Source organism: Molossus molossus, unplaced genomic scaffold, assembly GCF_014108415.1.
Source record: "Molossus molossus isolate mMolMol1 unplaced genomic scaffold, mMolMol1.p scaffold_m16_p_20, whole genome shotgun sequence".
NCBI lineage: Eukaryota > Metazoa > Chordata > Mammalia > Chiroptera > Molossidae > Molossus > Molossus molossus.
Window position 1 is genome coordinate 5,167,746 of NW_023425356.1, and position 72,089 is coordinate 5,239,834.

The following is a 72,089-nucleotide window of genomic DNA, read 5'->3' on the forward strand; positions in this document are numbered from 1 at the left end:
AAATTCTCTGTTAGGCAGAAATGGAACTCAAGAGCACACCTGCCCCTCCTTCAGGAACTGCTTTGGGATCCATAAAAGAGGAAGTTCTGTACCCACAAACAAATTTACACTCTATGTTTAGAAGCGATTCAAATGTTTACTTCAGGAGAAAATCGGGAGGAAAAACAGTAAGTATAGGTAAGTGATAAATCTAGCCAGAGATGCAGATAAATTTGAAAAGGAGAGTAGTCGTGTGTAAACAGGTTACACACTCTGATTTAGATACACATTTGACAAGGAAGCAAGTCAGAGTATCTGTTTAGAAGTGCAAAGGCAGTATGGGATCGAGATTGTAAATCATTTAGGATACTTTTTATTTGCTGAGCTTTTAACTTCCAGGATATACAGCATAGAGGGGTGTGTGTGTGTGTGTGTGTGTGTGTGTGTACTTCTTTTAAAACCCACATTGACCATTTTTCTGCTGGTGTAATTTGACTTTATAGTTTAAAGGAGTTTGGTTTATTTCTCTCCCCATTTCAGACCAGCAGAGCGACATGCTGCATCTAGTTGAAACGGTGCGTCGGGAGCTCAGGTGGTCTGCTCCAGGTCACAACACCAGCGGGTTCCAGAGAGGACTAGGCTTTGAGGGAAGCTACAAACTGAAACTCCGTTCTGCTGCTAAGCCCATTGTAACCTCCCAGTTGACTACATGTTGAGCTACATGCTCATGGCTTAAAGAAACTAAACTGACTGACATGTGACCATGACTATGTGGCGTTGAAAGCCATTCTTCAATGTCCCTAGACAAGAACTGTGAAACAACCTTCAGACACCGAGATCTGGTTTGCAAAGGGCTGGACGTCCAGCAGGTGGCAGTTGTGAGCAATGAGTAAGGGCATGGGCACAGCCCTGGCTAGGAGAATGGATTACCTTTTCCCAAATGAGGCAACTAAGTGGCTTGGATGCAGCAGGTACATAAAGCCATCCAAACAAACGTTTCTCACAGACTGATGACTCTGAAGTCAATTGGAGGGGCTACATCTCCCCAAACTCTGGATTGCCTCCTCCATTCATCGGACCAACGTGACTATTTTAAAATATGACATCATGGAGGTATTTTCTGACATCTAGGAGAGAGACGAAGGCATTACAATAGGATTAGTACAGCCAGATTAGTCTCATTTTAACCTTACTGGGGTGACATAGCTATTTAATTCAATATTGTCAAAGTATACTTGATTGCGGTGTGTGCTTTAAAAGATTGGAAAGGAGATGTATTTCCCCATGGGGATCAGACACTGGGCAAAAGCTATAAAGGAGAGAATTATGTGTGATTGTGTAAGCATCTGTTACCTATTGCTGTGTAACACACCACCCCCAAATTTACAGGCTTAGCAACATTCCAAACATTTATAATAACCACCAGTTCTGTGGGTTAGGGATTTGGGAACAGCTTGGTTAGCTCCTCTGCCTGAAGGCTCTGCTGAGACAGCAGTCCTATGCCAGCTGGGGCTACAGTGATCTGAGGCCTGACGAGGCTGGAAGACCCTCCACCCAGGTACCTGGCACAGCTGACAGGGGCTGACGGTTGGAGGGAGGTCTCTCTCCTCCTCCCTGCAGGCCTCTCCGTGGGACTGGTTGACCGTCCTTCTGATATTATGGCTGGTTTCCACCAAAGTGAGCCACCCGGAACCCGCCGTCTTCCTTGCCACTGGAGCTCGTCCTTGAAGCCACACTGTCACGTTGGTGCCCTTTGGCTTTCTCACAGACTGGCTCCAACCCAGGGGGGAAGGACACTAACGTGGGTGGGCTCAGGAGGTGGCTCAGAGGGCCATCTTGGAAGCTGGCTACCACAGTCTATAAAGAGTTCCCTTCCCTTTTGCAAGTCATTCGGATTGAACATGTTTTCCTAGACAGTCCTTGTCAACACCTGTCATCAGATTCCGCTGAACCGCAGTGTATGTGCACTGGCGGAAGGCAGGTGTGCGCTGTGATTTTCCTGTGGGTCGTTACGCTAGAATTAGTATCAAATACTGGTAGGGAGGAGACTCCCTTCCCCATTGTACCATCACATTACAAAAGCAAAACCAAATACAGGCAAACAAAACAAACAAACAAAAGCAGACGTCCCTGGAATGGCTAAAAAATCTTTGTCAACATTTTTGTATTAGAGACCAAGGTGAAAAACTTCTCCTGTCCTGAAAAATATAATTCTCCTACCTTAACAGAGAAAGAAAGAAGCTTCTAGACTGAATGTTGAAAACATGATGAAAAAGATTGCAAGAGATTTTCTTCTGTTTTCTGCAGATGACTGGCAGCATGCTGAGTGTGGACTAGTTACTAGTAGAATAAGCTTTAATTTCTAAATTTCATCAAAAAATTATCTATACATTTTATAAAAAGTAGGGAATTATTCCCAGAGAAAGTTGTAAATTATAGCATGGAAAACATTTCTGTTTCAGACCAGTTTTGGAAAAATAATTACAAACTTTTATAATGCTTACAAAAATCATTCCTAACATTTCTGAGGTTGCAAAACCAGTCACCCACGTCCGGCTGTCCTCAGGGTAGAGACTCGGAGTGATTCAGCTGAAGCCACAGGCAAACATGCCCAACCCTGGCATCCCTTCCAAGGAGTTTTCAAGCCATGCTCTGTGTGTGTCTAAGGATATATATTGTATATGTCTTTGCCTTTCTTCTTTTCATTTTTTTTTTTGTTAATCCTTACCGAGGATAGTTTTCCATTGACTTTTAGATAGAGTGGAAGGGAGGGAGGGAGAGAGAGAGAAACATCCATGTAAGAGAGACACATCGATTGACTGCCTCCTGCATGACCTCTACTGGTGCCAGGAAGAGACCTGTAACCCAGGTACACACCTTGACCAGAAATTGAACCGAGACCCTTTGGTCCCCAGCCCACACTGTAATGGCTGAGCCAACCCAGCCAGGGCTCATTCTTGATTTTGATTGCTAGAATTGCTCTCCTTGAACTAGTCACAGCTAATCTCTGGCTGCACAGTTAGATTCAACAAATCTTTTTATTGCCTGATTAGACTCTTCATTCTCATCTCGCTAATTTTAGACACCATTCCTTCACTGATACTCTCCTTCACTCTATTTTTCGTGAACTACAGACACTCCTCTAGCCCACCAAGGGGACTCTTGTCCTCAGATCCTTGTCCGTGAACCTGGAGCTGTCCTGGCCCCTCTTCTGAGATGCGCTCCCTGTGGGAAATTTCCCATGGGCACTCCCTAAGGGAGCTCAGGGCCAGGTTTCTCTGTGGGCTCCCACCACACTGCCGGCGTGTCTCTTGTGCTCGTCACATGGTGCTGTCAATCAAATCCCTGCCAGGTGTCCTCTACGAGGCTCGCTCTCCTTGAGGACAGGCGCCGCCTTGTTCACTGCTGCAGATTTCACACTGAAAAGAGGCACAAAGGTGCTCAATACACACTTGTGAGACCGGAAAGGTAGATGAAGTCCAGGGACCAGCTCTGAGGCTCCAACACTGTGTTCTGATCTCACAAAAAGACTGAGCGCCGCAAGGCCCAATCCACGTTGTTGAAGTGACTGGGATCAAAGGCAGTTTAGCAGAATTTTTGCTCGTCTTGTCTACTTACTGACCTTATCTAATTCATTCTTCATCACTAATGGGCTTGAATTGTTACCTCCTGGACATAACTATCCTGAGGGTACCAATGGCAAAAGGCACTGTGGCCTTATCAGAAGTGCTTATAATTGATACACTAGATGAGTAATTTAAAGACAAAATCAGATTTTCTCTTGTAATAGAAAACTACACCATCTCTTCTCTGCTCAAAGACTTATGTAATGATAACCGATGACATAACTTGAAGACATATTTCAGCAGGAATCCTGGTGTGGTGGTTTCTCCTGCAGCAGACACCGGCAGCCTGCCCCGCACGACAGAGGGCCCCGGCTTCAGACGGGTCCACTGGTGAGCACTGGCTCCTGCTTTTCGCTTTATTTTGCTTTTCAAAAATTTGCTTTTTAAATTTTGCTTTGCACGAGCCAAGATTTTCAATGTTTCTGCAGCAATCCAGTTGGCTATGGCCTGGAGACTTAACAAGAAAAAAAATTAACAACTTTCTGTTTTGCTGTAATTTTCATCAGATCAACGACATGTGATTGGACCATATTTCTGCTAAGTGACACCTGACTAGTGACAGTCACAGATGCTGTTGCACATTCTTGGAATCACTGTCTAAATGAGAATAAATCTAATGTGCTCTCTTTTTTTGCCATAAATTTTCAGGTACCACACCAATCGTGAAAATACTCAATGACGACAGATGTTACCACTTACTTTGTAGTTAAGTATTTGAAAAAAAAAAGTTGGAGGTTGAGTAAGCATATCAAGTAGAATTTCTTTCTTTGACGTTTAACTTGGTGAGGGAATGACTGCTGGAAGAAATGAAATAACAGAATTATAACAACACGTGAGAGATTGTTGTGCCAGATCCCTCAATAGTCCTGACGTTACGGGAAGAGTTGATGTGGCTGGGTTACTTGCGTCACTATGACTTGCTTATGTTTTGAGGGACGTGAATTGCCTTTGTGAGTCAGACAGATGCCACTAGACTTTCCCCATAGAAGACATTTCGAGAGTCCTCTCAGCAACGGTGACCGACTTGGTTTGAACCCTGGAGCTGTCTGGGTGGTTTCATGTACTCTGGTCCCTTCTCTAACTAGTCCCCAGGGTTTATTTCCCAGCTCCGGAGTCAGTCTGTCTGACATGATTCTACAGTGCGTTTCAGTGTGCTGCCATTATCTCATGTAATTAAATCTCGCTGGCCGTTCTGTGGGGAGGAAGCTTCTGCCCAGGGAAAGTGGTGAGCGGTGAAGATCACCATCTCAGCCCACTGGTGCGAGCTGTTCCGGGATGGAAGCAGCTCAGGTTTTCTTCCTCCTTCTAACTGTTGTCTACCTTTTCTCACGTAGAATGAGAGGCACTATCATTTCACTTTTTAAAATTCTCAACAATTAAAAAATATATAACCCAACCCTTTGAGGGTGGGGATGAGAAGGCAGATTAAATTAAGCATTCCAAAGACTGGAAAAGGCTAATCTGAAAGTTAGCAACTCCTTTTAGCAAGAATGGCTGGGATCTCCAGCCTCTAGGATGGCCCCAGGGTCGCTGCCTCCCGGGGTCCGCCTCGAGCAGCCCTTCCTGCGGTGTCAGGGTGGCCGAGTGCAGCCCCAGAGGACGCGGAAGCTCTCCTCCGGCAGTGAACCTGCTGCGGGCGCTGCCAGGCTGCGGGGCGGGCCACGTGGGGAGGGTCTGAGGCCTCCGGCCAATAGCCTCCGCTAACAGCCCCGGGAGTGAGCCGGCGGGGAGCAGGCCCTCCGGCTCCAGGCGAGCCTTCCGATGACTGTGACCCCAGCTGACATCCAACTGCAACCTCGTGGGCGCCTCTGAGCGAGAGCTGCTCAGCTAAGCTACGCTGGGATTCCGGATCCACAGACAATGTGAGATAAATGAAATTTGTTGCAAGTCACTAAGTTTCGGAGTAACCCATTACACAGTAGATCACCAGCGCTCAAACTATCAGGAACCTTGCATTGCTTGCACCCAGCGTCGTATTTGCATAAACACACACACCAGAACATTCATAAATATGCACAACTCCTTTAACTGCTGACATTTTAAACCTCAGTAACTCCCAACTTCTTTTTGATAAGCTAAAGGAGGGGGAATAAAGAATCAATTTCCTGATAAGCATTTGTGTTAGCAGCTCAGTAAGTGGAGGCAATGACATGATAAATATTCTTTTGCGCAGGGGCTCGACTCCCCGCCAGGATATCTCCTGAGTGGAGGGGTGGGATGGATCATTGAGTGTCTCAGACTCAGACAACTGGGGCATTCGTTAGGACAGAGGAGTTACCTTCTTTCAGAGGCAGCCAGCTCAAGTCCAGGGACCCTTCTGTTGTTCTCCGCCGGGGCAGACCTTGGCAACATCCAAACACAGTGTATTAGTTTCTGTTACAATAAATGACCACAAACTGAGCAGCTTAAAGCCACCAAAACATATTTTCTCCCCGTCCTGGAGGCCAGAAGTCTGGAATGAAGGTGTTGGCTGGGCATGCTCCTTCTGAAGGCTCTTGGGGAGACCCTGCCTTGTTCCTTCCTGCTTCTGGTGGCTCCTTGGCTTGTGGGAGCATGAATCCCATCTCAGCTTCTGTCTCCACATGGCTTTCTTCCCTGCACCTGTCTGTATCCTCTCTTTGTATGGACATTTGTTACTGATTTAGGGCGCACTCTGATGCAGGATCATCCCATCTCGAGAACTTTAACGTAATCCCATCTGCAAAGACCCTTTCTCCAAATATGTCACCTTTACAGGTTTGAGGAGTCAGGACATGGACAAATCTTTCTGGGGCTCACTAGTCACAGCATTACAGAAAGCAGGCGTGGGCTTTCTCCCAGGCTGCGGTGGCGATGCCTCAGGGTGAAGGCTGCACTTCGCCGGTTGTCAGGTGTGTTAGAGCTGCAGCATTGCTACCCGAGCAGCAGCAGCACAGGGGCAACAAATCTCATGCTGGGGGAGAAGTCTCCTTGTAGATTCCATGGGCTTAATGAAGGAGAGTCAAGCAAAGGGAAATGATGATCAGGAGAGGGAAACTCTGGGAGCAAACTGAAACAGATGTAGAGTGAAATAGATACATAGCAATCATTTCAGTAAAAAAGCTTTCTGAATCTCTGACTATACTCTAGGCAGCGGTTCTCAACCTGTGGGTCACGACCCCTTTGGGGGTTGAACAACCTTTTCACAGGGGTCACCTAAGACATAATAGTAGCAAAATTACAGTTATGAAGTAGCAACAAAAATGATTTTATGGCTGGGGTCACCACAACATGAGGAACTTTATTAAAGGGTCGCGGCATTAGGAAGGTTGAGAACCACTGCAGAGAAAGAATTTCCCTTTTTTTTCTTTTTTTTTGGTTAATCCTTACTAAGGATATTTTTCCATTCATTTTCAGAGAGTGGAAGGGAGGGAAGGAGAGAGAGAGAGAGAGAGAGAGAGAGAAATACTGATGTGAGAGAAACACACATTGGTTGCCTCCTGCACAACCTCAACCAGGGATGGGGATGGAATCTACAGCCCAGGTACGTGCCCTTGACTGGGAATCGAACCCTTGACACTTGGGTCTGCAGGCCGATGCTTTGATTGCTGAGCCAGAGCAGCCAGGGCTTCCTTTCTTATTTTCAACTAAAAACCTATTGATTACGGCAAAACCCAAATCATGGGAAAAAACGTCCAGTGAGATGTATGTTTAAACTGAGTCACCAGCCAGTTGATGAGGACGTCTGGGTGTGTGCTGGGCCAGGTCAGGCCTCGTCCTCCGATTACACTGAATCCCTGCAAGTTCGAACTCTCATGCACGTTTTCTGTCTAAATTAAATGTCATTTCCAATCGTATGTCACTTACCCAATGTTTTACTTGACTTCTCAGCTCCTTATGCTAACAGTCCAAAATGGGTTATGATTATCACCGTTTGCGACAGGCACTTGGCAAAAAATGGCCTCAATAATTTCTCCCATTCTTGTGCTCACAGTCCTTTGCAAAGAGGTGTTTATTCCTCTGCTCTTGGGTGTGGGGTGCAAAGCCCGAAATGCAGGGGAAGCGATGCTGGGGTTTCTGCGCCCAGGCTCCGCTCTTCCCTGTGCCCCGCGCCCCTCGGAGGGCCTGCCTGTTCTAGAACAGACGTCTTGTGCAGTGAACATGAGGGTTTCCTGTGCACGGGGCAAGTTTGGAAGTAAGTGTGGTGATCAATCAATATTAGCTTTATTGCTTGGGGACCATGTAAGGGAAAGAGAAAGACTTACCATCTGATAGAAGTGATGTGGTTTGATTAATAGCCTTCATTTTCCTTCCTCTCTCCTAATAATAATAATTTACAAATAGATGAATTTCCCTCATATAACTATTTTAATTTTAATTACATTAATCAATCCATTAATTTGATTTATATATTTTTTAAATTTATATAATATTTATATAGGTTATATATATAATTAATGTCAACTTTCAACATAAATTCACCCTGTGAGTGGTTGCCAATTAGGGGATCATTATAACAGTGTCTCAGGTGACAAGAGGGATGTTATTGTTTTATAATTTCTTTTGGTCAGTTTCACTTTGTCTTGAGTTTTTTTCAAGACACTAGTCAACTCTGGGACCGTTACGGGCCACCGTGGCGTTGACGGGAAAGGAGACTCCTAGGGCGGTGGGAATTCTGCTGTCTCTTATGGTGGACTGATGGCACTGGTGGCTCTTTTTTTTTTTTGGTACGTGCCCCTCGCGGGATCTGAACCTGGGACTCTCTGGCCCGCAGGCCGAGGCTCCAACCGCTGAGCCAAACCGGCCAGGGCTCAATTTTTTTTTTAATCCTCACCTGAGGATATTTTTCCATTTATTATCAGATAGAGTGAGAGGGAGGAGGAGAGAAGGGAGATAGAGAAACATTGATGTGAGAGAGATACATCGACAGGTTGCCTCCCACACGAACCTGACCAGCGCCAGGGACGAACCCCAACCAAGGCACGTGCCCTTGACTGGAATCGAACCCGAGACTCATTGGTCTGTAAGCTGATGCTCTAATCACTGAGCCAAACCAGCTAGGGCAGTGTCTCAGTTTTCTAAATTACACTTATTGAGGTGACACTGGTTAATAGGATCACATGGGTTTCAAGTGCACAAGTCTGTGATATGTAATCTGTATATTGCATTGTGTGCCCACCACCCAAAGTCATCATATTTGTCTCCCTTTACCTTTTACTACCCCACTCCCGAAACCCTTCCCTCTGGTAACCGCCATACTGTCGTCTGTGTCTATGAGTTTCAGTTTTATGTCTCAGAGGTGGCCTCAGTTCTTTACCCCTCCTTTTCATGGCTGCTTTGTGGTTGTTGTTCCTCGCATCGAAGGGGCACATTTCTTTCTGCCCAGAACCTGAGTTTGGTCAGGTGACATGCAGGTTTGACATGTAGATGTTTGGAAAAGTGCTGGTATAATGCTGTTTCTGCTTTTCTTAAAAATTCATTTATTTCAAATGTATTGTTCAATTACGGTTGACATGCAACATTGTATTGGTTTCAGGGGTACAGCACAGGGCCTCCTCCCCGTGCAGACCCCAGGCTCGCCCGCTGGTGGGACGGCAGAGCCACGTGGAGCAGGGAGGTGGCCCCCACGGCCGCAGCCCACCCCCACGGGCAGCTGGGTCGACCTTGTCTAAGTCCCAAACACACAGATGTGTACTAAACAAAGGCTGGTTGGGGGGTCGTTTATTAACAGTATTGCTGTGGCAACAGGTGACTGACCCAATGCTCCTTCAAGGTTTGTTTTATTTGGGGGGCAGTGAGGATTCCAACTGATAACTTCAGGGCGACTTTCTTTTTCTTAGATTTGGAAGGTCCAGCGCCTGGACCGCACAGGCCTTCTACTTTGGCTAATGATGATAGATAATAACTGCCAGCGTACGGGAGGATCGACATGGTGTGTGCTGGAGGGCCTCGGGTTCACGAAGTGCGAGGCCAAGTGCGGAGCATCGACTGCCAGCGAACACGGGCTTAGGCAGACGTCGGCTAAGGAGGGCGCTAAAGCCCGCGGCGGTGAGCGCTGGTGGACGAGGGAGAGCTGTGAGCGACGTCTTGTGATGTCCCACTGGCTGCGTCCTAGGAAAGGTCGGGAGGGACTGAAAAGCTTCCCACCCTCTAGCCCGGCCGGTGTGGCTCGGTGGTTGAGTGTCGACCCTGCACCAAGAGGTCGCCAGCTCATACCCGGGCAGGGCACATGCCCAGGTTGTGGGCCCCATCCCCAGTGGGGGGCATCCGGGAGGCGGCCAATTGATGTTCTTTCCCATCGATGTTTCTCTCTCTCTAAAATCAATAAAGAAAAAATATTAAAACAACAACTTCCCACCTTCTAAAGCCTTTCTGGGTACATAGGTGTTCATAAAAATTTCCAGCATAGTTTCCATTCCCTGTAAAATCCTCTAGAAAATTTTAGAAGGTGGAGACCGAAAAATGGCGGCGGAGTGAACGGAGCTACACAGACCGTCTCCCAGAACCAAACTGGAATTACAACTATAACACAGACAAATCGACGGGAAAAACCAACAGAAAAGCAGCTTGCGAGGACCATACAACGAGGGACACTGACTCCATCCCGGTAGGCTTGCGAAGGCGCGAGACGGGGCTGGGAGCCCAAGGTCGGCAGCTCGGCAGCGGCCTCAGCTGTAAGCAGCGCCCTCGGGTCACACTCCCAGGCGGCTCCACAGCGCAGCCGGGACTGAGGCTAAAACAGCCACAGCCACTCACCTTGGGCTCCGGCAGAGGGAGGGCAGACTGGACTGGAACTGTGTCGGGACACTCGGGGTTTGGAGGGCTCTCGGAGCTTTGGCTGAGTGCAGCCACTCAGGACGGTGGCCACATTGCTTCTTCCCAGGGCTCTGAGAGAGGCAGCAGCCCCTCCCTCGGAGATCCAACCCCACCCTGTGGGCCATTGAAGTGTTAATTGAGGCTCACTAAGGACCAGCATCTGCCCCACCCTCGTGAAAGCCCCTTGGCTGAGCACCAGAGGGAGTTTTTCAATCAACTGACAACCCAAAACTCATCAATTAACCTAGACTGCTAGCTTCCAGGCAAAAAGCTAGAGGATAACAGTACGTTTCCTGGGCTGGCAGCTTTAACCAGGAAAGTAAGACTTGACAGTGGTGTTCAACGCGGGTCCTCCCTCGCTCATCTAAACACAGGAGAGGGAGCCACAAACAGCAGAACACCAACACCCACAGAGAGAACTTGACAGGCTCCAAAGCCCAGAGTGATAGCTAAAATGGTGAAACACAGAAACAGAAGCCAAATGAAAGAGCAAACCACCTCCACCGAAGATGAGATCAATGTGGAGCAATTAGGCATGTTAACAGAGCTAGAATTCAGAGCCATGATCTTGAGGAAGCTGAACAGCATGAGTAAGGACATAGAGACACTGAAAATAAGCCAAATGGAAATTAAAAACCAACAAGAAGAGATAAAAAATGACATATCCGAAATGAAAAACACATTGGAAGGTTTAAAAAGCAGAGTAGGGGAAGCTGAGGACCGGATCAGCGAATTAGAAGACAGGGTAGAAAAAATCAACCAATCAGAAAAACAAAAGGAAAAAACTATTAAAAAACAGGAAGACAGCTTAAGAGAACTATGGGACAACTGGAAACGTAATAATATTCGCATCATAGGAGTCCCCGAAGAAGAAGAAAAGGAGCAAGGGATAGAGAATATATTCAAAAAAATAGTGAGAGAAAACTTCCCTAATTTGGTGAAGGAAGAAGGCATTCAAGTTCAAGAAGCACAGAGAGTCCCAAGTAAGAAGAACCCAAACAGGCCCACACCAAGACACATAGTAATTAAAATGCCACAAATTAAAGACAAAGAGAGAATCCTAAAAGCAGCAAGAGATAAGCAACAGGTTACCTACAAAGGGAACCCCATAAGGCTCTCAGCTGACTTCTCACAAGAAACACTACAGGCCAGAAGGGAATGGCATGAAGTAATCAAAGTCATGAAAAACAAGAATCTGAATCCAAGACTACTCTACCCAGCAAGGCTATCATTCAAAATAGAAGATCAAATAAAGAGCTTCCCAGACAAAAAAAAGCTAAGGGAATACATTAGCACCAAACCAGCACTGCAAGAAATGTTAAAAGGACTGCTGTAATTAGCAGTAGAAATGGGAACAAAAATAGAACCACACTAAACAAAAATGGCAATAAATAAGTACATATCAATAATCACCTTAAACGTAAATGGACTGAATGCTCCCATAAAGAGACACAGAGTAGCTGATTGGATAAGAAAGCATGACTCATCTATATGTTGTTTACAAGAGACCCATCTCTCAACAAAAGACTCACATAGGTTGAAAGTGAAGGGATGGAAAAAAATTTTCCAAGCAAATGGAAAGCAAAAAAAAGCTGGGGTAGCAATTCTCATATCTGATAAAATAGATTTCAAAATGAAGACCATAACTAGAGACAAAGACGGCCACTACATAATATTGAAAGGATCTATCCAACAGGAAGATATAACCTTGATAAACATATATGCACCCAATATAGGAGCACCAAAATATATTAAAAATCTTCTGGAGGACTTCCAAGGAGAAATCGACAACAATACAATCATAGCTGGGGACTTCAACACCCCGTTGACAGCACTGGATAGATCCTCTAGGCAAAAAATTAGCAAGGAAACAGAGACTCTAAATGAAGCACTAGACCAAATGGATTTAATAGATATCTACAGAGAATTACACCCCAAAACTACAGAATACACATTCTTCTCAAGTGCACATGGGACATTCTCAAAGATAGACCACATGATAGGACACAAACTAAATCTCTACAAGTTCAAGAAGATTGAAATCATATCAAGCATCTTCTCAGATCACAATGGCATGAAACTAGAAATCAACTGCAACAAGAACATGCAAAGACATTTCAACACATGGAGGCTAAATAGCATGTTATTAAACAATGAATGGGTCACCGAGGAGATCAAGGAAGAAATCAAAAACTTCCTGGAAACCAATGAAAATGAACACACAACAACACAAAATCTATGGGATGCAGCGAAAGCAGTTCTGAGAGGGAAGTTCATAGCACTACAGGCCTACCTCAAAAAACAAGAAAAATTTCTAATTGACTGTCTAACCTCACAACTTAAAGAATTAGAAAGCAAACAAAAAGAAAACCCCAGAGCAAGTAGAAGGAAGGAAATAGTAAAGATCAGAGCAGAAATAAATGACATAGAGACCAAAAAAACAATTCAAAGGATCAATGAAACAAAGAGCTGGTTTTTCGAAAAGATAAACAAGATTGATGGACCCTTAGCTAGACTCACCAAGAAACAAAGAGAGAGAACCCAAATACACAAAATCAGAAATGAAAGAGGAGAAGTAACAACCAACACCACGGAAATACAAAAGATCGTTAACAACTACTATGAACAACTATATGGCAACAAATTCGACAATCTCAGTGAAATGGACAAATTTCTAGAAACACACAGTCTCCCAAAACTATTCCCGGAAGAGATAGAAAACTTGAACAGACCAATAACAACTAAGGAAATTGAAGAGGTAATCAAGACTCTCCCAGCAAACAAAAGCCCAGGCCCAGATGGTTTCACGGGGGAGTTTTACCGAACATTCAAAAAAGAACTAACACCCATTCTCCTCAAACTATTTCAAAAATTCAAGAAGAAGGAAGACTTCCAAACACGTTCTATGAGGCCAGCATAATTCTAATTCCAAAACCAGAAAAAGACACTACGAAGAAAGAAAACTACAGGCCAATATCCCTGATGAACATAGATGCCAAAATCCTGAACAAAATACTAGCAAATCGGATCCAGAAATACATCAAAAAAATTATTCACCATGACCAAGTGGGATTCATTCCAGGGATGCAAGGCTGGTACAATATTCGCAAATCAATAAACGTGATACACCACATAAACAAAATGAAGAATAAAAACCACATGATCATATCAATAGATGCTGAAAAAGCATTCGACAAAATCCAGCATCCATTTCTGATAAAAACGCTCAGCAATGTAGGAATAGAGGGATCATATCTCGACATAATAAAGGCCATATATGAAAGACCTACAGCCAACATCATACTCAATGGACAGAAACTAAAAACATTTCCATTAAGAACAGGAACAAGACAGGGATGTCCACTTTCGCCACTCTTGTTTAACATTGTACTGGAAGTCTTAGCCACAGCAATCAGACATGAAGAAAAAATAAAAGGGATCCAAATTGGAAGGAGGAAGTGAAACTGTCATTATTTGCAGATGACATGATATTGTACATAGAAAACCCTAAAGACTCCATCAAAAATCTATTAGACTTAATAAATGAATTTGGCAAAGTAGCAGGATACAAAATTAACATCAAGAAATCGACGGCATTCTTGTACATCAATGATGAACTCACAGAAAGAGAAACTGAAAAAACAATCCCATTTACCATCGCTCCAAAAGAATTACGATACCTAGGAATAAACTTAACCAAAGAAGTAAAGGACCTATTTGCAGAAAACTACAGGTCATTGAAAAAAGAAATAGAGGAAGATATAAAAAAGTGGAAGAACATACCCTGTTCATGGATTGGAAGAATTAACATAATTAAAATGTCCATACTACCCAAAGCAATCTATAGATTCAATGCAATCCCCATCAAAATACCAACGACATATTTCATAGAACTAGAACAAATACTTCAAAAGTTCATATGGAACCAAAAAAGACCCCGAATAGCCACAGCAATCTTGAAAAAGAAGAACAAAGTTGGAGGGATCACATTACCAGATATCAGGTTATACTACAAAGCGACTGTAACCAAAACAGCCTGGTACTGGCACAAGAACAGGCATATAGACCAGTGGAACAGAATTGAAAACCCAGAAATGGACCCAAGGCAATACGCTCAATTAATATTTGACAAAGGTGGCAAGAGCATACAGTGGAGTAAAGACAGCCTCTTTAATAAATGGTGTTGGGAAAATTGGACAGCTACATGCAAAAAAATGAAACTCGACCATCAACTTACACCATACACAAAAATAAACTCAAAATGGATAAAAGACTTAAATGTGACCCGTGAATCCATAAAAATTCTAGAAGAAAATGTAGGCAACAAAATTTCGGACATCATACGGAGCAGAATTTTCACTGATACATCACCTAAGGCAACAGAAATAAAGGAGAAAATGAACACATGGGACTACATCAAACTAAAAAGCTTCTGCACAGCAAAAGAAACGATCATCAAAATGGAAAGGCAACCCACTGTATGGGAGAACATCATTGCCAATGATGTATCAGATAAGGGGTTAATTTCCAATATATACAGAGAGCTCACACAACTCCACAAAAGGAAGACAAAGAACCCAATTAAAAAATGGGCAGAGGAGCTGAATAGACACCTCTCCAAACAGGACATACAAATGGCCAAGAGACATATGAAGAAATGCTCAACATCACTAATCATCCGAGAGATGCAAATTAAAACAACAATGAGGTATCACCTCACACCTGTCAGAATGGCCGCCATCAACAAATCATCAAACAACAAGTGTTGGCGAGGGTGTGGAGAAAAGGGAACTCTAATACACTGCTGGTGGGAATGCAGACTGGTGCAGCCGCTATGGAAAACAATATGGTGCTACCTCAAAAAATTAAAAATTGAACTTCCATTTGACCCAGTGATCCCACTGCTGGGAATATACCCTAAGAAGCCTGAAACACCAATCAGGAAGAATATATGTACCCCCATGTTCATAGCAGCACTATTTACAATAGCTAAGATCTGGAAACAGCCCAAGTGTCCACCAGTAGACGAATGGATCAAAAAGCTGTGGTACATATACACAATGGAGTACTATGCAGCGGTAAGAAAGAAAGATCTCTTATCCTTTGAGATGACATGGAGGGACCTGGAAAGTATTATCCTAAGTGAAAGAAGCCAAGCAGAAAAAGACAAATACCACATGATCTCACTTATATACGGAATATAATGAACATAACAGTCTGAGGAATACAGTAGACCCAGACACATGGAAGTAGGGCACAGACTGACATCCCTCAGAAGAGGGGATGGGGGGTGGGGGGGTGGGAAGAGATAAACCACAGAACTTATATGCATGTATGCATGACCAATGGACATGGACAACTAAGCCGGGGACAGGGTGGAGGGGGTGGGGTGGGGGGTGCCAATGGGGTAAAAAGGTAAAATATCTGTAACAAAAAAATAAATAAAAATTCATAAAAAAAAAAAAAAAAAAAAAAGAAAATTTTAGAAGGTAAAATTTATTTTTATTTATTCATTTATTTAGTTCTTCAATCTTACCACTTTGACTTTGGTGTTTCCTTTCATTAAAAAAAAACAAACAAACCAAAGTGCTACAGTGTGCAATAGTGTTTAATTTAAAATTTATTTTTCAATTGCAACTTACATTCAATATTATTTTGTATTAATTTCAGGTGTTACAGTCTACAACTTTACCCTCTACTTTTAAAATAAAAAAAATATTTAAAAGTCATCATAGGCGTGATATTTAATGGTTGTATAATATGTAGTTGCATGATTGGCATGATTTAGCCATTTCCTCTTTTCCATTCTGTCACTGTTCAAAACACCAGCAATGTTTCTGTGAGTGTTCTGATGATTTCCTCGTGATGACCTTCTGGAAGGGGGTGACTCGTTCAAACCTTATAAACAGCCAAGCACTTTAAGAAAGGTTGTGCTGCCCTGGCCGGTTTGGCTCAGCAGTTAGAGCGTCGGCCTGCAGTCTAGAGAGACCCGGGTTCGGTTCCCACTAAGGGCATGTACCTCGGTTGCAGTTTGTCCCCGGCCTCGGTTGGGGTTGTGCAGGAGGTAGCCACTCAATGTGTCTCTCTCACACTGATGTTTCTCTCTCCCTTTCTCTCCCTTCCATTCTATATGAACAAAAATGGAAAAAAAATGTCCTCGGGAGAGGATAAAAAAAAAAAAGAAAGGTCATGCTGCTTCTGGAGCGTGTGTGAATGCCTTTCTTACAAGAGGCTAGGTGTATTCTTGAAAAATTACTCTTGATAGTAGAGCTCTATTACATAACTTATGAAACTCAATAACGCTAAAAAAATAACAAAAATGTAATTGCTTTCAAATGCAAAAAAACAGCCACTTCTCAGATTAAAGATCTCTTCATGGTTGTGAGATTGTGATGGAGCCAAAAGCCAGTAACTAATTCTCAACACTCCCCCAACTCCACCCATGCTTCTCAAGTGGCCTAGAACAGTGACTCGTGATTGTATGTTAACAGAGGGCAGGTCTCCACGCTCTCGTTTGGGTAGTCTAGGTACACAGAGAAGTGGGAATGAGGTGGCTGAAACTTCACAGTACAGGTGGAGATGCACTGTGGATGATAGGACTAGGTTAGAACGCGCGAACGTTATGGTGCCTAAAAAGAGGAGACAGGGAGATACAGTGGGATTGTGGAGGAGTCAGGCTATGAAAGACCTTGTTATAATCCTGACTCTGTCACTTATGAGCAGTGTTGTCTTGGGCAACCAATCTGAGCCATATTTTCCTCATGTAAAAAGAAGGAAACAGTTACCACGTAGCATGATTACTAGGAGATATGTGTTATAACGTGAGTTAACATCAGAACAGTGTAAATGCACCTGATAATGACAGTAATGAAAGACAAGAAAATGCAGGTGGATTGGATGTCATTGCACAGGTTCAGTGATGGCGGTCTGCACATTTGGAAGCATCAGAAAGCAGAGGAATATCAGATTTGGGGGACCTGCAGAATGTCGTGGAGTGAGAAGATTTCAGGGCTCTGGCAGGCACTTGGGCATTTTCTATTGACTTGCAGGAGCACTCAACCCCCTCCCCCAGAGCTAGTCCTGAGAGAACAGTGGCCAGATGTGAACACCTGGCTGCCATCCATTGAGATTGTGTTACCTGAGGGCATGTGGGTGACAGGCTAAATCATGGTGGCTGAAGTTGACGCGGTTGAGGCGGGGGTGTGGCCATTGCCACGCTATGATTTCAGAGAGACTAGAAAACAACACAGTTGATATTTATCTCAAACCCATTGTGGTTTAAGGATTCTAATGAAAAAGCCCTGTGGTTAACAATCATCTAAAAATTGATAGAGATGTAAGGTGTAAAGAGATACCTGGTGTGAATCTCCCAATGCCAATAGGCCTGGTCTAGACCCATCATTTTATGTTCACAAGAAATGTGGAAAATGTATTGACATGTAATGCCATTATTTGATTATTTTTGACCACTAGTAGGATTGGCATCCATTCTTGCAGCTAAATTGTTGTGGAGACACTGGTTATTGAGGTAGGAACACTGGCAAAGCATTTCAGCTCAGTACAGGAAGGCAGTGCTGGAGATCATGAACCCTCTCTTGATAAAACCTCCTATTACAACCAGCGTCAGTGGACCATCATGATTCGGAAAGGAACTTTGGTTTCCCCAAAGAGGAGTCTTCTACTAATGAGGATTAATTTGAGAATTAGAGAGATTACTTAGAATCAGAAACAGCTGAGAGGAAAAGGTTTTAAAGATTCAAGTTGGGTTGAATGACTGGCTGAAAACTTGGAGTTGTTCCCTGTGAGAAATGTCGTTAACCCAAACTGAAGGATTAGCAGAAGATTATACAAAACGTAAGTGAGAAAGTTCTCATTGAAGTAGTTACTTTGGACTGGGTCAAATGCTTTGTTCACCAAAGTGTTTTTGTATTATTCATTGACAGAATGTTTGCTGGACAGAAAGAGGCACACACACTTAATTTGTTTTGTTTTTCTTATTTTCTCTCTTCTACGTTATGCATCATTTTCATTCCACAAGGGGATGTTCACAGGGCGTCACGAACAATGACGCAGGACTAACGGAACCATCCACCTCTGGAGCTGGATGGGGTTCTCACTGACTTTGTGCTCTCTAACAGCCCCCCAAATAGTCAGCTGGTGGAATAGTCAGGCTGAGTTTGGGATCTCAAGAATCTATGCATTTCCTTTGCTGTTAGCACCAAATATTAGAAAGCTCTTCCTGTGGCACAAGAAAGGTGATAGCTGCACGCGGCTGGGGTCTGCTCTGGGCCCGAGGAGAAGGGCTCTACTCCCTGTCCGCTCCCTGCTTCCAGAACAACAGCGGTGGAGGAGCGAGCAGGGGCTCGGTATCCTCTTCTCAGAATTTGATGGGAAATGTGTGGAGTCCTAAATAAAAGCTCAAAATTTAGATTTTCTGATGGCTCTTTAAATGGTTGAGATGGAAGCCTGGTTACAAGGGTCCTCTCTTTAGGAAAACAAATTTTGAAAAAAATCATGAAATCAAGGCCCAGGATATGGTATAGAGGGGAGGGACGAGTGAAATAGGAATTCGGCTCTGATCCGGCGTTGCGGTGAAGGCGGGTGTGTGAGGTTCTGGGACTCAGGGAAGAAACGACAATGTAAATGGATGGTGTCCCAAACCGTGGTGATGGGCAGGTGCACTCTGAGAACACTGGGCTTTTAATACTTAACGGTAGGCTTGTGTGTGTGTGGTTTGGTGCTGTGAGGGTGCTCAGCCCACCAAAGGCTTCAGGGTAACGGGGTTTTGTGAAATGACATGGAGGTGGGGGGTGTGAAAATGCCCAGGACACCTGCAGGAACAGGTGAGGCAACCAGAGCAGTAACAGGTGAGAGCAGAGAGAGTAGCTGGGAGAACAGGAGCAGCCGCCCTCTCCCACCGGGAAGGCGTGGACGGGCGGGGGCGGGCAGGAGCTCGCGTTGTTTAGACGTTAAAGGAAATGATGAACCAGAAAGCTAGAGGACTTGGGGTCATTTAGTCGCCAAAACGATTATATAGTACTAATTGATTTTCGTTTTTAGAAGCCTCCTAGAGCAAGTTTCATCCCCAAGGACATTGCTGAATTATGTAGAAGCAGCTCTATCTTTCCGGGGCCAGGCAGATACAGCTCCGACCAGCTTTGCTGCAAACACCTGACTCTGGGTCCTCCCGCCACCTTCAGGGGGTCCTCTGGGCAGGCTTGGGTTTCTCAGCGTCTCTTAAATGTCAGCCCACTCCCGGCGGACTCAGCGAGGGAGGAAGGTGCCTGGCCCCTCTCTCAGCTTCCTACTAGCTTTGCAAACCGAAATGGGCTCAGTTGGGTTTGAGCTCATCACCCTACTGACTCCTGTATAACTTCGGTTTAACCAAATTTTCTGATACAGAGATATTTTCTCTTCATAGCTCCCTTATCCTATGGTTGTGGAGTTCATTTTTTTTATTACAACTAAATTTTATTATGCACCCTTGGGCCATCTTTATTGTTTCTGGACTTCACTTTGGATACTGATTTATGTCCCAGAAAGATTTAATAAGGTTGTAAGATGTATGTCCTTTATTCTTTTTAAATCATTTTTGGCTTTACTGAGGTATAATTAACAAATAAAATTCTAAGATAATTAAAGTGTACATCATGGTGATTTGATATATGTATTTGTCATGAAAGGATCCCCATCATGTAGTTAATTAACACATTCATCACCTCATATAATTATATATAATATATATATGATAACATTTATTCATCCAGAGGTTCTGAAGAAGAAAGTAGTCTCCATAATTAACAGAACTTCATGGCATGTATTCTAATGAGATGTAAGGTTTCATTCAAATGGAAAAACACTGTAACCTATTTATGAATCTTCGATATTTTACAAATACCGGGTCCTCTTTCAAGTGGTTTTATTAGCATTCTTTTTAAGTAGCCTTTTTTTTTTTTTTTTTTGACATTTTCCACTTTGGGACTGGAAGGTTCCTTTTCCTCTCTCCTCTGAGTAATGAGAGGTCTCACCTTCCCTACTTGAGTGTCATGAGATGCTCTCTCCCCTCTGTCCTCGACACAGTTCTGGGAAGATGTCTTAGATTGTGCTGTTATATAGAAGAAAGTCTGTAATTTTGTGGAGAACTAAGATTTGATATTTGCTCAGCCTCTTCACTTCATCTCGCATATAAGCCTTCAGTGAATGACAGAGATGTATTTAAAAACATATATATTTTTTAACTTTAAGCTCTCCCCCCAATAATTGTAGGCCAAGAGAGCATTCTGGCTTGTTTGATAGACGTTTACTATAAGCTTAATTTGCATCATATTATAGATTACAATGATAACTGTACTATATTATATATTATATAAATAAACATGATCTTGTTTCAGCAGGTGAACGTACATGCTCTGTGAACCCTTTGGCTCCATCAGCGTGTCAGCTGTAGTTACGTCATGACCTCCTGAAGGAGTCAGTGTTCTGTGTTACAGTCACATTTGCTCTGGCTGCTTTGAAGGGAAAGGAATTCTTCCAGAGTGTTAGTTAGCTCAGAGCACGTCTGCGTGAGCAGGGAAACAAGGCTGTCTCTCAGACACAGGCGGAAGAGACGCCAGACACACCATGGCACTGTTCCAAAATAAATCAAGAAATCGCGCTGCTGCCTTCTGCTCCTCTGCGCCCCTTGACCAAAACCTTCTCCAGAGCTGCTGCTGAAAGACCCCAAGGTCCTTGGCCGTGTCTGCAGATCTCTGCGGCCCCTGCGCCCAATCTGGCCTCTGCCTTTGGCGTCTCCTAAGTGAGTCTGTTAGTGACAAGTAGGCACAGGTTAGTGAGACCCAGCTGTCAGAAACTTGGGAAATGTTGACTGACATTTCTAACCTCTAGTGACCGGGGACAAACACTGTGAGGCTGTTGGAGTTGAGCCTGTTCCTTAGTATAACGTGGCCCATGCCCTGTGGTCAGGGTTGTATACAGGACAGTGTCTGCATCTTGGGCTGACCTGTGCACAGAGTGGTACTGACCATGGTGAGGGAACTAATGTGGAGAGATGAAGAGTTTACTCCCCTTCATCTGAACATTCTCTAAAGTGCATATTTATGGACAATTTCCAAGGGAAAAAAATATTTTTTAAAATTTATCTTTATTGTTGAATGTATAACAGATGTTCTTCCTTTTCCCCCCATTGGCCCCCTCCTCCCTACTCCTGCCCCCTCCTGCCTTCCCCACACTGTTGTCTGTATCCACTGGTTATGTTATATGCCTAGAAGTTCTTTGGTTTATTTCTTCCCACCCCTCCACCCCCCTTCCCTTTGAGGTTTGACAGTCTAACAACCAATTTGTACTTCTTATTTTTGAAGGGAAGAAGATTGTTTTTAACCTCTAACCCCTCATCTAGGTAATAGATTTCTGGGCTTGTAATGGATAGCTGATATTTTTGCCTTCAAAGCATCATTTTGCAGTTTGATTGGGGGGGGGTGCACTAACACCTCTTCCTTATTTTTAGTTCATGTATTTCAGATGGCCATGAGTTCTTCCTCTGGTTCTAGGTGAAGACCCCCTCCCACCCCAACACACACACAGCCTGGCCTGTCATAGCCCTGTGTCCCTGTGGTTGCAAAGACTAGTTCAAGGATGGGCATCTGATTCCGATGACCCTTAAAGCCTTCATGGTAGCTATTGAAAGCATCTTAAAGAGGTCTCAAGAATGAGCCAATAAACGGAGTCTCTGTTGGCTATTGTGACGTCATGGGAGGAGGATGTTCCTGAGAATGAAATCAACCTAGGGAATGGGTGGATGACATAGACTGCTTTCTGAGCACAAAGTTTTGCCTCTGTGGACTCCATCCTCTTATTTAACAAGTTGTCATTTTTTAACTCAATAAGGTCTCTTCTTCTTAAACTGGTTTGAGTGAATGTTTCTCACTTTAACGAAAAGAATTTGACAGAAACAACGGTCATATAAAATGAAGTCCCTGACCTAGGAGATTCTTATGACAAAGAGTTCTGTTATATTCTTCTTGAGATCTGTGACTTGTTTGCACTGAAAATATTTTTAGGTTCTGTTAATAGAATTTTGAAATTAGGGGTTGATTCCTGTTTGGAATCCTAGAACTCTAAATGAATCCAGCTATTTATGCTTCTTCTTGTCACTGTTTTCTTTTTAAATTTTAGGATAAGCAGGAAAATATGGATGGAGAGGAAATAGTGCTTTGGGTCAGGATCAGTTATTGGCCATGTTCAGATACAGCCTGGGCTCTCCCTTGGCAGGTCTGCAGAGGGCTCTGTGGACTTGGTGAGTTCTCTGCATTGTCTCACTGTACCTTGCCTTGTGTTCCCACTCCTCCTGTCTTCTCCTCCCAGCCCTGCCCAGTTTACTTCTAACCATATTTCGCTGCACACCCCAAACATCACCTCCTGCAGGAAGCTTTCCTGGACTTGGAGACTTCAAATGTCCTTCTCCAGCACTTCTCTGATACCCTCTGCTCTGAGTTAATTCCACGTCTTATGTGTGCATCCTTTACATGGTTAGTTCTTTGAATGCAATTATCATGTCTGATTCATTTGCTTCCCCAGTGTCTGGAACTATTCCTAGTTCAGAGCAGATGCTCTGTAATCATTCCCTCAAAAAACAAAACAAAACAAAATGAATGAGTAAATAACTGGATTCAACTTCTGGGTGGGCAGTGAGGTTGATTGAGATCTAGCCAATTATGAAAATCACCTGGAGTAATTTTTTCTAACTTTATTGAGATATAATTGACATATAACATTGTGTAAGTTGAAGGGGTGCAATGTGTTGATTTGACATGCTTAGATTTTGCACAGTGATCATCACCGTAGTGTTAGCCAGTACCTCCATCACATAATTACCATTTCTTTTTCGTGGTGAGAACATTTAAGATCTACTTTTGGACAGCTTTCAAATATATGTGTTATTGTAATCACATAGCATTAGATTCTCCAGACTTACTCATCTTCTAATTGGAAGTTTGAACCCTCGGACCACCCTCTCCCCATTCCCCCACCCCTGCCCCTGGTTGCCACCATTCCGCTCCAGCTCTGTGAGCTCACCTTTCTTAGATCCCACACGTAAAGTGGACTCGTACATCATTAGTCTTTCTGTCTGACTTATGTCACTTAGCACAATGTCCTTCAGGCTCACCCACGTCGGCACAGACAGCAGGATTTCCTTCTCGTGGCTGAATAAAATTCATTGTATATATGCCACATCGTTATCCATCCATCTCTGATGCACAGTTAGGCTGTTTTCATATTTTGGCTATTGTGACTAATTCTGTAATAAATATGGGAGTGAAGTTAGCTTTTTAATATCCTGTTTTCACTCTTTTGGATCTATAAACCTGAGGATATTTTTAAATTAGTCTGCGAGGGCTGCCCTCACAAGCAACCAGATACTGGGTGGCTCAAACAACAAACATTATTTTTCTTCTGACTCTGGAAGCTAGAAATCTGAGATCAAGGTGTCGCAGGGTTGATTGCTTCGGAGGCTTTTCTCCTTGGCTTGCAGATGGCCATCTTCTCCTGTCTTCATGGCCTTTCCTCTGTGCCTGTTTGTGTTCTCATCTCCTCTTTCTTTGTTTTTGATTTTGTTACAGATGTTTCTCCTTTTCCCCCTAGACACCCTCCTCCCGACCCCCCCCCCAGCATTGTTGTCCATGTCCATTGGTTACGCATACATGCGTATAAGTTCTTTGATTTACCTCATCCCTCCCCACCACCCCTTTCCTCTGAGGTTTGTCAGTCTGAACCACACTCCTTTCTGTGTCTCTGGGTCTATTTTTTTCATAACCTTATTTTGTTCATTATATTCCACAAATAAATGAAGTCATGTGATATTTGTCTTTCTCTGATTGACTTATTTTGCTTAGCATAATACTCTTCAGGTCCTTCCATGTTGTCTCAAAGGATAAGAGATCTTTCTTTCTTACAGCTGCATAGTACTCCATTGTGTACATGTACCACAGCTTTTTTATCCATTCGTCTACTGATGGACACTTGGGCTGTTTCCAGATCTTAGCTATTGTAAATAGTGCTGCTATGAACATAGGGGTACATATATTCTTTCTGATTGGTTTTCAAACTTCTTAGGATATATTCCTAGAAGTGGGATCACTGGGTCAAATGGAAGTTCAATTCTTAATTTTTTGAGGAAACACCACATTGTTTTCCATAGTGGCTGCACTGGTCTGCATTCCCACCAGCAGTGTACTAGAGTCCCCTTTTCTCCACACCCTCGCCAACACTTGTTGTTTGATGATTTGTTGATGGTGGCCATTCTGACAGATGTGAGGTGATACCTCATTGTTGTTTTAATTTGCATCTCTCTGATGATTATGACGTTGGACATTTTTTCATATGTCTCTTAGCCATCTGTATGTCCTTTTTGGTCCTATGCTCATTTTTAAATTGGGTTCTTTGTTTTCCTTTTGTTGAGTTGTATGAACACTCTATATATTCTCTAAATTAACCCCTTATCTGATGTATCATTAGCAATTAGAGTCTCCCATACAGTGGGTTCCCTTTCCATTTTGATGGTTGTATCTTTTGCTGTGCAGAAACTTTTAAGTTTGATGTAGTTCCATGTGTTCATTTTTTCCTTTGTTTCTCTTGCCTTAGGCATTTTATTAGTGACAATTCTGCTGCGTGTGATATCTGAAATTTTGTTGCCTACATTTTCTTCTAGGATTTTTATGGATTCAGGAGTCACATTTAAGTCTTTTATCTATTTTGAGTTTATTCCTGTGTATGGTGTAAGTTGGTGGTCTAGTTTCATTTTTTTGCATGTTGTTGTCAAAATTTCCCGACACCATTTATGTATTTTAGTTTTTTTCTTTATTGATTTTAGAGAGAGAAAAAGGAAGATGGAGAGAGAGACAGAAACATTATGAGAGAGAACATCAATTGGCCGCTTCCTGTATGCCCTGCACTGGGGATTTGGCTCACAACCTGGGCATGTGCTCTGACCAGGAATTGAACTGGCAACCTCTTGGTGCATGGGTAGAAACTCAACCACTGAGCCACACTGGTTGGACCCAACACCATTTATTAAAGAGGCTGTCTTTATTCCATTTTATGCTCTTATCAACTTTGTCAAATATTAATTGAGCATAATGTCTTGGGTCAATTTCTGGGTCCTCTGGTTTTTTTAAATTGATCTATATGCTGGTTCTTGTGCCAGTACCAGGCCGTTTTGATTACAGTGGCTTTGTAGTATAAGCTGATATCTGGTAATGTGATCCTTCCTACTTTGTTCTTCTTTTTCAAGATTGCTATGGCTATTTGGGGTCTTTTTTGGCTCCATATGAACTTTTGAAGTATTTGTTCTAGATCTGTGAAATATTTTGTTGGTATTTTAATGGGGATTGCATTGAATCTATAGATTGCATTGGGTAGTATAGACATTTTAGTGATGTTAATTCTTCCAATCCATGAATAAGGTATATGCTTCCACTTTTTAAATATATTCCTCTATTTCTTTTTTCAATGTCCTGTAGTTTTCTGCAAATAGATCCTTTACTTTTTTGTTTAAATTTATTTCTAGGTATCTTAACTTTTTTTGCCACAATGCTAAATGGGACTTGTTATTTTTAGTTTCTCTTTCTGTGAGTTCATTATTGGTGTATAAGAATGCCATCAATTTCTTGATGTTAATTTCGTATCCTGCCACCTTGCCAAATTTGTTTATTGATTCTAATAGATTTTTGATGGAGTCCTTAGGGTTTTTTACGTACAATGTCATGTCATCTGCAAATAATGACAGTTTCACTTCCTCCTTTCCAATTTGGATCCCTTTTGTTTTTTCTTCATGTCTGATTGCTGTGGCTATGACTTCCAGTACTATGTTAAATGAGAGTGTCGAAAGTGGGCCTCTCTGTCTTTCTGTTCCTGTTCTTAAGGGAAATGCTTTTAGTTTTTTGCCCATTGAGTATGATGTTGGCTGTAGGTTTTTCATATATGGCCTTTATTATGACGACATATGGTCCCTCTATTCCCACATTGCTGAACATTTTTTTTTTTTTTTTTTTAATCAAAAATGTGTGCTGGATTTTGTCAAATGCCTTTTCAGGGTCTATAGCTATAATCATATGGTTTTTATTTTTCATTTTGTTTATGTGGTGTATCACATTTATTGATTTGTGAATATTGTACCATCCTTGCATCCCTGGGATGAATCCCACTTGGTCATGGTGAATAATTTTTTTAATGTATTGCTGAATCTGATTTGCTAATATTTTATTAAGGATTTTTACATCTGTGTTCATCAGGGATATTGGCCTGTAGTTTTCTTTCTTTGTAGTGTCTTTATCTGGTTTTGGAATTAGTATTATGGTGGCCTCCTAAAACAAATTTGGAAGTCTTCCTTATTTTTGAATTTTTTTGGGAATAGTTTGAGGAGAATGGGTGTTAGTTCTTTGAATGTTTGGTAAAATTCCCCTGTGAGGCCGTCCAGACCTGGGCTTTTGTTTTCTGGGAGTTTATTGATTACAGCTTCAATTTCCTTAGTTGTTACTGGTCTATTCAAGCTTTCTGACTCTCTCTGGTTCCGTTTTGGGAGATTGTGATTCTAGAAATTAGTCCATTTTGTCTAGGTTGTCCAATTTGTTAGTGTATAATTGTTCATAGTATTTTCTAACAATCCATTGTATTTCTGTGGTGTCAGATGTTACTTCTCCTCTTTCATTTCAGATTTTGTTTATTTTAGTCCTCTCTCTTTGTTTCTTGGTGAGCCTAGCTAAGGGTCTATCAATCTTATTTATGTTTTCAAAGAACAAGCTCTTTGTTGCATTGATCTTTTGAATTGTTTTTTTTTTTTTAGTCTCCATGTCATTTATTTCTGTTTTGATCTTTACTGTTTCTTTCCTCCTACTTGTTCTGGGTTTTTCTTTTTGTTTGCTTTCTAGTTCTTTAAGTTGTGAAATTAGATAGTCAATTATAAAATTTTCTTTTTACTTGAGGTAGGCCTGTAGTGCTTTGAACTTCCCTCTCAGGACTGCTTTCGCTGCATTCCATGGATTTTATGTTGTTGTGTGTTCATTTTCATTGGTTTCCAGGAAGTTTTTAATTTCTTCCTTGATCTTCTTGGTAACTGTTTGTTGTTTAATAACATGCTATTTAGCATCCATGTGTTTACATGTTTTTGTTGTAATTGATTTCTAGTTTCATACCATTGTGATCTGAGAAGATGCTTGATATGATTTCAGTTCTCTTGAACTTGTAGAGACTTAGTTTGTGTCCTAAAATGTGGTCTGTCTTTGAGAATGTCCCAAGTGCACTTGAGAAGAATGTGAATTCTGCAGTTTTGGGGTGTAATTCTCTGTAGATATCTATTAAATCCATTTGATCTAGTACATAATATAGATTCTCGGTTTTCTTGTTAATTTTTTTTTGTCTAGAGGATCTATTCAGTGATGTCAGTGGGGTGGTAAAGTTCCCTGCTATAATTGTATTGCTGTCAAGTTCTCCCTTGAAATCTTCCAGAAGTTTTTAAATGTATTTTGGTGCTCCTATATTGAGTGCATATATGTTTACCAAGGTTGTATCTTCCTGTTGGATAAATCCTTTCAATATTGTGTAGTGGCCTTCTCTGTCTCTAATTATGGCCTTCATTTTGAAGTCTATTTTGTCAGCTATTAGTATTACTACCCCAGCTCTTTTTTCCTTTTTGTTTGCTTGGAAAATTTTTTTCATCTCTTTAATTTCAACCTATGTGACTCTTTTGTTGTGAGATGGGTCTCTTGTAAACAACATATATGTGAATCATGCTTTCTTATCCAATCAGCTACTCTGTTTTTTGATTGGAGCATTTAATCAATTTACATTTACGATTATTATTGATATGTACTGATTTTTGCCATATTTGTTAATTGTGGTTATATTTTTCTTACTATTTCTTCTACTAATTACAGCAATCTTTTTAACATTTCTTGCAGTGCTGGTTTGGTGCTAATATATTCTCTTAGCTTTTTTTTTGTGTCTGGGAAGCTCTTTATTTCACCTTCTATTTTGAATGATAGTTACTCATGCTGTTGAGTTCATTATCATCACTCTGAACTCTACCTGTGATAACTTGCTAAACTGCATTTCATTTATCTCTTCTTTGATAGAGTTCTGTTGTTCTTTCATTTGGGATTTGTTTCTTTGTTTCACTATTTTGGCTATCTCAGTGGGTTTTGGAGCCTGCCAAATTTTCCCTGTGGGTGTTGGTGTTCTACTGGTTGTGGCTCCCTTTACTGGGTTTGGATGAGTGTGGGAGGACCCACATTAAGCACCACTGTCCTCTCATCTCTCTTATAATGACACCAGCCATATTGGTTTAGTGCCCACCCTAATAATCTCATTTCTCCTTAATGACTTCTTTAGAGGCCCTGTCACCAAAAATAGCTGAGGTGCTGAGCATTAGGACTTTACCATAAAAATTTGTGAGGGACATCATTCATTTTATACCCATATCCCCAGACATACCAGTGTGCCTGGTATGGGACTTGGGAAGTAGAATGGTGCCAGAGCGCCACAAATACTTCTGAAGGTTATTGTGACTTGCAGACCATGGGTCTAAATGGCCTTTGACTGTTCTGGTGCTGTGACAAGGGACTGGCTCTGTTCTTCTTGAGGCTCTGAAAGCCAGCTTTGGTGTTCTTTCTTTTTTATCTTGAGATTCTGGTGATGGCAGAATACCCACATGAAAATTTACTTATTTTATTTAGTCTACAATAATAAAATAATTTAATCTATAGTAATTATTACTACTTCTGACAAATATTTGCTGGAAGACCAAGACTAGTTATATTAGGAAACTATTCCATCAGAAATACCATGAGTCTGGTTTCTAGGGGGAAATAATTTATAAAATCAAACTTTTTTGTATAGTTGCAGACCATACAACTCCTATATGTGCGTTTTAAAAAAGTAATTGAATTTATTGGGGTGACATTGGTTGATAAAATTATATAGGTTTCAGGTGTACAATTTTATAATACATTGTCTGTATATTGTACTGTGTGTTCACCACCCCAAGTCAAATCTCCTTCCATCTCCATTAATCCTTCTTTTAACCTCTTCTACTTTCTTCACTCCTGTTTATCTCTGGTAATAATAAAAATATTATCTGTGTCTATGAGTTTTTTTTTTTTTTAATGCTTAATCCCTCCACATTTTTTACCCAGCTCTGACAGCTGTTAGTCTGTTCTCTGTATCTATGCCGTATGCACTTTTTGAGGTTATCAAATGCCCAACAAGTGGTAAGTATCCAAAGACCTTGTTTGCTCAATTGCCATATATTTGCTTTGGCATTTTAGAGCAATGTTTGGGCTTGAGGAGTTCCCAACTCCACACATGAAACCAGTGATTCCTAGGACAGGGGACTCTGTGTTCTTCATGGGACATTGGAACACCATCTTCCCATATGTGCTTTATTAGAGAGCTTTTCCATTCATGGAATCCAGTATATGTTTGCTTCCTCCACTGCTTATTCAAAGTCATTGACTATTGTAATTTTCCTTCATTAATCAGTACTCTACCTACACACACGGTATATGAACAATGTGAGGGAGTAATGAGCCATGTTGTTTACTCTGATGCTTCTGATGGAATGTTCATCTCAAGAAGAAATGAACTGAAACCAAAAACATTTCTCCCAAGGAGCACCTATTATGTATTCCACTAAATTTGCCTGTTCATTTTCTCCTCCCTTAGGAGAGAGGCTTTCCCCCAACCCTTTGGTCATTGAGTATGGTCAGCACAATGGTAACGATGTCTAATAGATGCTGTAAACCACTGCTTTTAATGGACAATGTAATTGAGTCAGAATGTAGTGTCTGTGCTGATGGAGTCCCTGGTGCTTTAACACTGAAATTATGATGAGAAAGATCCAGATAATGCTGACTTCTATTACATTATACCACAGTTATACAATTTGCCTTGCTGCAGCCTGGCCGTTCTTTTATTCTTTTCTTTTGAATGATGCAGTGTTGTCTTAAATGGTTTAATATTACTTTGGAATCAAACTCAAAGAAACTGCTGAGAGAATTTAGCATTTTTGGCAACACGGAGGCAGCTCATTTTCCAGTGGAGTTTTTCAGCAGACAGTTTCTTTCTGTAGCTTGAATGGAACCTTTGCAGGCAGCACCCTAGGGAAAACCTGCCTAGCTAGCTGACATGGGACACTGTGGGGAGCAGTCCAATGCCCTGTGTGTGGAAAAATCATCACTCTAATTGCCATGTGGTGTTTAGAAATTGTATTTGCACTCTTCACATTGTCAAGGATGCATGGTGAGGAAACACGTCATGGGTAGGAGCGAGGAGTGGGAGGAACTCTTAAAATAGTGAATGTGTCCATAACTCAGACCTCGTGAGGTGTGAGTGAAATATATAGTTTTCCCCCTATGTGAATAAAGATCATCAATTACTGCTGTGGACTAAGATGCCTTTACCTGTGATCTAAGGCCACCCAATGTAAAACTCTAAAATGGTGAGTTTCACCTTCCCTTTACTGGATTTTTAATAATTGTTTTGAAAGGACAGTGACTATAACTGTATGTCATAAATAACAAAAATGGTTTTTGTGTTGATGGTAGTAATACTGTTACTAATAGTGTTAAGAGTTAGCATTTATTGCCTGGCTGGTGTGTCTCCATGGTTTGAGCGTTGTCCCATGGACTGAGAGGTCTTGGCTCAACTCCCAGTCAGGGTACATGCCCAGGTTGCCGGCTCGATCCCCAGTGGTGGGCATGCAAGAGGTAGCCGATCAAAGTTTCTCTCCCCATCAATGTTTCTATCTCCCTCTCTCTTTCTCTGAAAAATCAATAAAAATGTATTTAAAAAAATTTTTTTAAAAGCATTTATTGAGTAGTTCATTGCTGGGCATTTTACATATAATAAAATTCAATCCTCACATGATAAAGTTAGGAGAGTGTAAGGAACTTGCTAACTGAACAACAGCCACCAAGTGGCAGAACCAGAACTTGGACTCTGCTTGGTCTTTTAAAAGCTACTATGCTTTATGACCTCTCCAGTGAATTTCTTAGAGAGAATATCTAGTTCAGTGAAAAACAAAGATAAATACCCATAGATTCTGAAGGTTTGGATTGTCTACTCTGACCCTTTATGTGAACGTCAAGTAAATTGGAAACACAAGGGTTTTCTACTGCTCCAGGGTCTCTACCATGCAGACAGGATGATACCAAGCTGGACTATCAATTTTTACCTAATAAGAACATAGTTTATAGTAAATAAACCAAGATGGATAGAATATCTGCTGTCAGTTTATATAGGGTGCCATACACAGTCATATTTAAACCATTATGAAAAATAAAACAAAAATAACCCAAAAGAAAACTGTAACAATGCTAATAGCTGACATTGAACATTTAACTTGTACCAGGTACTGTTCTAAGTACTAAGCATGTTTTAACTCATGTTCCTCATGATAACTGTGAGGTATTATGGAAGTAGCAACTGCAAAAAATAGCAGTAGTTTTAACAGGGAGCTTAAATTACTTGCCTAAGTGGTCAGGGCCAGATTGAAGTGGGCTCTGTGATTTCAGTGGGAGTGATGGATCCTAGATTGGGAGAGGTGGCCAGGTGTCTATGACAGGCAGCAAAAGTAAGGTTATAATCAGAGATACATGATCTGTGAGCGTATTTGGGTTGCCTCGTTGATTATGGGGTCATCTCACTTGAACTAAAAACCAAAACCAAACAAACAAAGAAACAGAAGATTCTAGGTGTGGTCAAAAGAGGCTTATGTTTGGCCACCATGATGGAGAATCATGGGAATTCTTCAATTTCAAGAACTAAGTCAGTTATCAGAACCAGATACTCTGCAAACAAAGGGAAGCATCATCTACTTGAAGAAAGGTTCTGTAATAAATCATAGGACTTGACTTAAATCTTCTACCTAACTTACTCTAAACTTATATTCGTTTATTTGGGGAACTGTGTTCAGTGCCTTGGACACTGACTTGAAGCCAAGACTCATCAGTTATCATACCTGCTTGGCCATTCAGAAGGCCTATTGGTCTTTAAACATGTGACATGGTTTCATCAGCTGATTCAGATAGTGACATATTTCAATTGCTATCCCAGATGTTCTCTCTTTGTGGGAACAAATGAAGACAGTGGCATCTGCTATCTAGCTCTTGATTTAAAAATCTGTTTCAATATCCAGAGGACAACAGGAGCAGCGTTCTTTGACTTTCCAAGGAGAGCAGTACATGTCCCTCATCTTGTCTCCGGGCCATGTTCACTCTTCAATGCATAAAAGGAGGGTAGTCTTCAGGCACCCTGACCTTGTCACCACTGCCCAGGACGTCATGTGTCTTACTATGTTGATGCCATCTTGTTGAAAAGACTAAGAGGTCAGGGAGTAGCAGTTACTCTAGTTCCTCGATGTGGGGTGCCAGACAGAGGCCAATGAAATGCATGAAAATACGTCGCCTCCAGTTCCATGTACCCTTCAATGGATCTACTACTAAGGGGCCTGCTAAGATATTCCCTGCAGAGTAAAGGACAAGTTGTGCCTGTTATGAGCCACACGACCAATAAAGAGGCACAAGTTTGGTGGGCACATTTGAATGTTAGAGAAATGCCTCTCGTATTTGGGAGTGATCTCTGAATAATTCAGCCCATCACTCACAAGGCTGCCAGACTTGAGAGGGACCCAGATCCGGGGAAGCCTCTTGGCAGAACCAAGCTGTAGTATAATTCTACCATGTGTTCTCATGACCAGCAGATGCAGTGTTATTCAAAGTATGGGTAGCATATTGGCATGCTTGTGTAAGTCACTGTTGGTAGAATCACAGCAGAGATCCCTAAAGTCTTAGAGCAAAGATATGTCCTTTTTGACAAATAACCATTCTCTTCTTGTTAATTGTTCTAGTAGAGTTTAAACAGCTGCCCATTGGCCATGGTTGAGGTACTCTTTATCATGAAATTTGGTTAACTTTGTGAGTCAATACACCAGAAAGAATAGTTAGAGCTGTCCAGCAACACTTTATTATAAGGTGGAAGGAATGTACATATAGGATGAATATATTATTTATTATCTAAACCAGGACACTTTGGGAAATTAAAAGGGCACTATGCTGGGTCATCTGGGATGAACATATACTCTTCCCTGAAAACCAGGAATATGCTCCAACATGACAGAGTACCTTCCATTGGCAGGTGGCTTACGTTCTTCACACTTCTTCATCCTATGCCATGACCTTTGACTGAAGAAGGCAAGAGTTACAAATAGATTCAATAGTGCAATGCTGGCACTGGCTGGAAGTGGACTTGGAGAGGCTCTGAAGACCCAGGAGAAGGAACATCTTCCCAGTGGGTAGCTGGTTGAACAGTATGCCTCATGTCCATTTGGTTTAGAAGGACAGATGCTTGATTCATGGGAGATGCTAATACTTTGGCTCAATTGTCCAGGTGCTTGGAATGAACAGACAAAAAGTTTCATGAAAAGAAGGTCTGAGAGAGAACTATGGGGGTTATTCTCTCAGATTAGGTAGTAGGAGAGTATTTGAATATCCATTAAATACCCTTCATTATGAAAGAAGCTCATGATAATCAGGTATCCATGACGATCATTTGTCTCTAGCCATCTCCCAGCCAAACCAGTGCTTTCTCAATGAGATGTTAAATAAAGTGGTCATGGTGGCAGGCCACGGTAGCCTCCCCCAGGGCCTATTTGACTAGCATCATTGTTGAATGCTCAGTTGTCTTGCAGCAGCAGCAGCAAAAAAAAAAAAAAAATCTTTGCTCATAGGAGCTGATTGTTAAATATTTAGGTATTTTGTATTAACTAATTTACTTCTATTTCCCTCTATGATTCCCTTGCTATTTTACATATTTAATTTCACTGTACTCAACAGGGGTGGTTGACTTCTCAATTTCACCCACTTGATGTAGACTGTTAGGATGAGGTCGTTAGCTGTGGGCTTAGAGCTGGTGCAATAACCAATGATTTGTTGGGCAGTCACTCTTCTGAGGAGAGAGTGAGTGGATTTTTTAAAAAAATAGTTGCATTATGTTAAATATAAACGTTTGTTGTTGTGGTTGGTAATGCTTGGGGGTTCAGACATGGGGAAATGGAGTATACTGATGCTAGGCAGAGACCACAGTGAACATTTGTCTTGTTTATGGTCTTCCAGCACCCTCTGAACACCCCTCTTAAAGTCTCTCTCACCTTATGACATATTCTATGGTAGCAGACAGAAATGTCTTTCTACTTTCCATCAGCTAGAATGCAGAGTGGAGAGAGCCCAGTTGGGACTTAGTTCAGAGGAGATGCACACACACGCGTACACACACACACACTCACACACACACATGTTCTGCAGGTAGAGTTTCATGTTCTGGGTGAGCAGTACTACCTCCAGGACCATTCTTCCTGGCTGTGTAGTCTGCAGGCCACCTGTCTCCAGCCTTCTCTGGTATTTTAAGTGACTTAAAACCTTTAATACATATCTTGGACAGAATGGGTTCTGTTGTTTACAACTAAAAATGATTCCTGGTATGTGGATATTTGAGATAACCAAAGGCAGGAATGTGGGCAATAATCTGCTCAGTCATCATGAAAGGGATTTATTTTTTTTTTATCCTCACCCGAGGACACTTTTCCATTTTTTGTTCAGATAGAGCGGGAGGGAGAGAAAGGAACAGAGAGAGAGAGAGAAACATCGATGTGAAAGAAACACATCGAGTGGCTGCCACCTGCACAACGGACCAGGGCCGGGGACAAACTGCAACCGAGGTACGCGCCCTTAGCGGGAACCGAACCCGGGTCTCTCAGGACCGCAGGCCGACGCTCTAACCGCTGAGCCAAACCGGCCAGGGCGAAAGGGATTTTTTAAAAAAGTAGCCTACTCAGTGTTCAAAGGATTGAGCAACTTCACCAAAGTTCCAACTCATGGAATTAGAACTGTTTCTTTCTCAGCAATAAGGTAAATGAATCGGCCCTAGTTTAAGAAAATCTCATACACAAAATCTTAATTTACAAAGCAGATGGAGATATTATGGGATCTCCTTTTCTTGTTTTCGATTTACCAAAGGATTCACAATATTAAAGGATTTCCTATATATTTGACTTAACTAGCCAATTCCCTATTTATTTATTACCTTGTAATTTATTAAGAAATTCTGTTCTTAAAAATGTCTTCAAGACCATATCTACTACATAAATGGAGTTTGCCTTTATTTAAGTATGAGAATTTAATTGCCTGGTTGGGAAGTTGTAAAATTACTAGTCCCCAAGGCCCAACAAAGGATTCCAACCAGCCCCTTCAAAATTGGAATGCCTTTTTAATACCAACATTCTGAAGAATGTATACTATGGAGGAATAAGTTTATTATGTAGGGTTAAATGAAGACCATAAAACACATATCTAACTAAAAAACCCAGCAGTACAAAACAGCATGCAATTCAGCCTAAATGCTGTTGTGTTCCCGTGGCTAGCTATTGAACTTGTCATTACCATCATCCAAATTGTAGTTATTGTTTTCAGTGTAAATTTTTAAATCTTTTTTTTAGGACTTCTGATACTATATGTGTGAGTTTTCCAGAAATGACAGGGCAATGTGTGTGTGTGTGTGTGTGTGTGGCACCATACTTATAAATACCCTTAAATTCCACCTGGATTCACAAGTTCACAGCTGATGCTGAACACCTATTAGACATTTAAGAGAATCATAAAAAGACTATCTCTGGAGGATTGTTTCAGACTGGGAATAGATCTCCTCCCTAGCAAGCTGAAAGCCCATTCAGGATTAGATCTCATCTTCTGTGAGGTGTTTCGTTTCCGGTTAGAGAGCCCGTCCTCCGGCTGCAGATGGGTGGCTGTCTCTTCAATGACTAGGCATTTGGCTTTATGAAGAACTGCATGAGCAGAACTTGGCCACTGGTATTTAACACGATGATATAAATGAAGAGATTTCACAATAAAAAATGATTTAGCTTATTCTGCTACCCAGGACAGTCAAAAAATATGAGAGCTACATCTCTTCAAGCCCTCCAGAGAGGTACTAGATTTCTGATTATGTAATAAACTCTAGTATTTAAGTTCTGTCTTCCAAGTAAAGTGCTGGATATTTTTATAGCCCATGAAGTTTTTTTTTTTTCTCCATAAATAAGATCTCATGAAATGTTGGCTCAAATGCTTGTGGGCTGTACTTTATAGAGCCTTACCATATTAGACCAGCAACAGTATATAGCTTACTTGACATATTTCAGTATTAGTATTCCAAATAACACTCAAACCATCCAAATTCTGACCCTGAAATCTCCTTTTCCCAGTTAATAATGTCCTCAATGGCTTTACTTAATGAACTGCCTCAATATAAACAAAGGTTAGTGAAAAAGTTTTAAGGAGGAGTTGGAGCAGAGGCACTGGGTGTCCCTGGGGAGGAGAGTTTGTCACATGTGTTTAGTCTGATCTTGACATTAGCAAAAGCTGAAGGTGAAGATTAGTACATGTTATTTGATTTGGACAAAGAGTAAACAACTTCAAAGTGAAAGGTTACATATTTGTCTCTCCTTAAGATCCTCTATTTTACCTCTTTAGTTTTTGCCCTTCTCTCAAAATATATACCTGCAAGCACACAGCCCGCGGGGCCCAGACTTGATTATGCGCCCCGCCCCGGGCACCTGTGGAGTCCTGTGTGTAGCCTTACCTTGCCATAGCATGACATTAATTATAAGGTTACAGAGTGATTGTATGGTTGCTAAAATATAACAAAATTTTTCTCCCTAAGATTAAATATGAATATTAGTATATTAACTAAGGTGGGAAAAATAACACCATCTTCTGAGGTCCTTATTCACCACAGGAGGGATTTTCTGCCCATTTAATCTGACCAACATGCCTCACTTGTTACCGTTGTAGTTAGTTAGTTGCTAATATTAACAATAGGAAAGGAGCAAAGGGAAGCCAGACATAAGCATGGTCATCTGGGCAGCTTCACCAGAAAGCTGCAATTTCACACTCCCCGGGAACCACCTGTCCACTCCCCGCAGATCACTGGGGAAGGGACTGCACAACGGGGGAGATGGACACATGCACAGTGAGTTGGGGTGATGCAGTGAGTTGGGGTGCTGCCTGTCAGTCTAACCTGGGAACAAAGAAAATCAGCTAGAGCAGTGGTTCTCAACCTGTGGGTCGTGACCCCTTTGGGGTCGAACGACCCTTTCACAGGGGTCGCCTAAGAAATAACAGTAGCAAAATTACAGTTATGAAGTAGTAACGAAAATGATTTTATGGTCGGGGGTCACAGCACGAGGAGCTGTATTAAAGGGTCGCAGCATTAGGGAGGTTGAGAACCACTGGGGTGGAGGGTGGAGCCACTGCAAGCCCACAGAGATTTGGGAATACATCAGCCCCCACATAAAGGACTCTGCTCTCGCTTGGTCCTCTGGCTTTGCTCCTGCCTCCTTGCACCTGCCCATGCTCCCTCCATAGCCAGATGGCCCTAGAAGCCACAGGGCCCATAGCCATGAGGACCCCGTGCGCAATGGCCTGCAGCTGGGAACACAGCTGCCCTCGTCTGATGCTGGGCTGGGCTGGGCTGGGCCAACAGGGAGCAGAGGCTCTGGGCACTGGCTCTCATCCTAGCTCTGCTGGAGATAAGGTGGGACTTTTCCTTGGGGGGATGGAGGGAGACCTTGGAAACTCAGGGGCCGAATTCCACAGAAATGTAGCTTTCTACAATACCTCATTCTTCTGTGGGCGCCTCGGGAAATTCTTATTCTGGTGGCATGCCAAGAAGCCCCCTTCCACCAGCAACAGTGGGGACATGGAGAGTACCCCACCGAAAACAGACTCACCCTGCTCTTGTGCACTGGCTCTGCTGCCCACGTGCCGCCGTCTGTCCGCAAGGGAGCTTTAAATTCCTGTATGTATGTCATACTTCAGGGGGAAACTTGCTCTCATTATCTGGAATAAACTACCAGCTCATTTCCCTTCACTTATCTTATTAATATTTGATGACATTTACTTTTAAAATGACTTTCACAGTTGCCCAGGAGTGTTTGCACAAAGGAAGCTTCTAATGCAAATCTGACTGGATAAAAAGTTAAAAACAAAACAAAACATGGGCCCAAATAAAACTGCCCTCAAAGTAAAATCTTAGCCATCAAAGCAGCTGTTCATTTATTAATTCATTGATTTGTATGTTAATTAAGTATATGCGATAATTTATTAAACCAATATTTTCCAAATTCCTGTGGTGGTTATTAGCACTGGGCTAGGAGCTTATCATTTAGTATTGTGAAAAACAATCATAAAAATTTAAAAGATCTAGCTGTTGCTAGAAATGTACTAAAAGATGAGGAAGGAGAGTGGCCACCAGCCAGGCTGCGGGGGCGCCACACTGTTTCTTACACACAGCAGAATGATAGGCTTCCTTTTAGTGTAAGAATGGAAGACCCTCTTCCAGAGCTGTCTTGTGGCCTGAGGCAAGGAGGGCCTCGGGCACTTGGTAGGAGATGACACTTGGTGAGTTGTCAGTAGCGAGGAAGGTGGACTCATGGTTCTTGGTGAGCTTCAGGCTTTTTGAGAGGCAGACCATTGACATTCCAGATTTGAAATAGCATCCTGGTCACAACTATTGTCTCATGAAACATTAAGGGTCACTGAAAGGGTTATAGAATTTGTCCAGGAGAATAAAATATTCAGGGCCTATGAAGGCATTTCAGTGTTTGCCCCCCGTTGGCGGGGGTAACACATTAAGATTCTCTTTGTTAGCTGAGATGTTCACATTTTAGAATATGGGGCATGAAGTTCTGTCAATGACAGAAGGGACCGATTTCCTTCCCAGTGTGGCCTAGAAACCACAATGCTAAGAGAAGACGGAAGTCAGCTAACGAAAGGGGCCACAGATGCCCCGCTCTGGGAGGACTGGAGGCCGCAGAGAAGGTTCTGCAGGAGTTGCTGCTCAGTTGTGCTGGAAGAATGGGTGAAATATGCAAAACGAAGTCGAGGGAGACATTTCTCCAAGAGGAAGTTATTTGCATGCTGAAAAATGTTTATTGAGCCATTATTGTGAACAAATGTGTTTAATGATGGAGAGGACAAAAACAAGCATATGCTTACAACTGAATAAGGTATAAAGCCTACACACAAAAATGAGAGATAGTAGCTAAAGATCGTATTAAGCAATAGAGTCAAGGTCTAAAGGAGATCGTAAGGGGATTTCTGTATGAGGCCATATAAGATTGTCCACTTGAAGACCTAACGCAGTCACGCTGCCATCCTCATCTTCTCTCTAGCAAGGAGCTTCTTTGAAAGGACATCATCTTTCTTGCAAAGGAAAGTTGATCTCACCATAAATTACATTTTTATTATTTTCTTAATCAAGTGGTTGGGTTTGTCATTTTTACTTCATGTCATTAAATGTCCTGAAAATGAGAGCAAGTTTAACAATTTAGTTTAACTTGGGGAATTGGCAAATACACTGTTATCTGAAGTCACATGCTTTTTTTTTTTTTCTAATCTTCACTCGAGAATATCTTACCATTTATCTTCAGATAGAGCGGGAGGGGGGAAGAGAGGGAGAGAGAGAAACATCGATGTGAGAGAGAGAAACATCGATGTGAGAGGGACACATCCACTGGTTGCCACCCGCACAACCCCAACCAGGGCCGGGGATAAACTACAACCAAAGTATGTACCGTTGGCTGGAATCGAACCTGGGACTCTTTGGTCCATGGACACTCTAACTGCTGAGCCAAAGCATCCAGGGCTGAAGTCACATTCTTAAAGTTCATTGTCAAATATAGTTATGAGATTCCTCAATTCCTACTACAATCTCTATTTCCAAAAGGATCCTGTACCATTCATCTTCATTTCAACTTCTGAGCCCAGGCTACCATCATGTCTCCTCTGGACTGTCATCACAATAGGTTCTTACTGGTGTCCCTGATTCTAATCTTGAGCTCTGTATGTCAGCCAGCCTCCCACTGGGGACAATGACCTTCCTGAAAGGCAAGTTAGATCACAGTCTTCCCGACTAGGCTCCTCCCAAACTTACCAGGGCCCTGACCCCATCACTGCCCCGCCCCCGCTCACTCCCGACGCTCCAGCCTCCCAGGGGTCCATCTGCTCTTCCCTCTGCTCGGAATGCTTGCCTCCCAGGTGTCCACATGTCTGGTAACTTTCACTCCGATTTCAGTGAAACCACCATCTCCCCAGAGTGGATTTCCCTTACCTAGCCATTTTCTAACGCAGCACCGTTGACATTTTATGCATATCTTGTTATCTATCTGAAATGATCTCATTCATTTATTGACTTCATTATCTCTGTCTCAATGATAATATCCTAGTTTTTACCTTTCTCATGGTTTTGTCTCCAGCACCTAGAACAGTAATTCTGTCATGATCACTACTCTATAGATATTTATCCGATAAATGTTGAGTTATCATGTTGAGGTATTTTCTTCCCATTTATCTTCTACACTTTGAGGAATAATGTTTAGTTTTTGTTTGATTTCCAAAGGCTGATAAGGGGGATTCATTTAATCAGAATTACAGTTGAAGACACTCTAAGCTCACCATGGAGCGGACTCTTTTGTGGCCTTACGGGAATATGAGCTGAAGCTTCTCAAACTTAAACGTCCACAATATGAAACTCATCAGCTGGGGGTAAAATAGCCTCCCGGAGCAAGAAGAAAAAGGGAAATGCAGGAGGGGGTTGCTAATAAATTGTAAATGTTTCTACTACTGTATGAAAATCTTAAACCGTGAGAATGAAATAGGACACATCAAGGCTGTTGGAATCTTCCGTATCATGCAGGATCCACGGTATATCAGAACTTAATATTATCTGCTTTTTCTCCTGAAGTGATCTTACTGGGCTTCATGTGAGAGCAACTGTGAACTGAAAGTGCACTGTGAGAAAAACGTTCTGCTTCTTCCAACAGCAATTCTGAATTTCATTTTCATCTAGAAGTAAATACCTTGTCTTTAAACGTGTAGCAGTTGCTAGGCTGGTCACCTGTTTCTGCTAGGTCCTCTGGGGGTCTGGTAAGGTGCTGCGAAAGGTCACTGTGTTTGTCACGAGCTTCCTCGGGACGTGATGCACGGATCGCCCTCAGCCAAAGGGAAATTTATTAGTCACAAAACCAGGAATTTCAGGAGGGTTTCATGAAGATCTCTCTCTCTCTGTTCATCTCTTACTTATGCTTGTCTCCGCTTTTCTTTAATCTCAGTGTCATTATCATCTGCTGATGAGGAGCTTCTAGAAGTGAGTAAAGGCTGGAGCAGCCCAGGGCTTGTCTTCGAGCATCATACCCTAAAGGTCTAGCTTATTCCCACGAGCTTCTTCCTGCATTCGCCTGACATCATTTAACTCGTGTTGGCTGAGCACCTCTGGGTCTGGCTGATTCTGGGAGAGGTCCTGCTTCTCACAGACCTTGTTCAGGCTGCATGTCCCTTCCTGTCCCGTCCGAGGCAGTCCTATGCCAAATGCTTGCTCTTGGCTGGGGACTAGAGGGTACCGCTCTCTGTATGGTTCCTAAAAAACAGAAATAAGTAAAAAAGGGCAAATTGTTCCCGCACAGGAAGAGGGAAATGTGCTGGGCAGGCAAAAACTCATACCTACAATATTTCACCCAAAATGAGGGTCCCGTCTGGCTGGTGTGGCTCAGTCATTGAGCATCGACCCACGCACCAAGAGGTCACCGGTTCGATTCCTGGTCAGGGCACATGCCCAGGTTGTGACCAGATGCCTGGCGGGGAGCGTGCAGGAGGCAGCCAATCGATGTTCTCTCTCATCGATGTTTCTATCTCTCTCCCTCTCCTTTCCTGTCTCTCTAAAATCAATTAAGGAAAAAATATATTTTTTTAATGAGGGTCCCCTGTAATCAATGAACTGGGCATAAGTTTCAAGGTGACAAAACAGTAAAAGACAAAAATCTTTTTTTCCTATTTAATTTTTAAATTTTACTTTGGGACCAAATCTTGACTTGATCCCAGGTGCTTCCACACTTGGTTCCTTTCCCAGCTGGCTGGCTGCCACCCTGTGCTCTTCACCGGACCGGTGCCGCAGCTGTGCGAGGCTGCTTGGATGGCACCGTTTATACTTTTTTTTTTGTATAATTAAAAAATTCTCAAGCAAATGTCATGTAGTAGTTTCCACCTGTGCCTTACAAAAGAAAAGCTTAATTTTGTCCATCTTAATGCTTATGTAATTCTAAATTTGTATGACCACTCCTGTTTTCAACCTTTTTCCAAGCAGATTTCTCTTCTTAGCATTTGTGACCCTAATACATCACTTTATGGATTAATGGACCAGTCCTTCCTTATTCCTAAATTCATTCCAGTCTCCTGATTATCACATCAGTTTAGATTCTGTGTCTGGAAAGCAAGTTTTCTCCTTGCTTTCTTGATTCCGAACAAATATGTATTGACTACCAGCTATAAACCAAGTGCTTGCCTAAGTTAAAGAATACTGCTGTTTTTCAATTAGGTACTTGATTATTTATTAATAACTAGACCTTCTCCCCTAGTCCCTTGCTCCCCGCCGGCCTCTCTTCATCTCCTCTGGACTGTTTATGGAAAGACTTTATATGGCACAATTTCAAACACACTTTGGATTTTCTAAAACCTAGTGATTCACTTTACTGGACTAATATTATCTTTTTAAAAATGTCTACCACATTGACCTGAAAAGATTTACCCTTTAGGAAAGGATGCTGGACATTTTTTGTTTTTGTTTTTTATTAATTTATTTTTGTTACAGATGTTTCTCCTTTTTCCCCATTGACACCCTCCTCCCAATCCCCCCCCACCTCATCCCCAACTTTGTTGTCCATGTCCACCAGTTATGCATACATGCATGTAAGTTCAGTGGTTTATCCCTTCTCTTCCCCCTCACTCCCTCTTCTGAGGATTGCCAGTCTGTACCCCACTTTCATGTCTTTGGGTCTACCCTATTCCTCAGACGGTTATGTTCATTATATTCCACAAACAAGTGAGATCATGTGATATTTGTCCTTCTCTGCTTGGTTTGTTTCGCTTAGGATAATACTCTCCAGTTCCCTCCATGTCGTCTCAAAGGATAAGAGATCTTTCTTTCTTATAGCTGCATAGTATTCCATTGTGTACATTTTCCACAGCTTTTTAATCCATTCGTCTACTGATGGACACTTGGGCTGTTTCCAGATCTTAGCTATTATAAATAGTGCTGCTATGAACACGGAGGTACATATATTCTTTCTGATTGGTATTTCAGGTTTTTTAAAATTTTATTTTATTTATTAATTTGTTTTTGTTACAGATGTTTCTCCTTTTTCCCCATTGACACCCTCCTCCGATTCCCTCCTGCCTGATCCCCAGCTTTGTCTATGTTCATTGGTCATGCATACATGCATGTAAGTTCTGTGGTTTATCTCCCACCTTAAACCCCCCTCCTTGAGGCTTGTCAGTCTGTACCCCACCTCTATGTTTCTGGGTTAATTTTGTTCAGCAGTTTTTTTAGTTCATTTTATTCCCCAAATCAGTGTGATCATGTGATATTTGTCTTTCTCTGCTTGGCTTCTTTTGCTTAGGATAATACTCTGCAGGTCCTTCCATGCCATCTCAAAGGATAAGAGATCTTTCTTTCTTATAGCTGCATAGTATTCCATTGTCTACATGTACCACGCTTTTTTATCCATTTGTCTACTGATGGACCCTTGGGTTGTTTCCAGATCTTATCTATTGCAAATAGTGCTGCTATGAACATAGGGGTACATGTATTCTTTCTGATTGGTGTTTCAGGTTTCTTAGGGTATATTTCTAAAAGTGAGATCACTGGGTCAAATGGCAGTTCAAATTTTAACTTTTTGAGGTAATACCATACTGTTTTCCATAGTGGCTGCACCAGTCTGCATTCCCACCAACAGTGTACTAGAGTCCCCTTTTCTCCATACCCTCGCCAACACTTGTTTGATGATTTGTTGATGGTGGTCATTCTGACAGATGTGAGGTGATACCTATTAGTTGTTTAAATTTGTATCTCTGTGATGATTAGTGATGTCGAGCATTTCTTCATATCTCTTGTCCTTTTTGGAGAGGTGTCTATTTAGGTCCTCTGCCCATTTTTTAATTGGGTTCTTTGTCTTCCTTTTGTTGAGTTGTATGAGCACTCTATATATATTGGAAATTAACCCCTTGTCTGATGCATCATTGGTGATTATGGTCTCCCATATAGTGAGATTACTTTCTGTTTTGATGGTTGTTTCTTTTGCTGTGCAGAAACCTTTAAGATTGATGTAGTCCCATGTGTTAATATTTTCATTTGTTTCTGTTGCCTTAGTTGGTATATCAGTGAAAATTCTGCTGCATACGATATCTGAGATTTTGTTGCCTACATTTTCTTTCAGAATTTTTATGGATTCACGAGTTACATTGAAGTCTTTTATCTATTTTGAGTTTATTCTCGTGTATGGTGTAAGTTGATGTTCTAGCTTCATTTTTTTTTTTTTTTTTTTTTGCATGTAGCTGTCTAATTTTCCCAAAACCATTTATTGAAGAGACTGTCTTGACTCCACTGTATGCTCTTGCCTCCACTGTCAAATATTAATTGAGCATATTGTTTTGGGTCAATTTCTGGGTTTTCTATTCTGTTCCATTGATCTATCTGCCTGTTCTTGTGCCAGTACCAGGCTCTTTTGATTACAATGGCTTTATGGTATAACCTGAAATCTGGTAATGTGACCCCTCCTACTTTGTTCTTCTTTTTCAAGATTGCTGTGGCTATTTGGGGTCTTTTTTGGTTCCATATAAACTTTTGGAGTGTTTGTTCTAGTTTTGTGAAGTATGTCATTGGTATTTTGATGGGGATTGCATTGAATCTATAGATTGCTTTGGGTAGTATGAACATTTTAATGATGTTAATTCTTCCAATCCATGAACAAGGTATATGCTTACACTTTTTTATATTTTCCTCTATTTCTTTTTTTCAATGACCTGTAGTTTTGTGTGGAGAGGTCCTTTACTTTGGTTAAGTTTATGCCTAGATATCTTAATTTTTTTGCTGCGATGGTAAATGGGATTGTCTTTTTAGTTTCTCTTTCTGTGATTTTATCATTGGTTTATAAGAAGGCTGTTGATCTCTGACCAGTTTTCTCAATGGTTAGAGCATCAGCCTGCGGTCCAGAGAGATAGGGGTTCAGTTCCTGCTAAGGGTGTGTACCTTGGTTGCAGTTTGTCCCCGGCCCTGGTTGATTGTGCGGGTGGCAGCCACTCAATGTGTCCCTTTTACGTCGATGTTTCTCTCTCTCTCTCTCTTTCTCTCTCTCTCTCTCTTCCTCTTTCTCCCTCCCACTCTAGCTGAACAAAAAATGAAAAAATGTCCTCGGGTGAGGATTAAAAAAAAAAAAAGAATGCCATTGATTTCTTGATGTTAATTTTGTATCTTGCTACTTTGCCAAATTCATTTATTAAGTCTAGTACATTTTTGATAGAGTCTTTAGGGTTTTCTATGTATAAATATCATGTCATCTGAAAATAATGAGAGTTTCACTTCCTTCTTTCCAATTAGGATCCCCTTTATTTTTTCTTCATGTCTAATTGCTGTGCCTAAGACCTCCAGTACTATGTTAAATAGGAGTGGTGAAAGTGGGCATCCCTGTCTTATTCCCGTTCTTAAGGGGAACGCTTTTAGTTTTTGCCCATTGAGTATGATGTTAGCTGTAGGTTTTTCTTTTTTCTTACTTTTTTTTTTTAATCCTCACCCGAGGATATTTTTCCATTTTTTTGTACAGATAGAGTGGGAGGGAGAGAGAGGAAGGGAGAGAGAGAGAGAAACATCAACGTGAAGGGACACATCGAGTGGCTGCCACCCACACGACCAACCAGGGCCGGGGACAAACTGCAACCAAAGTACGTGCCCTTAGCGGGAACCGAACCCGGGTCTCTCCGGACCGCAGGCAGACGCTCTAACCACTGAGCCAAACTGGCCAGGGCAGCTGTAGGTTTTTCATATATGGCCTTTATTATGTTGAGATATGATCCTTCTATTCCCACATTGCTGAGCGTTTGATCAATAATGGGTGCTGGAAGGGTTAGAGAATATATTCAGAGAAATAGTGACAGAAAACTTCCCTAATTTGGTGAAGGAAGGAGGCATAAAAGTTCAAGAAGCACAGAGAACCCCAAGTAAGAAGAACCCAAACAGGCCTACACCAAGACACATAGTAATCAAATTGCCAAAAATTAAAGACAAAGAGAGAATCCTAAAAGCAGCAAGAGATAAGCAACAGGTTACCTACAAAGGAAACCCTATAAGGCTCTCAGCTGACTTCTCACAAGAAACACAAAGGCCAGAACGGAATGGCAAGAAGTAATCAAGGTCATGAAAAACAAGGATCTGAATCCAAGACTACTCTACCCAGCAAGGCTATCATTCAAAATAGGTCAAATAAAGAGCTTCCCAGACAAAAAAAGGCTAAGGGAATACATTAGCACCAAATCAGCACTGCAAGAAATGTTAAAAGGACTGCTGTAATTACCAGGAGAAATAGGAAGAAAAATAGAACCACACTAAGCAAAAATGGCAATAAATAAGTACATATCAATAATCACCTTAAATGTAAATGGACTGAATGCTCCCATAAAAAGACACAGAGTTGCTTATTGGATAAGAAAGCATGACTCATCTATCTGTTGTTTACAAGAGACCCACCTCACAACAAAAGACTCACATAGATTGAAAGTGAAGGGATGGAAAAAAATCTTCCAAGCAAACGGAAAAGAAAAAAAAAGCTGGGGTAGAAATATCTATATCTGATAAAATAGATTTCAGAATGAAGGCCATAATTAGAGACACAGAAGGCCACTACATAATATTGAAAGGATCTATCCAACAGGAAGACATAATCTTGATTAACATATATGTACCCAATATAGGAGCACCAAATTATATTAAAAATCTTCTGGAGGACTTCAAAGGAGAAATGGATAGCAATACAATCATAGCAGGGGATTTCAACACCCCGTTAACATCGCTGGATAGATCCTCTAGACAAAAAAATTAGCAAGGAAACAGAGACTCTAAATGAAGCACTAGACCAAATGGATTTAATAGATATCTACAGAGAACTACACCCCAAAACTACAGAATTCACATTCTTCTCAAGTGCACATGGGACATTCTCAAAGATAGACCACAAGTTAGGGCAAAAACTAAGTCTCTACAAGTTCAAGAAGATTGAAATTATATCAAGCATCTTCTCAGATCACAACGGCATGAAACTAGAAATCAATTGCAAGAAGAACATACAAAGACATTTGAACACATGGAAGCTAAATAGCATGTTATTAGACAATGAATGGGTCACCGAGGAGATCAAGAAAGAAATAAAAAAATTCCTGGAAAACAATGAAAATGAAGACACAACAACACAAAATCTATGGGATACAGTGAATGCAGTTCTGAGAGGGAAGTTCATAGCACTACAGGCCTACCTCAAAAAAGAAGAAAAATCTCTAATAGACCATCTAACTTCACAACTTAAAGAACTAGAGAGCAAACAAAGAGAAAATCACAGAGCAAGTAGAAGGAAGGAAATAGTAAAGATCAGAGCAGAAATAAATGACATAGAGACCAAAAAAACAATTCAAAGGATCAATAAAACAAAGAGCTGGTTTTTCAAAAAGATAAACAAGATTGATGGACCCTTAGCTAGACTCACCAAGAAACAAAGAGAGAGAACCGAAATACACAGAATCAGGAATGAAAGAGGAGAGATAACAACTGACACCACAGAAATACAAAAGATTGTTAACAACTACTAAGAACAATTATATGGCAACAAATTAGACAATCTAAGTGAAATGGAAAAATTTCTAGAAACACATAGTCTCCCAAAACTAGATCAGGAAGAGATAGAAAACTTGAACAGACCAATAACAACAGAAGAAATTGAAGCTGTAATCAAGACTCTCCCAGCAAACAAAAGCCCAGGACCAGATGGCTTCATGGGGGAGTTTTACCGAACATTCAAAGAAGAACTAATACCCATTCTCCTCAAACTATTTCAAAAAATTCAAGAAGAACGAAGACTTCCAAACTCGTTTTATGAAGCCAGCATAATTCTAATTCCAAAACCAGAAAAAGACACAACAAAGAAAGAAAACTACAGGCCAATATCCCTGATGAACATAGATGCCAAAATCCTAAACAAAATACTAGCAAATCGGATCCAGCAATACACCAAAAATATTATCCACTGTGACCAAGTGGGATTCATCCCAGGGATGCAAGGCTGGTACAATATTCACAAATCCATAAACATGATACACCACATAAATAAAATGAAGAATAAAAACCATATGATAATATCAATAGATGCCGAAAAAGTCTTCGACAAAATCCAGCATCCATTTCTGATAAAAACGCTCAGCAGTGTGGGAATAGAGGGATCATATCCAGACATAATAAAGGCCATATATGAAAGACCTACAGCCAACATCATACTCAATGGGAAAAAACTAAAAGCATTTCCCTTAAGAACAGGAACAAGGCAAGGATGCCCACTTTTGTCACTCCTATTTAACATAGTACTGGAAGTCTTAGCCACAGCAATCAGACAGGAAGAAAAAATAAAAGGGGTCCAAATTGGAAAGGAGGAAGTGAAATTGGCATTGTTTGCAGATGACATGATACTGTACATAGAAGACCCCAAAGACTCCATCAAAAGTTTACTAGACTTAATAAATGAATTTGGCAAAGTAGCAGGATACAAAATTAACGTCAAGAAATCGATGGCATTCTTATACACCAATGATAAACTCACAGAAAGAGAAACTAAGCAAAAAATCCCATTTACCATTGCGGCAAAAAAATTAAAATACCTAGGAATAAACTTAACCAAAGAAATAAAGGACCTATTCGCAGAAAACTACAGGTCATTGAAAAAAGAAATAGAGGAAGATATAAAAAAGTGGAAGCACATAACTTGTTCATGGATTGGGAGAATTAACATCATTAAAATGTCCATATTACCCAAAGCAATCTATAGATTCAACGCAATCCCCATCAAAATACCAACGGCATACTTCACAGAATTAGAACAATTATTTCAAACGTTTATATGGAACCAAAAAAGGCCTCGAATAGCCACAGCAATCTTGAAAAGGAAGAACAAAGTTGGAGGGATCACAATACCAGATTTCATGTTATACTAGAAAGCCACTGTAATCAAAACAGCCTGGTACTGGCACAAGAACAGGCATATAGACCAGTGGAACAGAACAGAGAACCCAGAAATGGACCCAAGGCAATATGCTCAATTAATATTTCACAAAGGTGGCAAGAGCATACAGTGGAGTAAGGACAGCCTCTTTAATAAATGGTGCTGGGAAAATTGAACAGCTACTTGCAAAAAAATGAAACTAGACCATCAACTTACACCCTTCACGAGAATAAACTCAAAATGGATAAAAGACTTAAATGTGACTCATGAATCCATAAAAATCCTAGAAGAGACTGTAGGCAACAAAATTTCAGACATACGCAGCAGAATTTTTACTGACACATCACCTAAGGCAATAGAAACAAAGGAGAAAATGAACACATGGGACTACATCAAACTCAAAAGCTTCTGCACAGTGACAGATACAATCATCAAAATGGAAAGGCTACCCACTGTATGGGAGAGCATAATTGCCAATGATATATCAGACAAGGGGTTAATTTCCAATACATATAGAGTGCTCATACAACTCCACAAAAGGAAGACAAAGAATCCAATTAAAAAATGGGCAGAGGAACAGAATAGACACCTCTCTAAACAGGACATACAAATGGCTAAGAGACATATGAAGAAATGCTCATCATCACTAATCATCAGAGAGATGCAAATTAAAACAACAATGAGGTATCACCTCACACCTGTCAGAATGGCCGCCATCAACAAATCATCAAATAACAAGTGTTGGCGAGGGTGTGGAGAAAAGGGGACGCTAGTACACTGCTGGTGGGAATGCAGACTGGTGCATCCACTATGGAAAACAATATGGTGTTACCTCAAAAAATTAAAAATTGAACTTCCATTTGACCCAGTGATCCCACTTCTAGGAATATATCCTAAGAAGCCTGAAACACCAACCAGAAAGAATACATGTACCCCCATGTTTGTAGCAGCACTATTTACAATAGCTAAGATCTGGAAACAGCCCAAGTGTCCATCAGTAGACGAATGGATAAAAAAAGCAGTGGTACATATACACAATGGAGTACTATGCAGCTGTAAGAAAGAAAGACCTCTTATCATTTGAGACTACATGGAGGGACCTGGAAAGTATCATCCTAAGTGAAACAAGCCAAACAGAGAAAGACAAGTTTCATATGATCTCACTTATTTGTGGAATATAATGAACATAACAATCTGAGGAAGGGGGTAGTCCCAGAGACGCGGAAGTGGGATACAGACTGACAATCCCCTAAATAGGGGGGTGGTGGGGAAGAGATAAACCACAGAATTTATATGCATGTATGCATGAACAGTGGACATGGACAATAAACTGGGGAAAGGGCAGGGAGGGAGGGAGAGGGGGAAATCAGTGGGTGGAAAAGGAGAAACATCTGTAACAAAAATTAATTAATAAAAAATAAATAAATAAAAAAAAAAGTGGGTGCTGGATTTTGTCGAATGTTTTTTCAGCATCTATTGATATGATCATACAGTTTTTATATTTCTTTTTGTTTATGTGGTGTATCACATTTATTGATTTGTGAATATTGTACTAGTCTTGCATCCCTGGGATGAAACCCACTTGGTCATGATGAATAATTTTTTTGATGTATTGCTGGATCCGATTTGCTAATATTTTGTTAAGGATTTTAGCATCTGTGTTCACGAGGGATACTGGCCTGTAGTGTCTTTCTTTGTAGTGTCTTTATCCGATTTTGGAATTAGGATTATGCTGGCCTCATAATATGAGTTTGGAAGTGTTCCATCTTCTTGAGTTTTGGGGAATAGTTTTAGAAGACTGGGTATTAGATCTCATTTGAATGTTTGGTAAAATTCCCCTGTGAAGCCATCTGGGCCTGGGCTTTTGCTTGCTGGGAGAGTCTTGATTAAATCTTCAATTTCCTTTGTTGTTATTGGTCTGTGCAAGTTTTCTATCTCTTCCTGGTTCATTTTTGGGAGGCTGTGTGTTTCTAGAAATTTGTTCGTTTCTTCTAGATTGTCCAATTTGTTAGTGTATAATTGTTCATAGTATGTTTTGATGATCCTTTGTATTTCTGTGGTGTCAGTTGTTACTTCTCCTCTTTCATTTCTGATTTTATTTGGTTTCTCTCTTTTTGTTTCTTGGTGAGTCTGGCTAAAGCCTCATCAATCTTGTTTATCTTTTCAAAGAACCAGCTTTTTGTTTCATTGATCTTCTGAATTATTTTTTTAGTCTCTATGTTGTTTATTTCTGCTCTTACTTTTACTATTTCCTTCCTTCTACTAGCTCTGGGTTTTTCTTTTTGTTTATTTTCTAGTTCTTTAAGTTTTAGGATTAGAAAGTCAATTAGGAATTTTTCCTTTTTCTTGAGGTAGACCTGTAGTGCTATGAACTTCCCTCTCAGGACTGCTTTCGCTGTGTCCTATAGATTTTGTGTTGTTGTGTGTTTGTTTTCATTGTTTTCCAGGAGGTTTTTCCCTGTTCTCATTAGTATCCCATTCGTTGTTTAATAACATGCTATTAGCCTCCAAGTGTTTGCATGTTTCTGTGCGTTTTTATTGTAATTGTGTTCTAGTTTCATGCCACTATGATTTGAGAAGATGCTTGATATTATTTCAATTTTCTTGAATTTGTAGACTTACTTTGTGTCCTAATATGTGGTCTATCTTTGAGAATGACCCATGTGCACTTGAGAAGTATGTATATTCTGCAGCTTTGGGGTAAAATGTTCTGCAAATATCAATTAAGTCCAACTGATCCAGTTTGTCTTAGAAGAACTCTATGTCCTTGTTAATTTTTTGTCTAGAAGATATATCCAGTGGTGTCAGTGGTGTGTTAAAGTCACCCACTATGATTGTGTTGCTATTGATCTCTCCCTTGAAGTCCTCCAGAAATTTTTTAATATATTTTGGCGCTCCCGTATTTGGTGTGTATATATTTACCAGGGTTATATCCTTTTGTTGGATTGCTTCTTTTAATATTATGTAGTGACCTTCTCTGTCTCTTATTATGGCCCTTGTTTTGAAGTTTATCTTGTCAGATATGAGTATTGCTATGCCAGCTCGTTTTTCATTTCCATTTGCTTGGAAAATTTTTTCCATCCTTTCACTTTCATCCTGTGTGAGTCTTTTGTTGTGAGGTGGGTCTCTTGTAGACAGCATATATATGGGTCGCATTTTCTTATCCAGTCAGCTACCCTATGTCTTTTGATTGGAGCATTTAAGCCATTTACATTTAAAGTAATTATTGATAGATAGTTATTAGTTGCCATTTTAATTTTATGCCTGTGTTCCTTCCTCTCTCTCTGTCTCTCTCTCTCTCTCTGTCTCTTGTTCTTCTTACAACAGTCCCTTCAGCATTACTTGCAGTGTTGGTTTGGTGGTGGTAAATTCCTTTAGCTTTCTTTTTTGTATTCGTGAAGCTCTTTATTCAATTTTGAATGATAGCCTTGCTGGATAGAGTAGTCTTGGATTCAGACCCTTACCTTGAATTACTTTGTACACTTCATTCACTCCCTTCTGGCCTGCAGCGTTTCTATTTAGAAATCAGCTGACAGACTAATGGGAGCTCCTTGTAGGTGACTTTCTGTCTCTCTCTTGCTTCCTTTAAGATTCTTTCTTTTTCTTTAGTGTTTGCCATTTTTATTATAATGTGTCTAGCTGTGGGTCTTCTGGGGTTCATCTTTCTTGGGACTCTCTGTGTTTCCTGGACTTGTTTGACTTTTTTCTTCACCAGTTTAGGGAAATTTTCTGTCATTATTTCCTCAGACAGATTCTCTCTTCCTTTCTCTGATTCTTTTCCTTCCGGTATCCCTATAATGCGAATGTTGTGACATTTTGTATTGTCCCACAGCTCCCTTAAACTTTCCTTCTGCTTTAACATTTTTTTCCATTTGCTGCTCTATTTGAGTGTTTTTCTCTACCTTGTCTTCTAAGTCGCTGATTCAGTTTCTTCTAATCTACTATTAAACCCTTTTAAGGTATTTTTCATAACAGCTATGTCATTCTTTATTTCCTCTTGAATTTTATGCATAGCTTCTACCTCTTTTTTTAAGCTGAAGCAGTTCCCAGTGAGCTCTTCATAATTCTTATTAAGTTGCTTGTAGTTCTCACCACATTGTTTGAGCACCCTTAAAATCATTGCTTTGAATTCTTTATCTGACAAGTTGCTGTCTTCCATTTCCTGTAGTTCCTTTTCTGGTGATTCCTCTTTTTCTTTCCTTTGGGTGTTGTTTCTTTGTCTCCCCATTTTAGCCATCTGGTAGCTCTAGACCCACTGAGGGATGTTTGGATGTGTATGCAGCTCACTGTATATCAAATAAGGCTACTGTGCCTCCCACACTGTTTTGTCCTGTGGCCTCTTGCCTGCTGTAGATCTTGGAGGATTGACTGCTGTGGGCTGGTATTGGTGTGTCCTGGTAGGTGCTGCTGCTGGATCATGTGGGCCCCTCTGGAGCTGAGTTCCCAGCTGGTCGCTGGTGCCACCTGTAGCTGTATAGCTCAGGCCCTGTTGGAGTCATGCTCCCTGCCCATACCATGGGCAGCTGGATTGCCCAGTCCCTTTGGAGGCCCAAATCCACAACTATCTTGTGGGTATCTGTGTTGCACCGGTCTCTCTGGTGCCCCAGCACCCTACAGGTTCTGAGGGCAGTTGGATTACTCAGTCCCTTTGGGGACGAGGCTCCATGCCTATCTTGTGGGCAGCTGAATCACACAGTCCCTTGAAAGACCCGGCTCCATGCCTATCTTATGGGCTGCTGGGTTGCACAGGCCTCTTTGGTGCCACAGCACCCCACAGGTCTTGTGGGTAACTGGATCACACAGTTCCTTTGGAGACCCAGCTCTAGCCCTATCTTGTGGGCCACTGAGTCACACAGGCCTCTGTGGAGCCCCAGGTCCCACCACTGGCAGCTGGGGAGTGCTGCTGCCCTGTGGGGCTCAACTCTTGCTCAGCCTTTGCTGTATTTTTTGGGGATGGGTCTCAGCTGCTGGTCTGTGCTTCTGTTGCTGGGCATGAATTCTGCTCCCGAGCCTCTGTTGCTGGAGGTATATCTGGACTCTGATTGGGCTACTACTGTGGGAGATGGTGCTGGGCTCCCAGCCATTTGTGGCTTTTGCAACTGGTAACTTGGCAGCTCCACTACTGTGCACTGGTCTGTGTTGACACAGAGTGTCCACTGGTCCAATGGTGCCAGGTGCACTGGTGCTCTCAGGTTTCTGGGCCCTAGCCACTCTCACTGCCTCCTCTCAGGGAAAACACAGGATCTTCCAAAATGATAGAACCTCCCCGTGGTGCAGGGAGAAGTGCCCTGGAGAGCTGCTTACCATGGCAGCCAGCTGCTCCCGTCCACAGCACAGAAACCTCTGCTCCGTGACTCTGCACTGCGTGAGTTTGGTCATCCACCTTCATGTTCACTCACACTCTCTCTCACACTAGCACACTCTCTCACACACTCACCCTCCCTCCGGTCCTGCCAACCACCTGTTTCATGTTTCTTAGGGTATATTCCTAGAAGTGGGATCACTGGGTCAAATGGAAGTTCAATTTTTAATTTTTTGAGGTAACACCATAGTGTTTTCCATAGTGGCAGCACCAGTCTGCATTCCCACCAGCAGTGTACTAGAGTCCCCTTTTCTCCACACCCTCGCCAACACTTGTTTGATGATTTGTTGATGGTGACCATTCTGACAGGTGTGAGATGATACCTCATTGTTGTTTTAATTTGCATCTCTCTGATGATTAGTGATGTTGAGCATTTCTTTAAATGTCTCTTGGCCATTTGTATGTCTTGTTTGGAGAGGTGTCTATTTAGTTCCTCTGCCCATTTTTCAATTGGGTTCTTTGTCTTTCTTTTGTTGAGTTGTATGAGCACTCTATATATTCTCTAAATTAACCCCTTATCTGACGTATCATTGGCAATTAAACTCTCCCATACAGTCAGTTTCCTTTCCATTTTGATGGTTGTTTCTTGCTATACAGAAGATTTTAAGTTTGATGTAGTTCCATGTGTTCATTTTTTCCTTTGTTTCTGTTGCCTTAGATGATGTAGCAATAAAAATTGTGATGCATATGATGTCTAAAATTTTGTTGCCTACATTTTCTTCTGGGATTTTTATGGATGCACGAGTCACATTTAAGTCTTTTATCTATTTTGAATTTATTCTTGTGTATGGTGTAAGTTGGTCATCTAGTTTCATTTTTTTGCATGTAGCTGTCCAATTTTCCCAATACCATTTATTAAAGAGGCTGTCTTTACTCCATTGTATATACTCTTGCAATCTTTGTCAAATATTAATTGAGCACACTGTTTTGGGTCAATTTTCAAGTTCTCCGTTCTGTTCAACTGATCTATATGCCTGTTCTTGTGCCAGTACCAAGATGTTTTGATTACAGTGGCTTTGCAGTATAATGTGATATCTGGTATTGTGATCCCACCTACTTTGTTCTTCTTTTTCAAGATTGCTGTGGCTATTCAGGATCTTTTTTGGTTCTATATGAACTTTTGAAGTATTCGTTCTAGTTCTGTGAAATATGTCGTTGGTATTTTGATGGGAATTGCATCGAATCTGTGGATTGCTTTGGGTAGTATGAACATTTTAATTATGTTAATTCTTCCCATCCGTGAACAAGATATGTGCTTTCACTTTTTTATATCTTCCTCTATTTCTTTTTCCAATGTCCTGTAGTTTTCTACAAATAGATCCTTTACTTCTTTGGTTAAGTTTATTCATAGGTATCTTAATTTTTTTTGGCCATGATGGTAAATGGGTTTGTTTTTTTAGTTTCTCTTTCTGTGAGTTCATCATTGGTGAATAAGAATGCCATCAATTTCTTGATATTAATTTTGTATCTTGCTACTTTGCCAAATTTTTAAATCAAATCTAGTAGATTTTTGATGGAGTCTTTAGGGTTTTCTATGTATAATATCATGTAATCTGCAAATAATGACAATTTTACTTCCTCCTTTCCAATTTGGATCCCTATTATTTTTTCTTCATGTCAGATTGTTGTGGCCAAGACTTCCAATACTATGTTAAATAAGAGTGGTGAATGTGGGCATCCCTGTCTTGTTCCCCTTTTTAAGGGGAATGCTTTTAGTTTTTGCCCATTGAGTATGGCTGTAGGTCTTTCATACATGGCCTTTATTATGTGAGATATGATCCCTCTATTCCCACATTGCTGAGCATTTTATCAGAAATGGGTGCTGGATTTTGTCAAACGTTTTTCAGCATCTATTGATATGATTGTGTGGTTATTTTATTTTATTTTATTTTATTTTATTTTATTTTATTTATGTGGTGTATCACATTTATTGATTTGTGAATATTGTACTAGTCTTGCATCCCTGGGATGAATCCCACTTGGTCATAGTGAATAATTTTTTGATGTATTGCTAAATCCGATTTGCTCGTATTTTGTTAAAAATTTTGGCATCTATGTTATTCAAGGATATTGGCCTGTAGTTTTCTTTCTTTGTAGTGTCTTTTCTGGTTTTGGAATTAGAATTATGCTGGCCTCATAAAATGAGTTTGAAGTCGTCCTTCTTCTTGAATTTTTTGAAATAGTTTGAGGAGAATGGGTGTTAGTTCTTTGAATGTTTGGTAAAACTCCCCTGTGAAGTTGTCTGGGCCTGGGCTTTTGTTTGCTGGGAGAGTCTTGATTACATCTTTAATTTTGTTAGTTGTTATTGGTCTGTTCAAGTTTTCTATCTTTTCCTGGTTCAGTTTTGGGAGACTATGTGTTTCTATGTGTTCATTTCACTTAGATTGTCGAATTTATTGCCGTATAATTGTTCATAGTATTTGTTAATGATCCTTTGCATTTCTGTGGTGTCAGTTGTTACTTCTCTTTCATTTTTGATTTTGTGTAATTGAGTTGTCTCTCTTTGTTTCTTGATGAGTCTAGCTAAGGGTTAATCAATCTTGTTTATCTTTTCAAAAAACCAGCTCTTTGTTTCATTGATCCTTTGAATCGTTTTTTGATCTCTATATCGTTTATTTCTGCTCTGATCTTTACTATTTCCTTCCTTCTCCTTGTTCTGGCATTTTCTTTTTGTTTGCTTTCTAGTTCTTTAAGTTGTGAGGTTAGATAGTCAGTTAGAATTTTTTTTTTTGTTTCTTGAGGTAGGCCTGTAGTGCTATGAACTTCCCTCTTAGAACTGCTTTTGCTGCATCCCCTAGATTTTGTGTTGTGTGTTCATTTTCATTGGTTTCCAAGAATTTTTGAATTTCTTCATTGAGCTCCTCAATAACCCATTCATTGTTTAATAACATGCTATTTAGCCTCCATGTGTTGAAATATCCTTGTATGTTTTTGTTGCAATTAATTTCTAGTTTCATGCCATTGTGATCTGAGAAGATGCTTGATATAATTTAAATCTTCTTGAACTTGTAGAGACTTAGTTTGTTTTCTAATATGTGGTCTGTCTTCGAGAATGTCCCATGTGCACTTGAGAAGAATGCGAATTTTGCAGTTTTGGGGTGTAATTCTCTGTAGATATCTGTTAAATCCACTTGATCCAGCACTTCATTTAGAGTCTCTGTTTCCTTGTTAATTTTTTTTTCTAGAAGATCTATCCAGTGATGTTAGTGGGGTGTTGAAGTCCCCTGCTATGATTGTATTGCTGTCGATTTCTCCTTTGAACTCCTCCAGAAGATTTTGAATATATTTTGGTGCTCTCATATTGGGTTCATATATGTTTACCAAGGTTATATCTTTCTGTTGGACAGATCCTTTCAACATTATGTAGTGGCTTTCTTTGTCTCTAGTTATGGCCTTCATTTTGAAATCTATTTTTATCAGATATGAGTATTGCTACCCCAGATTTTTTTTTCCTTTCCATTTGCTTGTAAGATTTTTTTCCATCACTTCACTTTCTTCCTATGTGAGTTTTTTGTTGTGAGGTGGGTTTCTTGTAAACAACATATATGTGAGTCATGCTTTCTCATCCAATCAGCTACTCTGTGTCTTTTTATCAGAGCATTCAATCCATTTACATTTAAGGTGATTATCGATATATCCTTATTCATTGTCATTTCTGTTTATTGTGGTTATATTTTTCTTCCCATTTTTTTCTACTAATTACAGCAGTCCTTTTAACATTTTTTTGCAGTGCTGGTTTAGTGCTAATATATTCCGTTAGATTTTTTTTTTTTGCATGGGAAGCTCTTTATTTTACCTTGTATTTTGAATGATAGCCTTGCTGGGTAGTCTTGGATTCAGATCCTTGTTTTTCATGACCTCGATTACTTCATGCCATTCCCTTCTGGCCTGTAGTCGGCTGAGAGCCTTATGGGGATTTCTCTGTAGGTAACCTGTTGCTTATCTGTTGCTGTCTTTAGGATTCTCTCTTTGTCTTTAATTTTTGGCATTTTAATTACTATGTGTCTTGCTGTGGGCCTGTTTGGGTTCTTCTTACTTGGGGCTCTCTGTGTTTCTTGAACTTGAATGCCTTCTTCCTTCACCAAATTAGGGAAGTTTTCTGTCACCATTTTTTCAAATATATTCTCTAATCCTTACTCATTTTCTTTTTTGGGGACTGCTATAATGTGAATGTTATGATTCCAGTTGTCCCACAGTTGTCTTAAGCTGTTTTCCTGTTTTTTTTTTTTTTTTTTCTTTTTAATCCTCACCCGAGGACATTTTTTCCATTTTTTCGTTCAGATAGAGTGGGAGGGAGAGACAGGAAGAGAGAGAGATAAAGAAACATTGATGTGAAAGGGACAGATCCAGTGGTTGCTACCCGCATGACCCCAATCAGGTCTGGGAATAAAGTGCAACCGAGGTAGGTGCCCTTAGCAAGAACCGAACTCAGGTCTCTCTGGACTGCAGGCCGACACTCTAACCACTGAGCAACACTGGCCAGGGCTTCCTGTTTTTTAATTGTTTTTTCCTTTCGGTTTTCTGATTGGTTGATTTTTTTCTACCCTGTCTTCTAATTCACTGATCCGGTCCTCAGCTTCCTCTATTCTGCTGTTTAGTTCTTCCAATGTGTTTTTTATTTCTACTATGTCATTTTTTATTTGTTCTTGGTGGTTTTTAATTTCCAGTTGGTAGATTTTCAATGTATCTATGTCTTTGCTCATGGTGTTGATGTCCTTACACATGCTGTTGAGATTCCTGAAGATCATGACTCTGAATTCCAGCTCTGTTAACTTGCCTTGCTGTATTTTATTTATCTCATCTTTGGTAGAGGTCTCTTGTTCTTTTATTTGGGATTTTTTTCTTTGTTTCACCATTTGGCTATCTCAGTGGGTTTTGGAGCCTGCCAAATTTTTCCTATGGGTGTTGGTGTTCTGCTGTTTGTGGCTCCCTCTACTGGGTTTGGATGAACATGGGAAGACCCTTGTTAAACACCACTGTCAAGTCTTACTTTCCTGGGTAGATTTGCAAGCCCAGGAAAAGTTCAATTATCCTCTAGCTTTCTGCCTGGAGTCTGTTAGTCTCAGTTACTTGAAGAGCCTTGGGTTCTCAGTTGAATGAAAAACTCCCTCAGGTGTTCAGTATAAGATGATTTCCAGAGAGTGGGGCAGATGCTGGTTGTTATTGAGCCTCAATTTGCATTTCTTTGGCCCAGCTGGGTGGAATTGAATCTCCAAGTAAGGGACTGTTGCTTCTCCCCAGAGCTCTGGGAAGGAGCAAGATGGCCACTGTCTTGTGTGGCTGCAATTCAGCAAAAACTCTGAGCACTCTCCAAATCCCGAGTGTCCCCACACAGTTTTAGTCTAGTCTGCCTTTCCTCTGCGGGAGCCCAAGATGAGTATCTGTAGCTAATTTAATGCTCTGTCCTGGCTCTCTGCACTTTGGAACTGGCTTGGTATTTTAACCCCAAGGGCGCTGCTCACAACTTAGACCACTGATGTCTGTGTGCTCCCAGCCACCTTCTTGCACCTCTGCAGACCTACCAGGCTCGATTCGATGTCCTGGTTATATGGCCCTCTCAAGCTGCTTTTCTGTTGCTTTTTCCCTTTCCTAACGATTTGTCTTTATTTTAATAGTAATTCCAGTTTGGTCCTAGGAGATTGTCTGTGTTGCTTCCATTCACTCCGCCTCCATGTTCGAATCCTGGATATTTTTATCATGTCATGTTTTTCTGGGTGTTCTGTGATTTCACTTTCTGTTTACTTCTCTAACATCTTGCCACTACACTCCATGCTGATCCTCTATGAGCTTTGAACATTTCTTAATGAATGAAGGTAACCTGTATTTGGATTTTTTTTTTAGTCCTTCAAAAATAGTACATACCATGGGTCAGTAATTTTTGTGCCTCTCTTGAAGGTGTTCAGGGGTAACCTTGGTGGGAATTTTAACTGCAGCCTCATCAGCAGCACTGTGGCAGTAAATGCTGCACACGTTCACCTGCCTGAGAGGACATGTTTGTCTCCCTCAACTCCCCACTCCGGTCTCCTCTCTGGGCACGAAGGAAAATGGCTTTCTTTATATTTTGGTGGCATTTCTATAGCACGGCCTCTGTTCTCTTTTATCTTTCTAAGAATCAGCCCTTTCCTGTCTGGTTTCCACTTTGAATAAGACGGCAGTATTTCTCATAAGTGAGATTGCCCATTTTGAAGCTGAAGAGTCATTCAATTCTTTCAGCTTTTCTTCACAGACACAAACACATAAGAATGTCCCCAGTGCCCACTCAGTGAAGAGGCCGAATGTTTCTGGACCTGGTTGAGTGATGACTGGACGTTTCCACCAGTGAACCAGGTCATGGTGGGTTTGAAGCACTGTGGTTTCTGCTGCTTGTCATCAGGAGAACTGACGGGCGAAACCAGGGCTCATTTTCCCTCCACGGAAGGTTGTTTTCACAAGATCCGCACAGCCCACCTATGGCCGTTGACTTTGGATAGTATAACCTAAAATGGTGAGTGTATTGAGAAAGAAATAGTGACCTCTTTTCTCGTCCTGGCTTTGTATTGACCAAGTTGCTGTCTTTAATTATTTCTGGCATTTATTGTCAATGTCAGAGTTTGGGTGCCAGTTTCAAGTCATGCAACCTTGGACAACGCACTTAACCTCTGTGACTCAATCATGAGGCCAGACTGAAGACTCTCTAAGGGCTATTGTTGCTAAAATGTCTATGAATTAATCCACCCAGGCTATGTACTATCTCATGCTGCTATTTGCTCATTTATACTTTTGAAATTATTTTTTTCCTTTATCTTACTAGTAAGTATCTAGAAGGCCTATACTATTTCTCTATTCTTTTCTGTTTTTTCACCCAGAGATTTGCACAGAGGACTCAGTGAATGCTTTTGGATGAGGATGAGGATGGTTCATTGGAATAACATTGATGGTTCATCAGGTCAGTTTGGACTCATTCCTTTTTGTGAGGAATTGGGTATGGGAGAAGATGATGGTGAAGTTGGTCATGCTTCTCGCCACTCTTCTTTTATGTCACAGATGCTCTTTGCTCCCTCCCTTTCATCCCCACAGCCTGAAACTCTACCCGTGACAGGCTGATGGCTGTTGATGTGAGACTATCCTGGGGCTTCTCTGGTTGTAAGACTGCACTTGGCCTCTGAGGAGAGTGCATGGTTCCAGAGCCACCTTCAACCCACGGCCAAATTGGAGGAGCACACCTGTCACAGTATTTCACTGAGCTAGAGGACAGTGGCCTTTCAAATTCCCAACACCCTGCCTCTCTTCACTATCATTTTGTTGGCAAACCCACCAAGTTGCGAAGTGTTTGACTTGACTCTCACTGGTTTTTAAGTGGAAAGTGCACAGGGAATGAGTTGGGTCGAGTAGCTGCTTTATTCTTGTTTTAGTGTAGATTAGCACAAGCAGGCTCTTTGTCTGCATTTTCTCAGCTGGAATCATTAGGGCATGCATGGGGAGAGTAGGGCTTTCCACAGGGAGATGGGACAAAGGGAAAACAAGAACACACCCTGGCAAGGTTTAGCTCAGCAGTTAGAGTGTCAGCCATTGGACTGAAGGGTCACGAGCTTGATTCTGGGTCAAGGGCATGTACCTGGGTTTCAGGTTCAATCCCCGGCCCCGGTCGGGGTTCTGCGAGCAGAAGCCAACAGTGTCTCTCTCACATCGATGTTTCTCTCTTTCTCCCTCCCTTCCACTCTTTCTAAAAATACCATGGAAAAATATCTTTGGGTGAGGATTAACCAAAAGAAAAAGGAAGAAAGAGAGAGAGAGAGAGAGAGAAAGAGAGAGAGAGAGAGAGAGAGAGAGAGAGAGAGAGAGAGAGAACAAGGAATGCTTCAGGGAAAAGCAGGTTATTTGAGGGTTTAAAATAAGAATTGTTAGTCCTGGCTGGGCAGTTCATTTGGTTAGAGTGTCATCTCGATATGCCAAGGTTGCGGGTTTGATTTGATCCCTGGTCAGGGTACATAGGAGAACCAACCAATGAATACAGCAATAAGTGGAATAACAAAGCAATAGGTTTCTCTCTCATCAGTAAATTAAAAAAAAAAAAAGAAGAACTCTTTAAAATCAGGAGTGCGGGCAGTGTCTGTGCCGTGTGGTGGACGCCAGGCACCCACAGGTGTGAGAGGCGCATGCTAAGAGGAAGTGCACACTCTCTTCTCAGTGACTGGAATCAAGAACCTCTGCACGAAGTGTAAAAGGAAGTTGGAAGAACCAGAACTCGCTTTGTGTGTTTGTTTTGAGAAAAGACAGACTTTTTGAGAAAAGAATATATTGCGTTAAGTTTATAAAAATGAAAGTTTTCTTAACTTGGGCAATAGCTGGCCTAAAACTGGAATCGATTTGGTAATAAAAGATCAAATTGAGCTGTATATGCTTGTTATTTCCCAATAGTAGTCTTAGAAGTTCAATAATTTGAAACAGAAAAAATAAACAAGATCAACATTTTTTATATCCATCAAGTTTATATGGAAGCTCCTTTAGTCTTACTTTTTCCGAATGATGGTTACTTGCCCTATTTTAAAAATAACGATTTCATGCCTGGCTGGTGTGGCTCAGTGGATTGAGCAACCTCCCGTGGACTGAGAGGTCCCAATTTGATTCCCAGTCAGGTTGCATGCCTGGGTTGCAGGCTCAATCCCCAGCAGGGGGCGTGCAGGAGGTAGCCAATTGGTGTTTCTTTTTCACATCGATGTTTCTCTCTCTCTCTTCCTTCCTCTCTCTCTAAAAAATCAATGAAAACATATTTAAAAAATGTGATTTCATGATGTATGGCTTTATTTGAATTTAATATGTTAACGAGAAAATGAATCTTTTATTTCATGTTATCTTTCTTTTTTTTTGTTTATCTTCACCTGAGGACATTTTTTTTTTTTTTTGCATTTATCTTCAGATAGAGTGGAGGGAGAGAGGAAGGAAGAGAGAGAAAGAGAAACATTGATGTGAGAGAGACATGTCAGCTGGTTGCCACCCACACAACCCCAACTGGGTCCGGGGACAAACTGCAACCGAGGTGTATGCCCTTAGCGGGAACCAAACCTGTAACTCTCTGGTCTGCGGGCCGATGCTCTAACTGCTGAGCGAAACCTGCCAGGGCGCATGTTATCTTTCTTGATTTGTGACTATAAGGTTATATTAAATATACATGCCTTTAGATGCTTCTTAAAATACATGTAGCTGCCAGATTATAGATAAATGCATCATTTTTGTGCCACACCTAAATATGCATTGTGGTTTTCTGAGAAATCTGAAGGTCAGATTTGAGGTGCTGTGTCCTTCTGGTTATACGGGGGTGGTTACACTTAGCTGATGTGCTGATGTGTTCCATTCTCTACAATCCATTTACACCATCTCGTAGGTTCACCCAGATGATGAAATGCATGACCAACTACCATTAAAAATGCAATTAGAAGACAGATGCTATCATAAAGTGCTAATAACCAAACTGAATAAAATCTTATTATTATAGGACATATGAATTTAAATACTGAATTACATTACATTGGGTTCACCATTCTTTTAGGAGTTGCAAACTTAAGACAAAACACATTTTAATTTAATATTGAAAATGGTCATTAATGCACAGAGATGATGAGGAAGATAAAACATTACACAGAGTACACATAATAGAAAATATTAAGGAAGACTGCTAGTGTGGGTGTATGAGCTGCTCACACGAATTAGATAAACCTGTGAGTCAGATGACCTAAGACAAACAGGAATGTAAAATAAAAAAATGTTAACTAAGAGCCACTGGGAGCCTTTGCATATCATTTCTGGGTGTGACCAGTATAGTGGTAACTGATTAAAAGCTGTCACTCTCAGTAGATAAATTCATCCCAAACCAATAATCTCAACCATAGTTATGAACAAGCAGCAGCCTTACCCTAGTGGCTACAAAAATCAATTAAACCATTTGTTTGATGTACTACAATCTCCTTGAAAGTCTAATTGTGTCACTGATTTCATTGCTCTCTGTTTACACAAATTACGTTTTTAAAAAGATGTCTATGAACCCTTCTGTTAGGCCTCTGTCAGAAGAAATGAACTCTGTTGACATCAAAAGCACTTGGGGTGCTTGAGTGGTGTTTTCTCTAGTCTAGGACCACCCTGATTCAAGACTCAGATTGATGTCTTGTGGAGGGTACTAGTGCCAATGGGAAGTATTGCCATTGGTCCTTTTTCTCATCTTTCTCAGGGTGGACTCATGAGATGTTAACATCTGCATCAAGTGGACATTACCTTCTCCACACCTCTTGGTCTTCACATATTAAATTTTTTTTTTTTTGGTACGTGCCCCTAGCAGGAACCGAACCCAGGACTCTCTGGTCCACAGGCTGACGCTCCAACCGCTGAGCCAAACCAGTCGGGGCTGGTCTCCATATATTGAACATGGACCACTAACTCCTTTCTTTACAATAACCCTAATGGGTAGGCTCTCTGTGGTGCGTGGTTTTCCCTGGCCCATGTCTGCACTCATTCTGGCTCATTTTCTATGATCCTCACCTCCTTATGGGGTTTCCTGGTCTTTTTATTCATTTAACAAATGATTAAAGGGTGGCTACTTCATGAAAAGCACTGTTCTAGATTCCATGAAAATTGTAATTAAAGAAAACAAAGGCCCTGCTCATGGAGTTTACATTCTTGTGGAAGAGGACCGATATGAGACAAGTAATGTATTCTATACCAGACATGGATAACTGTATATCCCCAGCTTCCAGACATTAAGATATGGTCATCTTTAGGGGCCATTATTCTGCCTACAACAATTTCTTTCGTTTTTTTAAAACAATTTTTCTTAATTGATTTTAGAGTGAGTAAGGGAGAGGGAGAGAAAGAGAGAAATAAATGAGAGAGAACATCAATTGACCACCTCCTGCATGCCCCCCACCAGGGATCAGGCCCACAATCTGGGGACGTGTCCTGACCAGGAATGGAACCGGCGACCTCTTGGTGCATGGGTTGGTGCTCAACCACTGAGCCAAACCAGTTTCTGCCTACTACAATTTCTAAGCCAGACTTAGGTGTTTATCTTGTTGAAAGTCAAGTCACTGTGATTGGATTTAATTAATCTGTTTATCCTTACCTAAGGATGTTTTTATTGATTTAAGAGAGAGGAAGGGAGGGAGAGAGAGAAACATCTATGTGAGATAGAAGAAATAAATTGGTTGCCTCCCATACACACACCCTGACCAGGGACTGAACCTCCAACCTAGGTATGTGCTCTGACTGGGAATCAAACCCTCAACCTCTATGGTGTACCAGACGATGCACCAACTAATTGAGCCTACCGGCTGCAGCAATGTGATTAGATTTTTAAACATTAGATTTTTAAACATTATATCTCAAAAAGAAGTCTGAGCAAGCTTGAAAATGTAACACAAAACATTCATTTAAGACAAGAAAGAATTGGCTAGTATGGGTCAGTGGTTAGAGCATCGGCCCATGGACCAATGAGTTGTGAGTTTGATTCCCGTCAAGGGCACGTACCTTGGTTGTGGTTCGCCCTTGTTGGGATGGTGTGGGAGGCAACCAGTTGATGTGTCTCTCTCACATCGATGTTTCTCTCTCTCTCTCCCCCTCCCTCCCTCCCACTCTATCTGAAAGTAAATAGAAAAATAACCTTGGATGAGGATAAAAAAATGCAAAACTTTAATTCATATATGAATATATGTTAATAACTCTACTAAAAGATCCTTAATCTCATTAGAAATCAGAAAATGTAAATTGAACTCAACAATAAATACCATTTTTCATCTATCAGGTTGGCAAAGAAAAAAGACAAGAGGTAAATACCTCTGCAGCTTTGGAGACCAGGAGCCCCAGGTCCACATCCTGGCTCCCCCACCCACCACCTGTGTCACTCCAGGACTTCAGTAAATCTCTCAGTCTCAGTTTCTACATGATAATGAGAAGAAAAGATTATCCTGTGAGGCCTGAAATTAAGGTTTTAAATTAAATGTTGCCTTGACATCTGGTGAAATTGGTAGGGCCTCAAAGACCGTAGCCCCAATTCCCCTCCCTACACTGCTCTCACAGATGAGCTCCCCAGCTGAGCATGCTTCCTTATCAAGTGGCCAAATGTCATTTCTGCTAATTCCTGTGGCGTTAGTTCCCAGCCAGTCTGCAGGGTTATTCAAAAAAGTCAATCACATCCTCCCATGAGAACCAGGAGGCACCCCACCCTCTTGGGCACATACTACAGTGCTTGCCTCCCATAAGCCCTGATTCCTCTGTCCCCGAGTGCAACCCTGTGTGGCCCTATAGGGATTGTGAGTCCTCCCCTGGCTATGAGTGTACGTGACTAATATGCTACTGTTGATCTCATCTACCAAGTATTGAGTGTGGTGTGTTCAGCCATCCCCATAACCCTAGGGCAGAAATTCCCTCCTTACCAATGGGATGGAAGGAGGCATTTAAAATAAATATCTATCTCATAGCATTTTTATGCAGTTAAAACTTGTTTAAAGTATGCTAACCTCTTGGCAAAGAACTTGGCCAAGTTCTGACATCCTCAATAAATAGAAGTCATTTTTATTATCATGGCTAAAGTGTCATTGTCATTGTGTTTTAAAATTCCCATTCTCTACCGTTGGCATGGGTTGAAAGGACAGCTTTTCTAGTGATCCTGACAGTTGTGTTCCGGAGAGAGAGGAGACAGTGCTCATAAAGACACACTAGGTGAGCAACGTGCAACCGGAAGTTTTACTGGTGTCAAGACTAGTTTGTAATGTTCTACATCCAGACCCTGAGGAAACTGTCCAGCAAAAATAAATTTTAATATAGAGAAGGTGGAGAAAAGATTAAGTTGTGTTTGTCAGAGCAATGACAGTCCTCACTTGTGGAAGGTAAATAGACTTCAGATGTACCCAAGGAGCAATACATCCTTGACTGTGCAAAGAAATGATTCCCAACGTGCGTGGGGGGGATCCTTGCAAAGAATGCAGCAAAATCCATCTACAGAGGTAAACAGGAAGAGAAATGAAATGTTTTGGATTGGGCCTTTTTTTCCCTCCCCCCACCTTCACTAATGGGTTACTATTATCATTTTCCCCAAAGGGAACAATGGGCTGATTTTATTTATTTTTTACTTATTTTTACATTTATCTTTATTGTTGCGAGTATTACAGATGTCCTCCATTTTTTCCCCATTTACCCCCTCCTCCCTCCTCGTCCCCCCTCACCTCACTATCGTCTGTGTCCATGGTTATGCATACATGCGTATCAGTTCTTTTGTTAATCTCTTCCCAACATCCCCTTCCCTCTGAGATTCATCAGTCTGGTGCTTGCTTCCATGTCTCTCTGGATCAAGTGCCACTCCTGAACCCAAACTCAGAAGATGAATTTCAAAGGCCAAGTGTTAAAGACACCAAACAAGGACACAGGAAACATCAGGGGACCATCTGTTGCTAGAATGTTTACGAAGAGTATTTTCTTTGCCAGATGCACTTGGCAAAAAAAAAATGCTGATGGTTATAGAGCACCCAGCAGAGCTTTCCAGAAGGCTGCAGTTTCTGTGCGCGATTGGGGACTGCTCGCCCGCACTCCTGTGTGTCGGTGCATTTGCGTGGGTGCCCCTGGCGGTGTCCGCTCCAGCTCGCTGTGTGGCTGTGCCTCACACAGACAGCTCCGCCGGGGAGCACCCCCACCTTCCTGGCGGGAGCACCCCCACCTTCCTGGCGGGAGCACCCCCCACCTTCCTGGCGGGAGCACCCCCACCTTCCTGGCGGGAGCACCCCCACCTTCCTGGCGGGAGCACCCCCACCTTCCTGGCGGGAGCACCTCCACCTTCCTGGCGGGAGCACCCCCACCTTCCTGGCGGGAGCACCCCCACTCTTCCTGGCGGGAGCACCCCCACCTTCCTGGCGGGAGCACCCCCACCTTCCTGGCGGGAGCACCTCCACCTTCCTGGCGGGAGCACCCCCACCTTCCTGGCGGGAGCACCTCCACCTTCCTGGCGGGAGCACCCCCACCTTCCTGGCGGGAGCACCCCCACCTTCCTGGCGGGAGCACCCCCCACCTTCCTGGCGGCCGTCAGACCGGGAGCGTTAGCGGAGGACGTCTGCTGCGTCGGCCTTTCTGGGTTACTCGGATGGTGCAAGTTCTGGGGACACGGTGGCTGCACTGCGCACCAGAGCTCGGTCGGTCTCTGACTCCGTGGACACAGGGTGCTGTCTGCACACCACGCCCAGGAAACCGTTCTTCAGAGAAACTGGGCGGGGGGGGTGTCCCGGAACAGAGCTGGCAAACGCTTAGCTTTCCTCATCACAGCAGCGTTTTGCTTTTTTCTTTTTTAACCCCAAAGACTTGCGAAAGTATGAGCTGAAAGGTGAGGTTCAGCCCTGGCCAGTTTGGCTCAGCGGTTGAGCGTCGGCCTGTGGACCAGAGAGTCCTGGGTTCAGTTCCCGCCAGGGGCACGTACCACACACACACAAAAAGGTTAGGTTCAAAAGAGCGCCCATCGAAGAGAAACGCCAGCGGTTAATGATTAAACAGGTTAAAAATATAATGTTGACATAGCCCCAAACTCTCTCCTAAACTCTATACACCCACATATTCGACTGCCACCCATCTACCAATCGGCGGTCTCCTGGCAAACTCCCTTCGTCCTGAGGGCCACCCGGGCGAGCGAGGGTCTCCAGGAACCCCAGTGACCCCCGCCGGCCCTTCTCTCCAGGCTCCGCTGGTGTCCCAGGCGCTGCGGCCTGACCCCTGGACTTTTCCGTGTGCGGCTCCTGCCCCTCCCAGCTGCTTCCGCACCACACGCCTCCAGAGGAACCCCAAGGACTTTTCCTTCTGTCCGCAGTCGTTTTCACACACCTGTGTTCATTTGTCCCAGCGGCTCTGCCCCAGGAGGTCTCCATGTACTCCCTCTGGGTCCACAGGAACCTGCCCTCTGTCTCGCCCATTGCAATGCACTTTTCAAATTAAAGTGAAATAATCATTTGGGAATGTGTCAATTCTGGCCATGCCTCTCTTTGATTTAAAAGCCGTTTATTTGTTTTTCATTGCTCTACAACAGCCTTCAAACTCCTTAAAGAGCTTTATTTCCATTCTTCTTGGACAGGTTGTATTGAAGCTGCCAATTCCTTACAAACCAACTTCTGTCGCTTTCTGGACTAAGTGCTGCCTTCACCTGCCCAGTGCGTGGACAGCACTTTACATACCTGCTAGTGAATGTTCCTGCCTCCTGCTAGACCAGTATAGGTGTTTCACAAAGCTCCCCGGAATTCCGTCGTTGGAGCGCGAGCATGTTTATTATGATAGTTTAATGGTCTGGGCCACCACTAGACTTCAGGCCTTAGGGTCCAGGGTCCAGTCTGTTTGGCTCTCAATCCCATCATCGGCTTGCCTCTGTGCAGGCTCTTAACATCTATCTGTCGGACAAAGTTCTGTCTAGGTGCCAGGCAGGTATTCACAGAAATTATCTTTGTTAATGTTTATAATAACTCTCTGGGGTTGTACAGACCAGACGGGGAGGTTCAGAGAAGGGCGGCGGAGCTTGCCTGAGGTCACAGAATGGGGCCGGTGGTGGGAGGGAAAAAAAATTCAATGGCCAGTTTTCTGCCTGAGGTCGCACATTAAGGTCACATATACAGTGCTTTGGTAAATGCAGACACTAGTTGGAGATGACACAGAGGCTGATAAAGAAAAAGGAAAGTTTGTACAAGGGGAGATCACGTTAGACAATAAGAGGAAGAGACGGCGGACACCTTCTCAGTCACGTGTTATAGTGGCTCCTCCATAACCTGCCTCCTACCCGCCACATCTCAGCAAGGTCCTCTATTTTAAGAAGGAAGGCAGGTGAGAACAGGTTCCTAAACTATCTACCAGATCTGATTCATGTGAACTTCCCAAAAGATTAATTCCCAACTTTTCATTCCCTTGATACCATCATTCCATCTATTTGTTGGACCAGCTGATTAACAACTTTGTTTTTTTTTTCATCCTCACCCGAGGCTATTTTTCCATTTTTTGTACAGATAGAGTGGGAGGGAGAGAGAGGAAGAGAGAGAGAGAGAAACATCGACGTGAAGGGACACATCGAGTGGCTGCCACCCGCACGACCAACCAGGGCCGGGGACAAACTGCAACCGAAGAACGTGCCCTTAGCGGGAACCGAACCCGGGTCTCTCCAGACCGCAGGCCGATGCTCTAACCGCTCAGCCAAACTGGCCAGGGCTGATTAACAACTTTGTTAGTTTGATTTCTTACTGTCTCTGCCCCATGGGCCCCAGGCATTGACTTAGGGAAATAATATTAGAAGAGCTTATTTACCACCACGCTATGTCGGCCTCTAAGACGTTTCACCCAAACAAACTCGTTTTGTGTTGAAATCCTGGTAATGAGCAGGTGGTGCTTGTGTTTGGCAAACACGGCCCTGGGGTGACTGCTTTGTTCTGCATGTGGACTGCTCCTGGGGGGCTTTGAACAGCAGTCTGTCTTTCCATTCCATAACACTGTGTTCTATTTTATGATGTGTCTACATTTCTGAATATTTAGTAGACAGAGAATGATTTAAAAGGGGAACATTGTCAAAATTAAAACTGAAATGTTTTTTTTTTTTTTTTTTAGTGATTTGACTAATTGAAAATGGAGAGCAAAGCAATCTGGAGAATTTAAGAATAAATCATCATTAGCCATACATGACATGTTGTACAACAACTAAGTTCAGATGCACAATTAGTCACCTAATTAGGTTTAAAATTCATTTAAATAGATGGCTCCCATCCCTGGCCCACCCACTTATTTTTATTACTCCCACTTATACACGGGGTACAATTTAAGGCTCAGATCACAGAGCTCTGGGGCCTAAACACAAATGCATGCTGGCTGGAAAGACACAAGCCATCCGGATGATGCACGCAGCAGGTCAGTGGAGACCACATTTCACGGTGAGCTGCCTGTGCTCCGAGCACTGCACTGGGAGAAATGTCTTCCTGTAGTTTCTCAGGTTGGGTTCCTCAAGTATTGCTTTACATGGAAACGTGACGAATCAATCATGAAAACCACCTTCTGCGGCGGCATGGCAACAGGTAGCATAGAGTAAGTTCCCTATTTCTTTTTTTAAATACATTTTTTATTTATTTTTTTGTTACAGATATTTTACCTTTTTTACCCCATTGGCACCCCCCTCCCCACCCCACCCCGTCCCCAGCTTAGT